This window comes from Prionailurus viverrinus, chromosome A1 (assembly GCF_022837055.1).
Source record: "Prionailurus viverrinus isolate Anna chromosome A1, UM_Priviv_1.0, whole genome shotgun sequence".
Lineage (NCBI taxonomy): Eukaryota > Metazoa > Chordata > Mammalia > Carnivora > Felidae > Prionailurus > Prionailurus viverrinus.
Genome location: NC_062561.1, coordinates 16,283,430 through 16,355,518, shown reverse-complemented (window position 1 = coordinate 16,355,518; position 72,089 = coordinate 16,283,430). Strand labels below are relative to the sequence as shown.

At 34.3% G+C, this 72,089-nt stretch overlaps 1 protein-coding gene across 7 annotated transcripts; it reads left to right on the top strand.

Moving 5' to 3' along the window:
- The first annotated feature begins 14,553 nt into the window (after nucleotides 1-14,553).
- POSTN (periostin) lies at nucleotides 14,554-50,634 on the top strand. Of its 7 annotated transcripts, XM_047875144.1 has the most exons (23): nucleotides 14,554-14,713; nucleotides 16,014-16,112; nucleotides 21,121-21,185; nucleotides 22,950-23,107; nucleotides 25,486-25,650; nucleotides 26,548-26,694; nucleotides 27,453-27,594; nucleotides 28,719-28,931; nucleotides 29,512-29,646; nucleotides 30,797-30,945; nucleotides 32,054-32,190; nucleotides 33,372-33,502; nucleotides 34,042-34,172; nucleotides 34,279-34,381; nucleotides 34,488-34,555; nucleotides 35,280-35,325; nucleotides 38,998-39,078; nucleotides 42,225-42,314; nucleotides 42,986-43,075; nucleotides 43,807-43,884; nucleotides 44,274-44,357; nucleotides 48,637-48,678; nucleotides 49,848-50,634. In XM_047875144.1, exons 1-23 carry the CDS (start codon nucleotides 14,595-14,597, stop codon nucleotides 49,883-49,885), a joined length of 2,511 nt encoding a protein of 836 aa, XP_047731100.1. In that variant the 5' UTR covers nucleotides 14,554-14,594; the 3' UTR covers nucleotides 49,886-50,634. The 7 variants fall into 7 exon arrangements, with proteins under 7 accessions (XP_047731100.1, XP_047731110.1, XP_047731128.1 ...); XM_047875154.1 differs by lacking the exon at nucleotides 38,998-39,078; XM_047875172.1 differs by lacking the exon at nucleotides 42,225-42,314.
- Nucleotides 50,635-72,089: the final 21,455 nt, after the last annotated feature.

Genomic DNA, 72,089 nt, shown 5'->3' with positions numbered 1-72,089 from the left:
ATCAACACAACAGAAATAAAAACAATAATAAGAGAATATTATGAGCAATTGTATGCCAATAAAATGGGTAATCTGGGAGAAATGGACAAATTCCTAGAAACATATACACTGCCAAAACTAAAACAGGAAGAAATAGAAAATTTGAACAGATCCATAACCAGTAAAGAAATTGAATTAGTAATCAAAAATCTGCCAAAAAACCAGAGTCCAGGTCCAGATGGCTTTCCAGAGGAATTCTACCAAACATTTAAGGAAGATTAACACATTTAAGGTGTTCCAAAAAATAGAAATGGAAGGAAAACTTCCAAACTCTTTCTATGAAGCCAGCATTACCTTGATTCCAAAACCAGACAGACCCCACTAAAAAGGAGAACTATAGGGGCGCCTGGGTGGCTCAGTCAGTTAAGCATCTGACTTCAGCTCAGGTCACAATCTCGCGGTCCATGAGTTCGAGCCCTGCATTGGGCTCTGGGCTGATGGCTCAGAGCTGGAGCCTGCTTCCGATTCTGTGTCTCCCTCTCTCTCTGCCCCTCCCCCGTTCATGCTCTGTCTCTCTCTGTCTCAAAACTAAATAAACTTAAAAAAAAAAAAAGCTGCTGAGGATTCAACTCAGTTAAAAAAAAAAAAAGGAGAACTATAGACCAATTTCCCTGATGAACGTGGATGCAAAAATCCTCAACAAGATATTGGCCAACCGTATCCAACAATACATTGAAGAAATTATTCACCACGACCAAGTGGGATTTATATCTGGGATGCATGGCTGGTTCAATATCCACAAAACAATTAATGTGATTCATCACATCAATAAAAGAAAGGACAAGAACCATATGATCCTCTCAATAGATGCAGAGAAAGCGTTTGACAAAATACAGCATCCTTTCTTGATAAAAACCCTCAAGAAAGTAGGAATAGAAGGAGCATACCTCGAGATCATAAAAGCCATATATGAACGACCCAATGCTAATATCATCCTAAATGGAGAAAAACTGAGAGCTTTCCTCCTAAGATCAGGAACAAGACGGGATGTCCACTTTTGCCACTGTTATTCAACATAGTATTGGAAGTCTTAGCCTCTGCAATCAGACAACACAAAGAAATAAAAGGCATTCAAACCAGCCAAGAGGAGGTCAAACTCTCTCTTCGCAGATGACATAATACTCTATACGGAAAACCCAAGAGATTCCACCCAAAAAACTGCTAGAATGGATTCATGAATTCAGCAAAGTTGCAGGCTATAAAATCAATGCACAGAAATCGGTTGCATTCCTATACACCAACAATGAAGCAACGGAAAGAGAAATCAAGGAATCGACCCCATTTACAGTTGCACAAAAACCCATAAAATACCTAGGAATAAATCTAACCAAAGAGGTGAAAAATCTATACACTGAAAACTATAGAAAGCTTACGAAAGAAATTGAAGAAGACACAAAAAAATGGAAAAAGATTCCATGCTCCTGGATAGGAAGAACAAATATTGTTAAAATGTCGATACTACCCAAAGCAATCTATATATTCAATGTAATCCCTATCAAAGTAACACCAGCATTCTTCACAGAGCTAGAACAAATAATTATAAAATTTGTATGGAACCAGAAAAGACCCTGAATAGCCAAAGCAATCTTGAAAAAGAAAACCAAAGCAGGAGGCATCACAATCCCAGACTTCAAGCTGTACTACAAAGTTGTAATCATCAAGACAGTATGGTACTGGCATAAGAACAGACACTCACATCAATGGAACAAATACAGAACCCAGAAATGGACCCAGAAACGTATGGCCAACTAATCTTTGACAAAGCAGGAAAGAATATGCAATGGAATAAAGACAGTCTGTCTCTTCAGCAAGTGGTGCTGGGGAAAACTGGACAGCGACATGCAGAAGAACAAACCTGGACCACCTTCTTACACCATACACAAAAATAAACTCAAAATGGATGAACGACCTCAATGTAAGACAGGAAGGCTTCAAAATCCTCAAGGAGAAAGCAGGCAAAAATTTCTTTGATCTTGGCCGCAGCAACTTCTTACTCAACACGTCTCCGGAGGCAAGGGAAACAAAAGCAAAAATGAACTACTGGGACCTCATCAAAATAAAAAGCTTCTGCACAGCCAAGGAAACAATCAGCAAAACTAAAAGACAACTGACGGAATGGGAGAAGATATTTGAAAATGACATATCAGATAAAGGGTTAGTATCCAAAATCTACGAAGAACTTATCAAACTCAACACCCAAAAAACAAATAATCCAGTGAAGAAATGGGCAAAAGACATGAATAGACACTTCTCCAAGGAAGACATCCAGATGGCCAACTGGCACATGAAAAAATGCTCAACATAACTCATCATCAGGGAAATATAAATCAAAACCACAATGAGATACCACCTTACACCTGTCAGAATGGCTAACATTAACAACTCAGGCAACAACAGATGTTGGCGAGGATGCGGAGAAAGAAGATCTCTTTTGCATTGTTGGTGGGAATGCAAGCTGGTGCAGCCACTCTGGAAAACAGTATGGAGGTTCCTCAAAAACTAAAAATAGAACTACTCTACGACCCAGCAATTGTACTACTAGGCATTTATCCACGGGATACAGGTGTGCTGTTTTGAAGGGACACATGCACCCCCATGTTTATAGCAGCACTATCAGCAATAGCCAAAGTATGGAAAGAGCCCAAACGTCCATCAATGGATGAATGGATAAAGAAGATGTAGTATATATATAAAATGGAGTATTACTTGGCAATCAAAAAGAATGAAATCTTGCCATTTGCAACTATGTGGATGGAACCGGAGGGTATTATGCTAAGTGAAATTAGTCAGTCAGAGAAAAACAAAAATCATATGACTTCACTCATATGAGGACTTTAAGAGAAAAAAACAGATGAACATAAGGGAAGGGAAACAAAAATAATATAAAAACGGGGGGGGGGGGGAACAAAACATAAGAGACTCCTAAAAATGGAGAACAAACTGAGGGTTGCTGGAGGGGTTGTGGGAGGGGGGATGGGCTAAATGGGTAATGGGCATTAAGGAATCTACTCCTGAAATCATTGTTTCACTATATGCTAACTAATTTGGATGTAAATTTTGAAAAATAAAAAATTAACTAAAAAAAAAGTAACTGATAAGTTACTTCTGCGTCTCAGAGGCGTACCTTACCAGATCAAATTCTTTAAGAAATAAAGACTTCTTGGGGCACCCGGGTGGCTCAGTTGGTTGAGCATCCGACTTTGGCTCAGGTCATGATCTTGCTTTCATGGGTTGGAGCCCCGCGTCGGGCTCTGTGCTGACAGCTCAGAGCCTGGAGCCTGCTTCAGATTCTGTGTCTCCCTCTCTCTGTCCCTCCCCCACTCACACTCTGTCTCTCTCTCAAAAATAAATAAACAGTAAAAAGCTTTTTTAAAAATAAAGACTTCCACACAATAGAATTTCAGGCTACATCAAATGGTGGAGGACCTTAGAAGGATGAAGAATTTGGAAGGGAAGAAAGAGGGTCTCTGCTGGTCTCTGAGAACATGGCCAGTAAGAGAAGTAAGCTCAGCCATCAGATTGGACAGTTAGTGTCACTGCAGTCTCCAGGCTCACTCCAAACACCATCCATCCCATCTTCACATGTTCAACTGTGTGAACGTATAGAACACTATTTGAATCAAAAGTGATCCTAAAATTCAATTAATGGAATCGCTTTATTTTGGACTCATCAAAACCCACAATCTTTATATTCAGTTCTAAATATTTTATCTATTCAGAGGATTTTTACATGCTCAATTTATTAGAAGCATAAAGTATTTGTTTGAATAATTTAAGAAGAATAACAACAAAATCCATTTGATATACCTTGTGTCAGAGTCACCAAAATCAGTGGTTCTCAAACCTGGCTGCTTATTATTGTTTCTCCGGGAAGTGCTGATTTTTTTTTTCCTGGGGTGATGGTCTGGCTTTCCATATTTTTTAAAGTTCTTCATGTCATTTTAATATGTAGGTAAGGGTCAACCAACACTGATTTAGACATTTTATATAACAGTGCTTTAGAGTCCAAATCAGCTGTTTGATAGTCAAAATATTTTCTTCACTAAATAAGTATAAAATCTTTACATTTTTTTAAGATTTAAAATTGGATATATAGATAAGTTAAAAGTCAACTTTTAAGACTTTAATTACTAAGGTTCCTGTGTGGCTCAGTTGGTTGAGCATTTGCCTTTGGCTCAGGTCATGATTTCATGGTTCATGGGTTCAAGCCCTGCATTGGGCTTTGCACTGACAGCTGGAGCTTGGAGCCTGCTTCAGATTCTGTGTCTCCCTCTCTCTCTGCCTGTCCCCCGCTCATACCCTGTCTCTCTCTGTCTCTCAGAAAATGAATGAAAACGCTAAAAAGATTTTTTTTTTTTAGAAAAGCCTTTAGTCACTAACAGTTTATCAAAAATATTTTCATCTGCTACATCCTGGATTTGTTATTTTGTCAATAAAATCTCAAAGGAATTAGGTTAGTTATATCTGAATAAGCTATGAAGAAAATACTTCTTGAAGCTTTGAAAGAAAAATAAATCACTTATTTTTGTTTTACTAACACATTAATGAAGAACTATTATAATGAAATTAATAATCTGGACGAGTAGAAATCAAGAACTTCTAATGGTGCTAAAAGCAAAATAAAAACAAGTGTATTTTTATTTTGGAATGTATTATATTTTTAAGCTACATGAGCACGTATATACTACTTAAATAAAATATAGATGTTCCGAGTATGTTCCTGACCACTAGCACAAAGTTAGCAACAAGACACTTAATTGGAAATGTAGTGATCAGAAAATTTAATTGGTATAAGTACAGGTTGCGTTGTCCACGAATTCACTCTAGCAAAAGAGCCCTAATTCTGGTATAAGATTATTCAGCAGATTGAAGTTTTGAGAGCCCTTGGAGAAAATGCCATGTTGTGTTAAAGGCTGTCATCTCTGTTGGCGAGGATGCAGAGAAAGAGGCTCTCTTTCGCACTGCTGTTGGGAATGCAAACTGGTGCAGCCACTCTGGAAAACAGTATGGATGTTCCTTAAAAAATTAAAAATAGAACTACCCTACAACCCAGCAATTGCACTACTAGGTATTTATCCAAGGGATACAGGTATGCTGTTTCACAGAGACACATGCACCCCCATGTTTATAGCAGCACTATCACCAATAGCCAAAGTATGGAAAGAGCCCAAATGTCCATCGATGAATGAATGGATAAAGAAGATATGTGTGTGTGTGTGTGTGTATATATATATATATATATATATATATACACACACACACACACACAATGGAGTATTACTCGGCAATCAAAAAAAATGAAATCTTGCCATTTGCAACTACATGGATGGAACTAGAGGGTATTATGCTAAGCGAAATTAGTCAGAGAAAGACAAATATATGACTTCACTCATATGAGGACTTTAAGACACAAAACAGATGAACATAAGGGAAGAGAAGCAAAAATCGTGTAAAAACAGGGAGGGGGACAAAACATAAGAGATTCTTAAATATGGAGAACAAACAGAGGGTTACTGGAGGGGTTGTGGGAGCGGCTTAATGGGTAAGGGGCATTGAGGAATTTACTCCTGAAATCATTGTTGCACTATATGCTAACTAACTTGGATGAAAATTTAAAAAATAAATTAAAATAATAACAATAATAATAATAATAAATCAATGCTAATCACCACCCCTCCCCCCCCCCCCCAAAAAATGCTGTCATCTCTGTAAGGGCAAGTCTGAACACAATAAGACAAGTATCCAAAATATTCAGACTTATCTTTTGTAAAGCTCAGAATAAAAATCAACAGTACCCAAAGCCACCTATAGATTTAATGCAATCTCAATCAAGATTCCAAGGGCGTTTTTTACAGAAATAGAAAAAACAATCTTAAAATTTCTATGAAACCACAAAAGATCCTGAATACCCAAAGTAATCTTGTGAAAGAATAAAGCTAGACGCATCATACTTTCTGATTTCAAAGTATATTACAAAACAGTACAGTATTGGCATAAAAACATACACATAGACTCACATGAATTGAAAGCCCAGAAATAAACCCACATATATATGGTCAACTAATATGTGACAAGGAAACCAAGAATACTAAGTGGGTAAATGATAGTTTCTTCAATAAATGATGTTGGGAAAACTGGATATTCACCTGCAAAATAAAATGAAACTGGATCCCTATGTTACAAAAATTAACTTGAAAAATTAATTCACAAAAATTAACTTGAAATGGATTAAAACACCTAACCAGAAAACTGGACAAGTAAAAATCCCAGAAGAAAAAATAGGGGGAAAAAAACACTGACGGTGGACAATTGAAAATTGAAATGGAAAAAAAAATCTATCATTTGTAATAGCATCCAACAGCGTAAAGTACTTTGTGAGGACTCATCTCAAAAAAAAAAAAAAAAAGAAAGAAAAAAAAGAAAAAAAAAAAACCTACTGATTTACAGTTGCAAAAATTACTTGCAACCAGTAGAGGTCAGACGTTTAAATTTGCAATATGATGTTCATCCAGTTCAGAACTCTGTACCTGATTTTCAAAATATTTTCTAAATTTTCTCCCATTATTTACACCTCTTTCCTTTCAAAAAGCTCAATGCATTCCCTGCCTGATGGATAGGTGTTTTATATTGTATTTAAGGCAAACTGCAAAATCCCAAGAGGAATGTAATCCAGTAAGAAAAAAAGATGATGCACTAACAACATTGTGATTCTGTGATGATTTATGAAAAGAAAGTAACTATTAGATATATATTACATCCATATACCTTACCCAATTTAACCCCAAGTTAGAAGACTGTAGGCATTTCTGGTCTATGAGGAGTCTCAAGAGCCTAAATGCCATTCTCTCATGGCTACAAACATTTGGATCCTCCCGCATTTGAGGGGTGGATTCTATATGCTCTCCTTTTATATTTGGGCTCACTTGTAACAGCTTCAACCATTAGCAAACTTGGCAGAAGATCTGTATGTGTGCTTTGAGGCCAGCTCAGAAAAGCCCATGCGGGGGTGCCTGGGTGGCTCAGTCCGTTAAGTGTCTGCTCAGGTCATGATCTCACAGTTCATGAGTTCAAGCCCCACATAGGGCTCTCTGCTCTGCTGACAGCAGAGCCTGCTGACAGCCTGCTTTGGATCCTCTGTCTCCCTCTCTCTGTCCCTGCCCTGCTTGTGTGCATCCCCCCCACCTCAAAACTAAATAGACATTTAAATAAAGGCTATGCATCTTCTGCTTTTTAAATGGATAGTTGAGCTGTCATGTATGAAGTCCAATACTCTGAGGCCACCATGTTGGTGAGACCACATGGAAATGCTCCCCTGATAGTCCCAGCTGAGCCAGGTCTTCCAGTTACCCTTCAGCTTCCAGCTGAAGCCACAGACATCGTGGAGCACAATGGCTTATAAGCAATCCCCAGTGTGCGCTGTTAGAATCCCTGACCCACTGAAACCTAAGTGCAGCAAGTAGATTGCTATTTTATGCCACTAACTTTGGAGTGATGTGTCAGGCAGAAATAGATAACTAGAACACCCAGAGGAATGAACTGAGCTCCCTGCCTTCACCTGGGTTTTGTCAAAGCAGAATTATCCAAATCATGGGTCGACACGGGCAAATGATTTGCTTGCTTTTCTCAACCACCCTCTGGCTATTAATCTTGTTAAGAGTCAGGGCTGGGAGAAAAAAACTGGAGAGAAAGCTGCTGCATGGTAAAAATACGTGCCGATAGTTGTTTAAATACAACTGAAAATTGGGCATAATATGTTCCAAAATTGAAGTTCCCCAAATCCTCTTTCAGACTGAAGAATTATTAATTTTCAAGCTCTCTGGCTTTACACTGTTTGGCTATTAAAATCTCTTGCGGTATTGGGACTACCAGCTTCCACCCTAAATAATGGTTTTCCTGCCACATTTTCCTTGGTATGAATTCCAAACAGTGCAAATGCATATGACAATATCCATTGTAAACAGCATCTGTCATTGTGATTATGATTTTAACCAATCTCTGCATACTTGAGAGTTTAGCTGTTTAACTGAAAGATTTGCTAATGGCAAAAAATGTACAACTGTCTGTGTTTGTGTCTATGAAACTTAAAGGCAGACTTAAAGAATCAAAGATTTTTTTTCTCCTGTAAAGCCCAAAGCTTTCACTACTATAGGCTTTTTTCCCCCGAATAAGAACCATAGAATTAATCTCTACATCTACTTGAATAATTTTCCTTCCCAGAACTTTTTCTAATAATGTCACCTTCTTTCTTGTTGCTCATTATATACTGGGAAACTAATAATGTTGTTCATTATATACTGGGAAACCAAACCTCTGTGCAGGTCAGGCATATACACATAACTTGAGTCCTGAGATTTGTCTAATTCCATTTTTTCCACAAGTATGGGTATCACTGGGAAAAAGAATAAAAATATAAAGAACATTGCATATTTGTTAACATAAAACAAATAGAGTTTTTTTTCCATTTTTGTTCCCCCACGGCATCCCAGATCGGTTTGCGTATAAGAAAATTATAGTGAATAAAAACCTTCATCAGATCCACACATTTAGAGAAGAATTGGCATTTTTGAGAAAATTGCATAAGGAAAGCAGGAAACTTCATGATATATGGGGAGAGTTAAGAAGAAAGCATCTCTATCAGTAACAATACTGAGTTGCTGCAATTGGAAATTAATCATGTAAGATTAATATCTGGAAAAGCAGAGAAACAGTTTACTTTAGAACACAATATATTCAGTGTCTTTGAGGACACCAGACACATTATGGTTAGAAAATGAGAAGTAAAATTTCTGTTCCCCCCGCCCCCCGGAAGAAGTACAAGAAGCTTTTCAGAAGTTGAGAGAGAGAGAGAATATATACCACGTATTACAAACACTGGAAATAGAAGATGAAGTGAATTTGAGGTCAATGTTGACATGGACAAATAAACAGAAGGGATATCAGCAGATGGCCATCTGAGTGTGGGACCTGAAAATATTTCTATTTCAGAGAGAAGAGGCCCAAGAAGGTGATAAGTGGGTGATTATTAATTATAAAGTGATCATAATTTGAATCATTCTTTAATCAGACTAAATATGCCAGATGGGCTGATGAAACTCTCCTACTACAAACTCTGGCCATCTACAGATTTCTCCTGATTGCAGCAATTATGCGCCCCTTCATCTTACAGTCTGATATGAAAGAATATTAGAAGTTATTTGTGAGCGGGAGACAGATGTGATGACTAGGGTCTTAGCAGTCTCTGAAACAAACTTGTCCAGATATAAATGAGAGAAAAGATGAAAGGCACAATGTTAACAGTATCAAGGATGCCAGAGATGAGAAAGAAAGGGTTTGTAAATGTGAAGGGAACCAGTGAGTAAAACAGACTATTATTTCCGATCATTTATGTGAAGTTGAAAAATCTGTCACAATTTCTTATTCTTGTCAATAGTCGATGTCAGTGTAGAACAACAAAAATCTCAGATAAAAAGTAAAGCAATTCATTGTTCAGTCACATAAAAAAAAAGACTAGATTTTTAACTTAAAATTTTTTTTAACATTTATTTATTTTTGAGAGACAGAGAGAGACAGAGCATGAGTGGGAAAGGGGCAGAGAGAGAAAGAGGAAGACACAGAATTCAAAGCAGGCTCCAGGCTCTGAGCTGTCAGCACAGAGCCCAACATGAGGCCTGAACCCATGAACCGTGAAATCATGACCTGAGCCGAAGTCGGACACTTAACTGACTGAGCCACCCAAGCACCCTAGATTTTTCTTTTTCTTTCTTTCTTTTTTCTTTTTTTTTTTAAATTTACATCCAAGTTAGTTAGCATGTAGTGCAAGAATGATTCAGGAGTAAAATCCAGTGATTCATCCCCTACATGTAACACCCAGTGCTCATCCCAGCAAGTGTCTTCCTTAATGCCCCTTGCCTATTTAGCCCATCCCCCCACCCAAAACCCCTCCAGCAACCCTTAGTTTGTTCTCTGTATTTAAGAGTCTCTTATGTTTTGTCCCCCTAGATTTTTCACTTTTTAATCCAAATTTGGCATCATTAATGTGGTTAATCTAAATCAGCTCTAAAATCTTTTATTTAAGAGATCATTATTAATCTTCAGTTACTTGGCATTTTGAAATGTACGTAAAATGTTTAAGATTTTTTTCATATCAATTTCATATAAATTGTTCTTTAAATCAAAATGTAATAGTATCTGTGCTTCTAGAAACACATACTGTACTTTCTCCACTAGATGTCTCCAGAGAAATACAAGTAAACACTGTTAATAAGAAATACTGATAACAAGTACCCAGTTTAAAAATTTCAGAAGTGCTCAGTTCAATGAGGGACAACAGTTACATTAATTACTAAGTTTTAAAGTGAGATCTGTTACTTGATAAGCTTTTAAAGGAAAACAGCATCTAAATTTAACTAAGAAAGAAGGCATACTACCCACATTTATCACCGAAAACCTTCTGTATGCTTCCAAAAGAATGAACATTAAAGAGACCTCATTTACTTTGGGGCCAAATTAGTCATCTTTTTCTCTGAATATGATTTCATTACCTTAAATATGGTAAGCCAGACCATGCCTGGAAGATCTATGGAAGCAGAGGAGATTAATCCATTGGAAATATATTGGGAGTATGGCTTGGGAAGTTCCACTTACAGGCTTTACAGTGTGTCAGCCACAAGTATCTGAGCTTATACGTTGCCATTCTGACTTCTTTAAGTCAGGCACTGACATTCAATTTTCTTTTAGCTATATTTTGGCTAATATTTAAAGCTAAGAAGAATTTAATTTTTGCTTAATTTGAATTTGTTTCTACTGTTGACTGTCTCTTACTCAAAGGCAACAAAGATCACTGGGTCTTTGTCGGAACTTCAGTTTATACGGCTGCAAACCCAGGTACCAAAAAAGGCTAAGACCTTCACTAACCAAGCATTTGGACACTGAGTCATGCTGCCCCCAAGAATGTGTGACATTAGCTTTAAGGCCTTATCATGTTTTATAATTATTATGAATAGGCCAGTGAGAAAGCAATGTGGTGCTCCAAGAAATGTTTTTAATATCCCACAGAACATATGTTAAAAAGCAGGAGTTTATACATAATTTGAGGCAAATAACTACTCTGGATGATTCCAAACCAAGGAAATGTCTTCTAAAAAATCTACTCTAGGCTTGGGTATCCAGGTTTGTTGAATCCATAGGCAATCTCAACCCTACAGTGTGTGGGCCATATTGGTTACATGCTAGCAAGAGTAGGCATACTATCACGATGATTTCACAGTCTCCAGAGGCTACAAGGCTTGCTGCAAAGATCCACTGGATAATTCGAAAACTGCCCATAAATTAGCAACCTGATAGCTAGAAACAAATGACTCTATCTTTCAGACACATTATTTTTCTTTGGTTGCATAATAAGCCACTTCCATTTCATTAATGACTTACATTTCCAGGTCAGACTTTACAACCCTGAAAATTAGATTCAATTGCCAAGATTTCACCCCTCCTACAAACTACTAATAAAATTACGTAGCCAACCCAGAGGCAGGATCCTTTCATGAAGCAAAAGAATAAGGGCCCTGTGTGGAGAGAAAGAATGAGAGAGACATTGACCCTGCTGAACGCTCAAACAAGAGAGATTTTTCTCTTTTCCACACCTTAGACTATCTTTTCTCCCATTCTCTGAAACTGTTTTCCTTCCCTCAGCCTACCCAGCACTGTCAGATAGGGACTACGGTTCAATTTGTCTACCAGAAGCTAGGATCCTGGCTAAAACAGTTGCTTGACTTTCTACTACTCCATAATATCATATAGTATCACACTCCCGAGCTGAGCTTGGCTTTTTCAGTTGCAGTACTCTCATGTTTTTATATTTACACTAAGGGTTTCCTTCTTTTGGAACCCTCTCCACCCTCTAAATTTACATGTAGTTTATATGCAGTCTGGCCCTCATTTTCAAGATTGTCCTTGATGGTATTACTTATCCTGAGTGTAAATATTTGCTGAGGGGTAGCATTTGTTGACTTCCATGGGACTTATACAAGTTCCCGTATGATGCCCAGGATGGATTAAGACTCTGTTACTTGAAACTCTGAAAAGAAAGATTTAAGAAACTTTTTAGTGTATGAGCATATATCACATGTTTTATAAAAAGTAAACCTGTGTCTCCGTCAGAAAGGTGCAGTCCTTTTTTGAAATATGAATGCAATTCTTTGTCCATTTAGACCACAGAAGGAATCCAGGTGAATGGAAGCCATTTATTCCAATGGATAAAACTAGGAATGAATAAAAAAATGGTAACAAGGAACAAGTAGGTCAAAACTGTTCTTAAAAATTATCAATATTTTTTCAATGTACCACAGGCACTACTAAGAAAGGAGGTAACGTGACAGGAAATTTTTTATTTTGCCTGCACCCCGTACTCGTAATCAAGTCTGTCATCATTCTGGACTGTGTTTAAAGAGCTCTTTTACCCCTGATACATATTATCCAAGTCTATAACTCTTTCTCCCAATACCTCACTCCTTCCTCTCCAGTCGAACCCCATTGGATTTAAGCGGATTTCAGCTGCATTACAGAAAAGCTTATAAATGGTTACAGCTGTCTAAGAGGAAAAGGGTTGCATTAACAGCAGTGAGCATCCCAGTAAAGAATGAATGACTACTTATAATGGTGATGTTGGAGAGATTTGTTTATAAGTTTGACTTACCCTTCTATAATTCCAAAATTCCATTATTATGCCTTAGAAGATGAGTAATCTACATTATAATGTCGAACCAGTCTAGAATTGAAGATTTTTATATAACTGTGTTACCAACAATATTCCAGCAGCTAATTTACTGGCATTAAGAAGACCTTATTTCCATAAAACAGTCTTCCGATCCTACTCAATAAATAATTACTGACCACATACCAATTTACACAACAAGAGAATAATAGAAACCTATTATATAAAGCAAACCAGTAACATAGAGATGAAGTTAAAATAATTTCACTCAGAGAAATATAAATGTTAGATTAATTTTCTTCCCACAAGGGGCCAGGGACAGAATTTAATTTATATTTTGATGCCCTCTTTTCTCCAGGTCTCCTTTTGAATTGCTGTTTCATTTTCTATACCTTCATACCAAGATTTTGAAACAGGTCTCTGCATCATATTTCAGAATGTATTGTCTAATTGTATGCTTTCTTAGTAAACTAGCAGCCAGTTACAGAATTATTTTAGTGCCTCAAAGCAAAATTCTATAGCAAGCTTAATGTAACTCTCCTGATACCTGGAATCCTCTCAGGCCCAACCAACCTCCCCCAAAAGCCCTTCCAATTGGAAAACATGGTTAGTACAAAATTTCTCCATATTGCCTGTGGGAAACAATACTGATGTGCTATCACAGAGGGAAAATTTTGCAACAAGAGGTACTGGAATTACACTTTTACTTTAGGAGAGTGTGAAACTTACTTATTCAAGGAGTCTTATTGTAGGTTATCATTTCAGCTTATTGCTGACATCTGACATTCAGGTTTCTTTTATCCAGGGTTCTGAACATTTGACGTATCATGTGTGGAGGGATGAGAACGCATATTCTCTTGGATAGGAATCGCATCGTGTAACATTAAGAGACTTCAGTTACTCTCGGTAAAATCAGAAGAATAATTCTGGCAATACTTTTGTTTCTTATATGTGTTTAATCTATTACAGCTAGATTAGTAATATTTGTTTCCAACAGGGGTTGCTTTCATCCAGTGGCTATCAGATGCACGACCTAGACAAGTTCATCATCGTGTGAAGTATGTAACGAAGAAACAATAAAGCACAAATGTTTTTCTTTTCTGCTTCGTTTCAAGAGTTAGGAAAACTTGCCAGAAGTAGATTTATGTTAACTCTATCCATTCCTTGATATTTTAAAAAATAAGCGAAGTGGGAGGTATCTCGCAGTTTAGTAGGATTGCAAGGAAAATGTAGTCTCTTCTCCGTGTTGCGTCAGCAATCAGAATTCTTATTTCATATTTTGTACAAGTTTTAAATCTATCCAACATCTGTTTTTGATCAACAGCCATTACTGCCTTAAAATTATCAAACTTACATCTACATTTGTTCCTGGTGAAAAATAATAACCTTTCAGTTCTGATGTGAACTAAATGTGATAAGATGTGATAAGATCAAACAATGATCTCATTGAGCACAGGGACATATACTCTGAAAGGGATGAATGGCAGAATATTCCTTAAAACCCAGACAAAAGCATTTTCCATAAACCCCTCCAACTTACAAAAGAATAAAACTGAAATATGAACATGCAAGGAGTCAGCTATTAAGGGGAAATATAAATTATTTAAAAATAAAAATAGATGTCTTCTTCAGAATGAGAAGTAAAAGATGCTTGATGTGTTCAGTAAACATAACAAAAGTGCATTTTAGCTGCCAAATTGAAGTTGCTGATGTTTTTTGGAGAGAGCTCAGATTCCCAGGTTATACAGTGCTCCCTCCCACGACTCTGACATGTATATAAACTCTGAGCTCTCCAAAGCCCACTGCCAGTTCTCTTCGTGGACTAACTGTAACGGAGAGACTAAAGATGATTCCTTTCTTACCCATATTTTCTCTACTCTTGCTGGGTGTTGTTAACTCTGCAAATGCCAATGGCCATTATGACAAGATCTTGGCTCATAGCCGAATCAGGGGCCGGGATCAGGGGTAAGTCAGTAGTTCATTTTTATAATTTTTTTTTCTTAGCTTGTTTTATGTGTAAGTATACATAAAGTTCCTTATATATGCCTCAGGTTTTTTTTTTTATTTACTAAAAAGTAACAATAAAAATGAGTATTCTGTGATTTATAAATGTGTTTTCAACTTTAAAAATTTCTGTCAAGGTAATTTTCATGTAATTGCTTTTTATGAAGCATTACATAATTTTAATCTAATTGACAACATTTAACAGGACATTTATTTATTATTTTATTTATTTGTATTTTTATTTCCTTCCAAAAACCTGAAATGAGGTTTCCAAAATTAAAAATATATATGGTTAGGGTTCTCATTAAGTAAGTTATCTTTGAAATATCTCACATAATGTTAAGGAAATTTTCATTTAAATTATGTATGAAAATAAAATAATGAGTAATAGAACTAGTTCTTTAAATATTTTAAAGCATTTAAGAATTCTTTTAAATTCTGCATTCTGTAAAATTTGCAAAAGTAACATATTTCTTGGAATCAATCCAACTACAACTTAGCATTTTTAAAGTTACCAGGCATAATTTAGTAACTTAACCAACCATTTATAATTTTTTTTTTAAATGGATCTTGGCACTCTTCTAATGTCTCAGAGAGATTTTCACAATGCTCAAATGTTCCTTTGCTTTACAGTGCAAATAAAACTTCCATCTCTTTAAGAGAGAAAAACACTTAAAATTCTGGCACAGGATGTTCTGATCTATTTCCACTCAAAGAAATAGATTTTCCTTTGTGCAGCCATATTATTCAAGTTAATTTTAATACTTATTTACTTCTGTGATTACTCACCTAGAAAATGACAGAATGCGGTGTTTTTTGACATAGGAAAACTTGTCTCTTTGCTTTCTGATTCCTCACTGTTCCAGAGTCCATTGTTCCAGATTAGAATCCCAAATGAGCACATGCTTGATTTAGGAAGGGTCAGTAGATTATCTTACTACTAGAAATAATAAGACACACATGACAACAAAACTAAGTTGAACTTAATGCTGCTTGAATATTCCTACTAAATTAACTTTTGAAATGCTGGTGTTCTCTCAAGGATGTATAATTTCCTCTCTCTTTTTTCTCTCCCATAGAATTTAGTTTTTCTAATGATTCAGTATGATTGAATCAAGAAGTAGATTTTTGCAAGACTAGAATCACATCTTTGAAAATTGAGTCCACATGTTAACTTTTTTTCTGAATCATCTGACCTGAAGGTATGAAACACTGGTTGTCATTAGGACACTAACTCTCTTTGCTTCCCTCTGTCTTCCAGCCCAAATGTCTGTGCCCTTCAACAGATTTTAGGCACCAAAAAGAAATACTTCAGCACTTGTAGGAACTGGTACCAAGGTGCCATCTGTGGAAAGAAAACGTAAGTCTCATCTTTTCCTTAATGTCCCAGTCCCCAAAGCAACACTACGCCTTTCCTTGGACACATGCATCATTTTTCTTGAAAATATTCTCCCAAATTGAAAGCTTTAAAAACAAAAAATATATATCATAAAGGTGAATAAAGGAATTCTCCCTGCATTTCTCCCTCTGCTAGTGCACCTCTCATGAGCCTTGAATCTATGTGTCACAGAGGTCCAAAAGAGGTCGATGGCAATCACATTCCATGTAATTTGGTATGGAATCAGTGGGAGACTATGGCGTTTCTACCCTGGTTTGGCCCTCTTTTTTAGGCAAGACACTTAACCTCTATGCCTCACTTTATAAAAATGGTTTCCTCAGTTTCCTCATTTTATAAAAAAAAAAAAAAAAAAAATGGGCCAGAAAAACAAACTGATCTAAAATATCAGGATTTTTGAAGCACTAATTAATGTTTCCCTACAATCACTTGGAAATTATCTGAATTACTCCAGTTTACCTCAAAGTTTTCATCAACACTCGAAGTTGGAAAGAACTTAAGTTTCGTCTCTTCATTTAATCCAATTATTCCATCCCACACTGCCAGATCCCCAGAGGTCCACAAAGGTGATAAAGCCCATCATTGTATTTACTATTTCCATAGCCAAAAAGACAATCACTCTTTACTTAGAAGAAAATATTTTTTATTACTTGATAAACATGCATAGTGGTTTAATCTATCAATAAACCTTGGTAGGAAAATACAATCCTGAGCATATATACAAGTTGAGAGTTACTCAAGTGGTCTGATTCTTCATTTTAAAAGGAAGGAGCTGAGTCATAGAAAGAGCAAGTTGCTGTATCACAAAGTTTAGTGATACCATTCCCGATCAAGAAAAGAGTGCTTCCTATTAATTTGGACTCCACTCTTGATGAAGGATGCCTTGAGAATTAAATATCTGAATGAGAACCTGCTTAGTAGATCATCATTAAACTTTAGGTGGAAGATTGGGGGATTGTTAAAAACTTCTTCCTAACTTAATAGTATTGGCACAAATACTATATATGGCATCACTTAACTTCTTGGAGCCTTTGTTTCTTTACCTGTGAATGTCGATTTTATACTTACAGAGTTTCTGGGGGTGGGGGGTGGGTAGAATGATTTGATGATTGTGAAATCGCTAAGTAACTCACAATATCGATTGTCCTTAAGTGTAAAGTGCTTTAACAAATGGATATATGTGGGTGGGAAAAGGGGTTGTAACCAGATCCCTACCTAAAATACATAACATTATCTTTATTTCCAGATAAAAATCACATATTCAATGTATATAACCTTAGCTGGACTCTACTTCCCCATGGTAACTAAGTCTAGGACACCACAGGAGTTTGCTGCCTCTTCCTATTCATTTGCTTAATAGAGTTTCAACTGATTTGATAGAGTTACTTTTTGGCCTGGATCTAATTCCTACTTGTTTGCAGACATCTGCTAGATTTGTGAGTCATTCACACAATTACAATGCAAGTCAGTGATTGCAATGATCTTGGCCATAATGCAGGCTGGGCCCTAGCTGGGAACTCCAAAACTCTGGATTCTCCTTCCTTTGTTCACATTCTTGGTTACCATGAGGCATATTTGGAATGCACACCAACTACATAAGAAAGGACCTGCTGTCTGAAATATTCAGGGGATATCTTTACTGCATTCTTCCTGAAAGTTAGGAAAGTATGATGTAATCTCACTTTAACCATCTAAACGGTTAGAGATGCCAAGGCTTGTGCAAAGGTCATGCCAACATTCTTTCTTGCTCTCCATTAAAAAAAAAAAAAAAGAAAATCCTGTTTCAAATCCTGGCTTTTTATCAGAAACATAACAGTGTGTCCTTTGTTATACTATATTAGCTTTTTTTCCCCCAAGTAGCTTCATTTTCACAACCACATTTACATTTGTGCTCTGAAATAAATATAAATGCTAGCTGCTAGTTTCAAATAATCAAATAAATCAATAACATTGACAAGAGGAATGTCTGTTTTGCCATCTGCTTGCAGCTGCTAAAATTTCCAGAGGCATCTTTAGGACTCTTTGTATCAGTTGACAGAAATGCTTGTCTTCTCATTGAACAGTTGCTTTGCAGATTTGAAGGAAATAATTGGGCAGGTCTAATGATAAACATGAATTTCCCAAGTTTAAGATATTTTCCATAACATATATTGGCTGAATAACATAGTGTTTTGTAGTCTTCCTTTCAGCTTCCATTTTCATGAGATTTTTAGACACTATTCAGAAAATGAGGATAGATTTTCCACTTTCAGAGATATGCACAGTTATGATTCTTTTTTACTCTTGTTTCATTCTACCAACCATGTGAGAGATTTAAGTTTTGTATAGAATAAATGATCTCCTGAAAAAACCTACTTTTTTGTTTTTAAAATATCAACTCACATAACCATATTGTTCAACTATCAGTTTAAATTGCAACTGATTATTTTGGAATTTTGTTCCATCTGGTGAACTGTCTATGGTAAGGCTTATCTTTGGTTCATATTAGCAAGTGTTATAGAAATTTTTGTTACTTTAACAATTTCCTCTTCTATTCACTATTTTACGTCAAGTCCTGTACTATCAATATTGGACCAATAAATATGTGTCTCAGTTTTTTAATCATGTATAATATATGCTAAAGCTAACGTGGAAACATTCTGAATCAGTCCTTTGGCATCCAAGTATTCAAATTTATTTATATGGGGATGTTAGTGAATAAATTATTTCAGAGGCCATGCTAGGACTTGCCTAAGGTTCCCATATAGTTTCCATATGTTTCTAATACCAACTATTCTTGAAATTATTTTGAAATTGAAGAACAATTTGAAATTGGCATTCCCCACTTAAATTTGTCCATGTCTTATCTGTCAACTATCTTTAGTTGATATTCCATGCCAGAAACATTTCTTTCATTCGTGTTTCATATTTTACTGTATATATGGGTATGAATAAATAATGTTACATTTTTTTTTAATTTTTTTTTTCAACGTTTATTTATTTTTGGGACAGAGAGAGACAGAGCATGAACGGGGGAGGGTCAGAGAGAGAGGGAGACACAGAATCGGAAACTGGCTCCAGGCTCTGAGCCATCAGCCCAGAGCCTGACGCGGGGCTCGAACTCCCGGACCGGGAGATGGTGACCTGGCTGAAGTCGGACGCTTAACCGACTGCGCCACCCAGGCGCCCCAGGATTCTTTTTTTTTAACATTTATTTATTTTTGAGACAGAGAGAGACAGAGCATGAACGGGGGAGGGGCAGAGAGAGAGGGAGACACAGAATCGGAAGCAGGCTCCAGGCTCTGAGCCATCAGCCCAGAGCCCGATGCGGGGCTTGAACTCATGAACCGAGAGATCGTGACCTGAGCTGAAGTCGGACGCTTAACCGACTGAGCCACCCAGGCGCCCCTGAGAAATAGGATTCTAAGATGACAAACAGGGCCACAAATCATGGATAATCACTTAATGGACCTGGCTTCAATTTGAAAAGCTTATTTACTTTTTAAGCTATATAAGATAATTTCTTATATCATTAATATTCTCCTTTTTTCTTTTATTGTAATTTCTATCATTCTAAGAAAATATGACCTTTCTCTTAAATATATTGTTTCATTTACTCATACTTCTTGAGTACAATTATCACAACTAGAAAAAAGCCAAAATAAAATATCTGAACTAGTTAATGCATGCTTAATTGCTAAATTGCAAGATAACCAGCTTATAAGTAATTATTTTAAATTGCATGACATGGAATTTATCAATTAAAAATTACAAAATGGTCTATATCTCCTCTTCAGTGATAATATTCCCCCATTTCCAATTTTTGTTTTGTGCATTCACCTTCATATTTCTATAGAGAGGAAACAGAGAATTATGTAAAATTTTAATTAAAAATATTACTGGGTGCCTGGGTGGCTCAGTCAGTTGAGTGTCTGACTTTGGCTCAGTTCATAATCTCACGGTTCGTGAGTTCAAGCCCCATGTCCGCTCGGTGCTCACAGCTCACAGAGCCTGGAGCCTGCTTCCGATTCTCTCTCCCTCTCTCTCTGCTCCTCCCCCACTCGTGCTCTGTTTCTTACTCTCTCTCAAAAATAACAATAAATAAAAATATTTTAAAAAATATATTACCTATGCTAGAATCTGAAGAACACCAGAAAATGTCAAATGGAATTTGATAAAATGAAGATCAGGATAATATTTTTAATAAAGTAAAAAAATAAAAGAAATTAGATAGATGATTTCAGGTTACTATTTTCCCACAAAATATAGTAATTTATACAAAGTTGATTTGGATACATCTTTGCTGAATTTTCTGGTTTGTTGCCTTAATTATGCCTTATATAATTTAATACACTTTGTTAACTATGAACAGAATAGCATTTTCTTGAATATTGTATTGTCTTTGAAAACAATACAATACATTGGATTAAATAAATTAAGGGCTGTATTTAGTATGATCAAACTAATTACTGGCAATTCAAATGTAAAATAGCATTATTTTAGTTAGCAGTAGAATAGCTTTCATTGATTGAAAGGGGTTAATATATTTCCTGATGTTTCTAGTTTCTAATAACCTTATACTAATAAACATTTCTGACCATTTATAGTTTACGAAATGATTCCCAACGCATCATTTTATTCGAGACTCACAACTAGCTTGTGAGTAGGTGTCAGGGATACTATATCCATGTTAAATAGTTGGAGAAACTGACACTTGAATTTGTTAAATTACTTGCTCAAAGTCACACATCCACCAAGTATAGAACTGGGAACCATAAACCCCATTTTTCTGCCTCAAGATCCTGGAACTTTTCTATAATGCCATGACGTTGTATAGAGAAATCAAAGTAATGTAAATAACTTGATACCAGGAAATAAACAATTCTAGAGTCTCAAAAATCATCACAGTAAGTGGTATGTTTCTGCTAAGATTATAACAAAATGAATTCTATGTAGTTCCCCATTTTAATATTAATTTTCTTCTGACCTACAGGACAGTGTTATATGAATGTTGCCCTGGTTATATGAGGATGGAAGGAATGAAAGGCTGCCCAGCAGGTAAAATTTCAATTACTGAAATAAATGAGGAGCTTGTCTTGTGTGAAGAAAGAGATTTGAGGTAGCTTAGCCTGTAGAGAACCCAATTTTGTGTATGAGTGCATGTGCGTGTGTGTGTATGTGTATGTATTTAGCACCATAATAAATCCAAGATAAACCACCAATATCTTTGTGTTAATCATGAATTTGTCATGGTGAGAAAGTATTAAAACCTACTGCTCATGCATTGAATGTTGGACCAGACAATAGGAGCTTGGTCGTAACTTCAAATTAGTTCAATTTTCCTTCAAGAATGAAAATCCTCTCTACAAAATCCTTGTCTTTGAATTTGTTTACAAACATGGAGTGGACTAGTTGCAAAGGCATAATCTCTAATTGAACAGCTCTGATCTTATAACATCCCTCATATTGAAAGCTGGTTTCCTATAACTGCCAACTGGAGAAAAAAGTTAATCTATTTCCTCTTTGAAACAACTTTGAAAAAACGTTCATATATTTAATACCAATCATCACATACTTCCTTCACTATCCTCCTTTCCCCAACAGACTCTTCTCTTCTCTGGGCTAAGCATCCCCAGTTCTTCTAATATAACATAAACTTTGGAGCTGTCACCATCATGGTCACCAACACATAAAAAGCCTCTAGTCCAGTCATCTTTTTTCTGAATCTGATCCCAGACTGGTGTCTGCGATCTATGTGGGTCCCAGCATCTGAGAGAATATCATCAAGACAAATTCTTCACTTTTGGGGGCCCCTGAACTTTGGTTACTATCATTGGTAACCACATGCTATCATCAGCTCCTAATGAATTTATGATCAGTTAAAAATTGATTACAGTTCTTTCTATCGAGTTGGGTATTTCTCTAGGATTTGTTTTTCAACTTCAAGTCTTGCCTGACTATGAATACTATCAAGTCAGCTCTTTTTCTAGGATTTATATTTTCAGCTTGGGCGTAAAGATATACATGGAACTCTGTTACATTTAACTTGTTAATCTTGACTCATTTTCCTCATCCTTTTGGGGTCTTTTAAATTCTGATTTTATAATTTGATTATTAATTGTGTCACCCAGTCTTGATATATTCACAAATGTAATAACCACTTCTCCTATGGTATTATTCAAATAAGATAGGGTCAAAAAATGAATAAATAGGCTGTACCAACTTTCAGGTTGATATTCATATATTAATATTTCTTCTGAAGTTCAGGAAAAATACTCTGGAAGTGTTAGATACTTCCATCTATTTCCTTCCTGAAATTATGCTGAAAAGAAGCAGGTCTACGTATTTCTTTTAGAAATCCAAATCTATAAAAATTAATAACCCAATACCTAACAATATTATACCATTTAAGAGCCTTAAGCCAACATAAAAGAAAATATTACCTTTGGCCATTCTTTTAGTGAGAAGTGAAGAGCATATTCTTCTGTTCAGTGAATCAGAAATATTTATTGATACTTATAATTGAACTATTATTGACATAAGAGGAGTCAAACCTACATAGAGTAAGTGTTATACCAAGATGATAATTTAAAATTCATTTTCCCTCAACATGAAAGATATATGAAATAATAGTTTTCAGTGGTGTTTTATCATCTAGCACTCCAGTGACAATCTTTGTATAAAACTGATCATTCATGCAGAGAATTTTATTGCTAAAATTTTCAGTTAAATGTATTGAGGAACTTAGTATAAAGTTCAAATGAGTGTGAAACAATATTCTTGAAATATTATTCTAAGACCTTGATTTCTTGATTATTTCAGTTATGCCTATTGACCATGTTTACGGCACTCTGGGCATCGTGGGAGCCACCACAACACAACGCTATTCTGATGTCTCAAGACTGAGGGAAGAGATTGAAGGAAAGGGATCATTTACTTATTTTGCACCGAGTAATGAGGCTTGGGACAACTTGGATTCTGTAATTCACTATTTTTATTAATACAATTACTTTTATTGTAGTTATTGCATTTGAATGGATTTATTAACTTGGAAATTAATAGAAATTTTATATCTTTTTATAATAGATACATGAGGATACATAAAAGGATGAGTTACTAAATGTAAGGAGTAAAGTATTTTAATACATCCATAAGTGGAATAACTTACCCAGTAGGTTCATAGACCAATTAAGAAAGGGAAAACCAAGGGTAGACTGAACTGGTGTTTGTCATTATTCTATTTTACTCCTATCCTCTTTCTTTTTTGATGGGAAGAGATTTATTGAGTTTTAGATGACATATCTAATAGAACAGTAAGTTAAGAAGCCTAGTGGAATTTAAAATTTATTATAAAGGCATATTCTAGAGATGCAATTAATTACTTTTAATTATATGTAAATATAGATGGCTGTTCAGACATTGACATATGTATATATGTGTAGGAATATTTAAATGAAATATTGTAAATAATGAATTTGATTTTCACATTTTTTGTGCATAATCTGCTTTATAATACACTAAATTTCTAATCTGTAAAATTAGTATAGAAATATATTTCTACTTTCTATTTGATATGAAGTTGAATTGATAATTACCACTACAGTCAAATATTTAGTAAAACTTGGGCAGATTCCTCTAGATATTATCTTGCTACATTAACTGTATGTTTAATTGCTTGCGATATGGAACTCTCTCTTCTGGTTGTCTTTGACCTCATCTCTTAACAACCCTTCTGGTTCTTTTTGCTGACTCCTCTTCTTCCTTCCTTAAGAATGGGTCTTATTAAAGTCTTTACTAGGAATTAGACTCTGTTCTTTATATATACTTCTGATGACTTCAACTATGACTTTAGCGTGTATAACCATGAAATCTGTTTCTGTAGTTGCTCTCCTTGGAAATCCAGGAGAGTATTTCTAATGTCCATTTTAATATCTCCCCTTAGATACACTGCTGCATCTTTAAACAAAAAGGTATCTAAGAGAATGCTATTTTCTTTCTTCACATAAACATTTGCTTTTCTTCTGGCTTCCCCCAGTCTCCCCCCCATAATTGGGAGTATCAATCTTAGTATTCAGGCTTGAAAATTGTTAGTCATCTTATTTCTGTTCTAATTCTTACAAACTATTATTAGTTACCTATATCTCAAGTTTCATCCTCCTAATTGATACCTCCTTTTTGCTATGCATTATCACTATATTAACCTTCCTAAAGACCAGTTTAAACATTATATTCCAATGCCACAAAATCTTCAGTGGCCCTTTGTTGCCAGTTTAGTTTATACTTTAGTGAGGCATTAAAGTCTTCCACATTATTGTCCCACATACTTTTCTAAAATTCTTTCTTAATATTATCTAAGAAAGATAAAAGTATGTGCTAACCAAACTGGACAACATCTGCTCTCCCAACTTTTACCCTGTGTCAGCAACTGGACTTAGAATGATCACCACCATTCTTACCCTGTCTACCCTTCAAGATCTATTACCAAGCCTTGAATAGCTGCTCTTCCTCATTTGACCCCTAGCAGCATTTTTTTCTCCTTCTATTCTTTATATTACTATGTTTATTTTTTTTAACATTTATTTATTTTCAAGAGACAGAGGGAGACAGAGTGTGAGTGGGGGAAGGGCAGAGAGAGAGGGAGACACAGAATCGTAAGCGGGCTCCAGGCTCTGAGCTGTCAGCACAGAGCCCAATGTGGGGCTCGAACCCACTAACCATGAGATCATGACCTGAGCTGAAGTCAGACGCTTAACCAACTGAGGCAGGCGCCCCTTACTATGTTTATTTTTAACTGCCCCTATATCATAAGTACCTTAAAGATAGAGACATTCCCATTAGAGCCATATACAGTATCATGTAATATAGGATATACATATGTTACACATATATAGGATATATATTGGATTTAAAAAAAGGTACAGTATGGTTGAATTCTTGAATTTGATATGAAATAAACATAACATCCTCATTAAAATTGAAATGTTGTACAAAAATATAATGCCATTTTTGTTTTGTTTTGTTTACCATTTAAAATATTTCAAATGTCTGATAATTTCATATTGCCCTAAGCCTTTAATTTACATCAAGTTTGTCTCTCCATCAATATCTTTATTTAAAAAATTTTTTTGTTACTATAAATGTCCAAGCACTCTATCAGATTCAGGAGCCTTAACTCAGTACCTGAATTTACAAAATTACTTAATCAATTGAAATAATATAATTTTAATTATGTTGATTTGATTTGATCATCTGGGAAATGCAATAAGAAAGTAACAAGAGAGTAAGAAATAGTGTGATTATAAGTATTTTAATGATGAACCTCAATAAAATAAACTTCTACTATTTCAATTTTTCCTAGGATATCCGTAGAGGTTTGGAGAGCAATGTAAATGTTGAATTATTGAATGCTTTACATAGCCACATGGTTAATAACAGAATGTTAACCAAGGACTTAAAAAATGGCATGATTATTCCCTCAATGTATAACAATTTGGGACTTTTCATTAACCATTATCCTAATGGGGTAAGTTTCCTTAATAAAAAGTACATTTCTGAGTAATAGCACCCTTAATTTTTTCTATACCTTTTTATAATCACAGAAACAGTAAAATGTTAGTGACTGTTATATTATGCCTTTTTCCAACATTTATAGCATGTAAATTTCTAATTCAGTGGCTGATTTCTACTAGAGAGTGATTGTGAGGAAGAAATTAAATTCACAGTTGACTGATAGCAGACTTAGATGTTCTTAATAAAGGAGATTTTACTAGTTGATATGTTTTAAAAATAACAACCTAAGAAAAAATAGTAAATAAGAGTTTATCAAAGAATAATCACAGAATGAGTATTCCTTTATTCATCCTCTACCTACTGTACTGATTTATGTTCTTGTGTATTTAGAGAAGAGTCTTTGTGGGAACCTTCCAGCAGAGTCATAGGGCTCTTTCAACAAATTTCCAGGGATGAAAAGGGTCAACAATGAGGCAATAATTAGGAAATCACTGCAATAGAACTGATTATATTTGTTCAATAATTATTTCTCTCTCTCAGAACTTATTTTAGGACCAGTAGAATTTTTTTTAATGTAACTCATTGATCTGCATTTGAAATAGTTTATGACTATGTCTATAAAGGGAAGAGAAGGAAAACAAGCAATAACTCAAATGAAAAAAAATGCTTTTTTTGCCTTAGTTTCTAGATTTGTTGAGTGTAACTGGATAGGGTTTTCAACTGGTCCTATTTCCTCTTAGTTTCTTTTTTAGACAGAACAATATATGTCTTCATCCTCAACATTTACATTTAGAATGTCGGTTCCTTCATGTTACATTTACCAGCAGAAATGAAAAATAATGGCCTTGCAGTCTCAGTGGTCAATGGATGGCTCTGATTTCTGCACTTGGATTTTCCCAAATAATTATAGGTTGTCACTGTTAACTGCGCTCGAATCATCCATGGGAACCAGATTGCAACAAATGGTGTTGTACATGTCATTGATCGTGTCCTTACGCAAATTGGTACCTCAATTCAAGACTTCATTGAAGCAGAAGATGAACTCTCATCTTTTAGAGTAAGTAGAAGAAATAACAGCAGATTGCCTCGGACCATTGAAACATCTCCTTTCTCTCTCAGAGTCTAACCATAAAATGCTATTTTATTTTATTTTATTTTATTTTATTTTATTTTATTTTTCAACGTTTATTTATTTATTTATTGGGACAGAGAGAGACAGAGCATGAACGGGGGAGGGGCAGAGAGAGAGGGAGACACAGAATCGGAAACAGGCTCCAGGCTCTGAGCCATCAGCCCAGAGCCTGACGCGGGGCTCGAACTCCCGGACCGGGAGATGGTGACCTGGCTGAAGTCGGACGCTTAACCGACTGCACCACCCAGGCGCCCCATAAAATGCTATTTTAAAACTCTGGCAGAAATATAACAAATGTGTTTCTTGAAATGAAAAGACTTTTATTTTACACGGAAGAAATCATCTCCTATGACATAATCATATTTATTTGGACATGACAGATAAAGAATGGTTAGTTATGTGCCCATAGTGTATTTGGTGTATTTAGTATGTGTCCATCTCAGTTACATGTACTGCTGGATATTGCTGCAGTCAAACAAGCATGGGCAGAATTCCCATTATTACAAAAAAAGTTGGAAAGGACATAGTTGGTTGTGTCAAAAAATGTTTTAAAGATCTAGCAAGAACAAACTTCTATAGTTTTCTATACAATCAGCTCCCTGCATCAGCCTAGGTGAAGTGTGTTGTCATTTGCCTTTGGATTTGCAGTGTGCAAGCCTCTAAAAAGCATATTTGTGTTTCAGGCAGCTGCTATCACATCTGATATTCTGGAGGCCCTTGGAAGAGATGGTCACTTCACTCTCTTTGCTCCCACCAATGAGGCTTTTGAGAAGCTTCCACGAGGCGTCCTAGAAAGGATCATGGGAGACAAAGTGGCTTCTGAAGGTACTAAAAATTTCCTCCTCTTTGAGAACCCTCCCAGAATTCCAAGAAGAAAAGAGAAAAAAAAAAAAAAGATTAAGTCATGCCAAGATTATCAGCTTTTATAAGCAAAGGCAAAGACAAACTTTTGTTCTTAAGGTGGACTCTAAAAATCTTAAAAGAAAACAAAGCCCTTGAAAGAGTAGGCAGAGTAATTAAATAATGAATTTAAAAGATAAGAATATCCTAAAGATCACATTCCTTTTGTACTGCTTTCAAGTAAATAAATAGCAGGCATTAAAAAGGATTTAGTCATTGTTGAAAATAAATATTAGATCATCAAATTTTAATATCATATATGTATTATGCAATGCTTTTCATTTTAAATTTATGCTAAAAGATATCATTGAGTTGAGAAAACTTCATGGTTCTCTTTGGCCATTACTTATTTGATACACAGAATTTGCCTTCTTTCTAATCTCCCTTTCTATTTTCAAATAGATTTTACATTGTGAGTAGTACATTTAACTTAGCCTCTCCCAAAATATATTTTGAATGATTTAAAATGAAAAACTTGGATGATGCAGATATGGATAAAATCCAGTTGAGGCATTAAAATTCCTTCAGGTATCTTCCAAGAAATCATCTTCATTTTGTCTATTCTCCAGATGTTTTCTTTAGGGAATGATTTGTCTTACCCTACTAATCTTCCGCTACTAATGTCTTTACAAATTATATGTAGACATTCTGTTATGAGTGGCTAAGGCAAGAGGTTGCTTGGGCACTTAGGAACAGTTATCACAAATAAATACAGGCCTTTTGAAAGGAGCAACTCTTCTTTTTTTTCACATCAGAAATTACTTTCTTATGACAGTGAAAACTTTCTCTAACACGTTTTCTAGTGCTACACAAATCATTTCACACAACCGATCTCTTCTTCCTACTGAGCTGAGCTATTTCTATTGTATAGTTAATGGAAGAAGCTTTCCTAGAACATAAAGAGAACTTAAAAATCTTCAGCCAATACTTAAGTCTTATATGTATTTTATTTTTTAGGAATAATTAGTTCCACAGTGAAACACATCTTTTAAGGGTTAAGTGCAGTTTCTCTTGATCTAAAAACTTGCTGTTTTTAATTTATTCTCCAGCCCTCATGAAGTACCACCTTTTGAACACCCTCCAGTGTTCTGAGGCAATTATGGGAGGAGCAGTCTTTGAGACTCTGGAAGGAAACACCATTGAGATAGGATGTGACGGTGACAGTATAACAGTAAATGGAATCAAAATGGTGAACAAAAAAGATATCGTGACAAATAATGGTGTTATCCATTTGATTGATCAGGTCCTAATTCCTGATTCTGGTGAGCAACAGTTTCATATTCTTCTACCTACTACTGTTTACCAATTATGATGCCTCAAGAATAAGTCTATGAAAAATGAATGTGTAGTATAAGGAATGGTATGTGAAGCACAGATACAAAATAGTGAACTGAGTACTAAAATAGGTAGCTTGTTAATCACAGGCATTCCATGCATGGAACATCAGCTTTCCAGAGTTTCTAACACTTCATAATTTATCAAGGTTCTCAAAGTACCATGGTTTTTCCTGAAAACAGAGGGAAAGATATAACCAAATGGTCAGCTTTGGATAAATGAAAGAACTATGGCATTCACAACAGCAGAGAGAGGAGGAAGATGAGGAATAGAGAATTGAAGACAATGAAAAGTAAGAAGCCAGAAAGATATTTTCTTTTCGAAATTTTCTGTATCAACCCCAAAAAAGGGAATCTGGAACTATTACTAGGGAAGGGCAGACTATCTTATCACATTGTGATTGCAGTAAATAGCTTATAGAAAACAGCCAAGAATTGATTTACTGACTTCCGAATGATGATAATAACAATGATGACGTTGTTGGGATGGTGATGGTTTCCTTTACAGCTAAACAAGTTATTGAGCTGGCTGGAAATCAGCAAACCACTTTCACAGACCTCGTGGCCCAACTAGGCTTGGCATCTGCTTTGCGGCCAGATGGAGAATATACTTTGCTGGCCCCTGTGAATAATGCGTTTTCAGGTATGTACTGGATACTGTCATTCCTACTCTCCCACCACCCCCCACCAACCTTCACACACTATTTTTCTTCACCATGATTGTCTGCGTTAAGGAATAACAGACATTCTACAAGGTGCTGATTATTACTTTATTGACTACACATCATTAGCACTATGTCGTCTCTGTTAAAATGTCCTTCATTTCAAAACATTTCATTAGAATAGATAATAGCCTACAGGGAGTGAAAGTTTTTGATAAAGGATGTTCAGTTATTCTATGACTCTAATCATGTTTCCAGCACACTTAAGGTATGTATTAATAGATCTTAAGAAAAATAAATCTGATTTGTTTATTTAACACCAACATAATATTTAAGAAAAAATAAGTATATTTTCCATCTCAAAATTTGATGTGAGGTGTCAAATTATAAATAAATAAAAGCAAGAGACTATTTATTATCACTTTCATATTATGATGCAAACTATAATTATAAGTATTTTATCTAAGAGCTGCTAATCAAGGATGGTGTTTAGATTAATGCAACCTGCCACTTTTTCCAGAAAAGTGATTTCATAAAGATGTATTTAAATTATAAGGCAAAATTGAGTAGTTAAAAAACAAGCATTATTTTTAAAATATTTTTTGAAATGCTAAATTGTGGTACATAGTGTTATTAACAAAAAATTCAAATTCCTAGAAATACTATTATTCCTCTATGTAATAGCTATATCCACATGTGTTGACATTAACCCACGTTTAAGAGAGTGTATGTATTTTGATTTTCTCTTCAGAGGTAAATATAAATTTATAAATGATTCATCCATAGTATTTCATGTGATTAATGTATATCAAATTCTCAGAAAAAATCTTGGCCAATATTAGAGCTTAACTTTTGCCAATGACCACACAACACTATGTAGCCCTTATAGAGATGGAGTCCATCGTTTGGACTCCTCCGAATGATGTTATACTCATTTGATGGAATATCTCAGAGTTCCTAATTGGTGCATAGAATTCATATACTTGAGCAGTTAGTTGACTCATATACGTTTTGAGCGCAGAATCCACAATATGGGTAGTATTAGGGATTTCCCATTTTCATGATTTTTTCTTACCAGGAGGAATTTTAATGCTTTCTAATTAATCCTTGTCCTCGTGAATTTATTTATAGATGATACTCTGAGCATGGATCAGCGGCTTCTTAAATTAATTCTTCAGAATCACATACTGAAAGTAAAAGTTGGGCTTAATGAGCTTTACAATGGACAAAAACTTGAAACCATTGGAGGCAAACAGCTCAGAGTCTTTGTCTATCGAACAGTAAGTAAATCAGGAAAATATAAGACATCCACATTGGCCTAAATGTCAAATGACATGTCCTTGTCTAAGAATGGTGTTATAATGAAAGTTTCTAGAACTTTATTAATGTGGTTTTATAATAGTAAATATTCAGAGGAGGATCAGGGAACTGAGTAATGTATGAAAAGACTGTGAAGAAAGGACACAAAAAGTGCAATGTAATAATAAATCAGATAATTTGAGTTTGTTTCATTATAAATAACTTTATGTTCTAAGGCATTTATTATTTCAATTCTAGAAATCACTAAAAGTTCTCTAAAGCAAGCTTTTGATTTATGAAGTCTTGTGCAGTTTACAAGGTAATTTTTTATAGACACATAAAGATCTCTGATGTCTATAAAATGGCTCTGACATATTTTTTCTGAGGGAAAATTTCTAGAAAGTATTACTAATGAAGATTACAATTCAACTAGCAGTGCTGTTCAATTTCTGTCCAGGTAACAAATGCATCTACAGCTCAAAGGTTTCATAGGAAGTCAAGCATTACCTGATAGGGCGCACAGCAGCTGCTCACTATGGCTCCACAATTCCATGACACACATTTTACAGGCTGCAGAAAATGGGCTGCATATACATATATTTGTTCAAAAACACTACAAAATAAATTGACAGGGACTCGCAGTCAGGAAAATATAATAAATATTTGTGAAGATCACAAAAGGCACTGAAATCAGGAATAAAGAAGGTCCTAAAGAGTTAAAGGGCAAAAGTTTCTTAAAGGGGGTGTGGAAGAATGGTTAGAACCTGGAGAGGAATGATGAAAGATGTAGGCATGGAATTCTATGGAATTTTTGTTACTTCCTGATGAAACCATTTCCTCGTGAATTTTTGTTATTTCCTGATGATGATACATAGAGTAGCCTAGCTAGTAACTGACCGAATAAGAAGTGTGAGATCAGATTGTACCAGACCATAAAAACAGAATTGAGATGCTGTTTCTTCCAGTCACAGAGGTCAGAAGACCTCTTAGAAGAGTCATTCCAGAAACTCAACTATGCAACTACTTCCACTTAGGACATCTCGATTAAGGACATACACAGCTGTGTCTTTCTTTTTTTTTTTTTGCTAGGCTGTCTGCATTGAAAATTCATGCATGGTGAGAGGAAGCAAACAAGGAAGAAATGGTGCCATTCACATATTCCGAGAGATCATCAAACCAGCAGAGAAATCCCTCCATGAAAAACTAAAACAAGATAAACGCTTTAGGTAAGCCTATTAGTTTCATTTATCCACACACACACACACACACACACACACACAAGAGAGAGAGAGCAAGAACTATTAACATAGTTTTGTTTCATAGTATTCCAAAAGGCATTCAGTATTCAATAATACTGAACGTAGAATTTACAGTAAGAAGTCCATGCAAATGTTTTCAAAACTGAAATATGTTAACACTATTTTACTTCCTAGTTCACCATAATATGATTTGGTGAGTGAAATAATTTAATAGATGGACTTATTCCTTGCAAATTTTTTTTGTATTTAAGTTTTTTAATGTTTTTTTTAATTTTTTTAACGTTTATTTATTTTTGAGACAGAGAGAGACAGAGCATGAACGGGGGAGGGTCAGAGAGAGAGGGAGACACAGAATCGGAAACAGGCTCCAGGCTCTGAGCTGTCAGCCCAGAGCCTGATGCGGGGCTCGAACTCACGGACCGCGAGATCATGACCTGAGCCGAAGTTGTCTGCTTAACCAACTGAGCCACCCAGACGCCCCAAGTTTTTAAATGTTAAAATCATTAATAATTATTAATAATTAAAATAATACATATTTCATTAGTATTTTATTAATAAACATTAAATATTTAATTTTTAAAAATGACATTATATACTAGCCAAGACTAGTTTGTAGAATTTTAAATGAAAACTACACGCTTCTTTTTGTTATAAAGTGTGACCTTATTAAGTTTTATAGGATAAAAACCACGTTTAGGAAATTAAACAAAAATTTTTTTAATGTTTATGCATTTTTGAGAGAGAGAGAGGGAGAGAGAAAGAGAACATGAATAGGGGAGGGGGAGAGAGAGAGGGAGACACAGAACTCGAAAAAGATTCCAGGCTCTGCACTGTCAGCACAGAGCCTGACATGGGGCTCAAACCCACGAACTGTGAGATCATGACCTGAACCAAAATTGGACGCTTAACTGACTGAGCCACTCAGGCACTCCCCGAGTTTAGGAAATTTTAAAAACCATATGTATATTTAAATAATTTCCCCCTGATTAAACTTTCTTAACAGGTAAACTGCATCTGAACTATGAAAATGTATGAACATTTTCTCATGCTTTCCAGAATATATGGATGCTCTTTTATTCCATGCATTGTGGGTGAGCATACCTAAATCTAAATCTAACAGAATAAATATACATATCTTTCCTGCTTAGCATTTTCCTCAGCCTACTTGAAGCCGCAGACCTGAAAGAGCTCCTGACACAACCTGGGGATTGGACCTTATTTGTCCCAACCAATGATGCCTTTAAGGGAATGACAAATGAAGAAAAAGAAATTCTGATTCGTGAGTAAAAGTGGATACCAGATATTTGTCCTTTGTGTTCAGGATCTCATTTCTTCCTCAAGCATTCCTGCACAGAAGTCAGCCTCAAAAATGTCCCCACTTTAATATTCATGCCTAGCATTAGTTCCCTTTAATTCCACATGGAATATACGGAAAGTCACTCATTAATGTTCTTAATTACATTAGTAATTACATTACATTAGCAGTTGCTTGCCGTCATGTTGTTGACCTAGATGTTCACTTATGCTATTTCTATTCGAGTCCACACAACTAGGTGACAAGGAAAGAAACAATTCCAATTCCAAAAATGATTTGATTTTTTTCCTCCCAGTAAGTTGGCTAATATTTTGATTGAACAGACTGAAGTGACTGTTTTGACATGGCATTCGTTGATAGCAACTTGAAGGAACAATGAAATGATGAGAAATCACAGTGTGGAAAAACTAAAGACAAAGAAATATTTTTATCCTTAGTTTTTCTAGTATCAAATTATCAAAAAATATGACACGTTATAAATAAATATATATTTTTCCCTCCAGGAGACAAAAATGCCCTTCAAAACATCATCCTTTATCACCTGACACCAGGAGTTTTCATTGGAAAGGGATTCGAACCTGGTGTTACTAACATTCTGAAGACCACACAAGGAAGCAAAATCTATCTGAAAGGAGTGAGTTCTCTAGAATGAATTTATGATAGCATTCACTTATTGTTCAATTATCTTCGTGTTAATTTTTCATTAAACTTCTCACTGATGTTATCCCCTGTTTTGATAGGTAAATGATACACTTCTGGTGAATGAAGTGAAATCAAAAGAATCTGACATCATGACAACGAATGGTGTCATTCATGTTGTAGATAAACTCCTCTACCCAGCAGGTTGGTAATTACCGAACTCACTATTGGGCTACATCTTTTTCAACAGAAGCGTATATTTGTATTTCAAATGCTCTTATCAATATTAATTTAATATTCCTCTTCATAGACACACCTGTTGGAAATGATCAGCTACTGGAAATCCTTAATAAACTGATCAAATACATCCAGATTAAGGTACAGAACATTATTGGATTTGTTCCTAAACAGATATTGCAGGTTTTACATAAAAGACTAGAAATGTATACATGAGTAGCTTAGATGTACCCTGGACTTGGACCGCTCTTTGTTGATTATGTACCATTGGCTCACCCGTGAGTAAATGAGATAATTTCTTTATGGTTTTATTCTACAAATATCTCTGAAACCTACTTGGGCTCAAGCACTGTATTAACTATAATGGGAAATGTTAAGCTGAATCAGAGATGCCCCTTTATTTAAAAAATACAGTCCAGTTGGAAAGAAAAGAAATGCAGATAAAAAATACTATAATCTTTCTATCACCAAATGCCTTTGCTACAGAATATAAGGGAAAGAGAAAGTATGTACTTGTAAAAAAATTATCACTCATCACAGTAGTTAAAGGCAAAAAAGTATTTTCCCCCTTTATCCTTATAAAGTCAAAGTATCAGAAAACATATGAAATATTATTTAATAAACATTTAACTTTGGATTAACTATTCCATAATTTTTAAGACTCTTGAGTAACACCTTCAATAATTTTTACGCCATCTGACCCAATAGCAGGAGATTGTAAAATGGTTTATATGAAGACTTCATTTCTATTAAATGTAATGATACCTTCACTATTTTCACTTTAGTAAGAATTAAAGTGGTGCCATGATTTTGTTAGTAAAACTACTAATTTCATGTTACTAAATACAAGTGTATTTATTTTCAGTTTGTTCGTGGTAGCACCTTCAAAGAAATCCCCATGACTGTCTACAGTAAGTACATAATGAATATTTGTCACATACAAGTGACAAGATGTACAAAAAAGAAAACACAATATTTACTTTGTACTTGGAAGTTATTGATAATCTGGTATTTAGAATTCCAAACAATGGCAAATTTCATCCCACTTGACACAGGCTTAAGGTCTGGATGAGACCTCTCAGCCAGAGCCATTACCATTCAGCCTCTATGGACCACTTTCCCATTCATCTGAAAAACAAGAATGATAGGATATGGGAATAGCAGTAAAACATAATTGCTAGCATGGAAAAAAAAAGACATACAAACATACGAAGAGGAGAGACAGCCAAAAGGCATTCCAGAGCTATCTGAAAATTCAGATGTATGGACACAGAAGTAACACTGCTGAAGGATTTGTAGTTCATTCCACCCTCAAGCCATCAGCTTTCTAAGGGCACGGTGGGAAGGGTGTGCCAAAGAATCCTAATGTTTATGAATTGGCAGTTCAAAAACTCTACCCATCCAAAAGTGGATGGGGAGAAATCCAAATCCAAAAATTGGTCTTTGCCAGGCAATAAACCTAAGTTCCTAGATTCCAAGGTTCTTTTATCCCTGACTTTACCAGATTATCAAAATTAAACCTCTACTACTTAACAATGGTAAAGGGCATTTCATTCTCATAACTGTGACATGTAGTATTCTTTTTCCAATGTGCTTTTTTCATCATTTGTCTTTTTGCTTTCCTTTGTTGTAGCTTTCAAAGCAGAAATTCTTTTCATTTTGTTTTGACTCTACAATTAAACACTCAAAATGCACCAGTAGTAAAAGGATTACTTCAATTCCCACATTTACCCTGGCTAGAAAATAACTCCATTTTATACTGTGATCATTCTGTTATTTGATAGAAAAAAATCCTTAAGATTTACACTAGATATGGAAAAAGAATAAAGAAAATGTAAGGAGCAAAACAAAATGTCTGCTGATTTCAATGATGTAATAATAACACATGCAAATCCAGTATCAGGCCAGCTCAGCACTGTTTGAAAGATGGAGCTGGAATAGCTATGATTCAACCTGGTATAAATTCCAGTATGGAAGTATACAATCTTGTATATATTTTATAACAAATTAAAGAATCATTATGGGCTCTATTCATCAGAAATGTTATGTCATCTTTCTCACTAAAGATGTATAACTATACTACATTTCTTTACCTTTCCTACTTTATCCATTAAAGGTCCACTACTTTCTACTTGTGCCAATGCAATATTTTGCTTCGAGTGAGCCACAATCTTATAATTCCTTTATTTTCCTCTCTTAAAATTGGATCCTCACTCACAGAAAATACGTTACGATTTACGAAAATATGTAAGTCTAATACACCTTGTCTACCTACTCAAAGCTCTTGAAACTGCTCAGAGATTTGCATTCTGATGCCAGATGTTTCTTTAACTCCTCGCCACATGGAAATGCTGCTATTTAGAAGTGTCCCTCAAAAAGAGGTGGAGAATAATTAAAACTAAGATTCCATTTTTATGTTCCTTTATTGACTTGTCTCTAAAATTTCTTTAATTTCCTTGCTATATATTATTCTTATCCCCAAAATATCATAGTTTTCAATTGTATGGGGAAAAAATTCTCTTTAGTATATGTTGCCAAATACATAACATTTGAGGTACAGCAGAATAAAATCAGTATTTGATCCTCAGCCCAGGACTTGTCAAAACTATTTAAGTCTTCAGTCAAGCAAGATTGAAACAAAGCTACCAACCTATAGCAACATCCCATACTTTGAGTCCCACTTGAAAATTTATGCTAAAAGTAATTAACCCATTTTGATAGTAGCAGCAGAGACCTCTGTGGATTTAGTTTTGTTTTTTTTTTTTTTTTTCAACGTTTATTTATTTTTGGGACAGAGAGAGACAGAGCATGAACGGGGGAGGGTCAGAGAGAGAGGGAGACACAGTATCGGAAACAGGCTCCAGGCTCTGAGCCATCAGCCCAGAGCCCGACGCGGGGCTCGAACTCCCAGACCGCGAGATCGTGACCTGGCTGAAGTCGGACGCTTAACCGACTGCGCCACCCAGGCGCCCCTGTGGATTTAGTTTTCATGGAAAGGTTTCCTGTGGCAAGACCACTTGTGGGATCAGTAATTAGATGCATAGATTTGACATATATTAGAGCTTCATAATTTAAGATTTCAAGATATAAAATTTGATATGACTGAAACATAGTCACAATTAAAGTCTGGAACTCATAGGAATTTTTAAAAGTTGACACAGCTAAACATTTCAGAAACCAAAGGTGACAATGTGACAGAAACCCAAATTGTGCTAACATCTCCTCTCTAATGTGTCAACACAATCTGTTATAATTGCAGTTAGCTTTAGTGTGGCCCACTATCTAATGGAGCCGTCATTTAAAAAAAAACATTTTTAATGTTTATTTATTTTTAATGTTTATGTATTTTTGAGAGACAGAGAATGAGCAGGGGAGGAACAGAGAGAGAGGGAGACACAGAATCTGAAGCAGGCTCCAGGCTCTGAGCTGTCAGCACAGAGCCGGACACGGGGCTCAAACTCACGTGCTGTGAGATCATGACCTGAGCCGAAGTCAGCTGCTCAACCGACTGAGCCACCCAGGCGCCCTAACGTTTATTTATTTTTGAGAGAAAGAGAGAGACAGACAGAGAGTGAGTTGGGGTGGAGGGTGGTAGAGAGAGAGGGAGACACAGAATCTGAAGTAGGCTCCAGGCTCTGAGCTGTCAGCAGAGCCCGACACAGGACTTGAACCCACAAGCTGTGAGATCATGACCTGAGCTGAAGTCAGAAGCTTAACTGACTGAGTCACCCAGGCACCCCTAATGGAGCCATCTTTTAAGGTTTCTAAGTAGAAATGACAAAAGCCAGTAGCTCTGGTTGTATGGCTCCAGAGGCACATTTCGAGTTAATCTGTACCAAAAAAAAAAAAAAAAAAAAAAATTCACCAAATAGTTTGCTGCTATTTTAAATAAATTTTGCATATTATTTTCTGAGTTGGGTGGATGGCACATTTCAAATACATACTTCTAAGTTTTAAAAAAATGATGATGATATTAAGGCTGAAAACTAAACATTTTAGCCTATAATTTAAACACTGATCATATCATATTTGTTGCATAGAGCTCATATTTGGCTGGTTGAAATTTATTTTTACTTTTAATTATTTTGAACTATTTTTTCATATTTTCCTTTCTATATCACTGTTATCAAATGCATGAAAAATATTTTGTCTTTGTCTTTCATTTTTTCTTATGAGAAAAAATACCCAACAATGCAATTGAAGATATTATGAATCGCATGAAATTAATCATGTTTATTTGTCTTCTGTTGCTATGCAGCCAATATTTTCAAGAAGTACTAAAGAAGGTAAAGAGCTTTAGTGTTGCAGTTCAAAATTACAGGTCTCTAGATAGAATTCCTCACTTAGTGTGTATATATTTCACTGGAACAAATCCATGTGTCTGGACTTCAGAGTACACCATCTGGACATGAGAAGACGATAGATAATGTACCATGAATATTTACTGGACCTGACTGCCTGAACACATTACCACCCCTTATACCTCAGTACCCAGCAAAGATTAAGACAAAGAGAGAGAGGACAGTTTTATTCAGGTGGTTTTTATGGAAACATCATTTATGTTCCACTTTCTATACTTTCAGCAACTAAAATTATAACCAAAGTTGTGGAACCAAAAATTAAAGTGATTGAAGGCAGTCTTCAGCCTATTATCAAAACTGAAGGTAAAATCAACTGTTATACATGGTTCCTTCTTTGTGGAAAAAATCCAAGTAATAGACTGATTTCTATGAATGTATCTACATTCTTTTTGAAACTAACATGCTAAATATTTCTATATCAATGGCATGCTCATGTGATTGCAGAATGCGGAATGCAAATTATTTAGCAGAGTAGATGGTGCATTCCTAATACTTTCAGTACATTTGCTTGTACTTGATTTCATTTCAACCTAATTGGCCATTGCATTAGCACTAGAACCCAGATAAATACATAAGTAAACAAACAAATAAACAAATAAATCCGAGCTTTATTTTATACTGCAATTAGACTCCTTCAGTGTACTATTTTGTAGCTTTATCTGCAATCTCCCCACATGGATATCTTGTTACAAGAAGCTCTTCCAAAAATACAGGCATTTTTCATTCAACCATCTAAGAGAGCACTGAAGCTGTACATTGATGAAAGCTTTTAAAATAATAACCACATATGATATATTTTTAAATCAGACCACCAGAAACAGATGAAGGAATAAGCAGCTGGTGCATTAAGTCAAAAAGAAATAAGTATTCTTAATTGCGGTCCTGAACTTACATATTGAGAATACACATATTCTTATATACATATATATAATATACATCAATTGGTATATTTATTTTCCTTCTGGTATTTCAGACTAGAGTATTAAATAGTTTTCTTTCTACCGTCACTGTCTGTTAGTCAACTCCAACATTTTTGATGCCACCTTTATTTCATGCATTTTAATTATTACCAAGGGTCAGACCGTAAGAACATTTTATTTTTATGTCTAAGCATCTTAATGTGGTGACTGACCACAGTGAAAAGACCAGGATTTCTCCTTTATTCTTAAGAAGGATAGAAACAATCTTCAAAAAAAAGAATAAACCACGTTCTCAATTGAATGTCAAAAAAACTATTACTTTAATTATTTTTGATTATTTGATATAACTTTGATTATTTTTGATATTTCTTCTCATTCTGTAAATTGAGATGGCAATTTATTGAATATTTTTGTCTGTTCCTTTAAAGGCAGGCCATGATTTACATTTAAATATTGGAAACATACATATAAAAGTTTATTTCCTAGCTAATTAATTATCTATATTTTTATTCTTGAGACCTAAATTTGATAATTGATGTAGGCTTTGAAATCTGTGCTTACTAAAAAAATACTACACCTATGGTCATTTGATTTCTTTTATATTTTGATGAGAATTTGGTGACTTAAGAAATTAAATCACTTAAATTTTTGTTGAGAAATTTTTCTTGATCATTTTAATGAAAATTATCAAATAATCCTTGGTAATACATTTGATTTTAACATTCTTATACTCTTTTTAAAATTAGATTCCCTAAAAATTTATATAATCACTTGTACACAGCTTCTATAATAAAAATCATTCACATGTGTTTTTCTTATTTCCAAAGATTCCTATCTTTTCTTTCAAGCTTCTTCATTCAACCCATTTATCTTCCCAATTTTTGCCAGTGGGATTCTATTGTATTAATCTTTCTTGAATTAGGCACCCAGTGGAGCATCAACTCTACCTGGGTTCTTCCTAGAAAGGGAACAAGGATGACAAATGGGGTCATGTCACCGACGTATTAAAAATTTTTAAGTTCAAAGATTCAGAAGTTTTATGTCTGTGTAGCATACTGAAGGAAACACGTAATTATCTTGACACCCATTCACAATTGTCCAGCTCTAACATTGCTACTGGCATTTCCCTATCACTGAATTTTTGCAGGTTCATTAATGACTCCTGAATTCTTACTAAGTATATACTAGACTCCAAAATACAATTTAAAGTATTTCTTATAAAGGGTACTTAACCAATTATAGAATTAAGAATAAATCAACTGAAATTCATTTCAACAAACACTTACTGAGCATCTTATTATAGTGCTAGGCATTCTCCTAAGTGCTGGCAGTAAATGTGAAAAAAAAAAAAGATTTGATAAAAATCCCTACCTTCATAGAGCATCATGATAGAGGGTGTTTCTGAAATTTCAGTTTAGGCTTTTCCAAAAGAAATGTTGATTTGGATGTTTTATTAACTCATTTCTGTCCTTAAATTCCTTAGGTGTAGTTTCCTTTTGAAATTTCTACACCTTAAAAACCTGGACTTACACTTGATACTCAATATCCCTTGGTCCCACAGATCAAATATTATGATATCATTCATTTATTATTTGAATGAACAATTATCTTCATTATTTTAGATTGTTTTAGACTAACTCTGGGTAATGGTGTAACATTGAAAATTTCTGGACAAACAAATAAAGCCTCTCAAAGATAAGCAAATATAGTGACATTCAACTGCTGAAGGGTGTTACAGTATGAGTTAAATGTACTGAACTTTACTTTTCTTCTCTATAAAATAGTCTTGGTCAACTAATGTAGTAATCAGCTTTCTAACATTCAAAATGATTTTCTCTGGGAGCAAAATCATTTTGTAAGTCAAATGCAACATTTGTTTAACTTCTGCATTTGAAGGACTGTTTTATTATTAATTAGTATATTAATTATTAAAATAATTAGTAATTATTAATCAATAAATAATTTCCATATATAAGGTAAGTACTCAAATTCATTTTCCCAGAAAATCTGAAATTCGGTGTATTAAATATATGTACCAAAAGTTGAGGTTTTTTTACATGTTCAGTCTTATGCACATTTGATAAAAAGGGTACAGTATTGAGTAATTAAAAATTAAATTTAAAAATTTAATAAAAGTTATAGATGATACAAGCATAGTAAAGTAAGATCTAAATTACTTATCATTAGAGCAACTTAAATTTGTACATACTGTATAATTCACAAAGTACAGCGACATATAATACCTTCTGTGATTCTACTTCACAACTGCAAATGAATGGATGAACTTATGCTAAATGCTAAAACATGAATCATGAAAGTAATTGTAGTAGCACACCAATAGACTGAGTCATTTGGTCTCATAAATACTGCTTAATTTGAAGACAATGGGAAATGTTTAAAATTGATTTCATAGAACCTGAAACCACTTTGATGTTTAAATAACACCAAGTGTTAAAACAAATTTCCTGTTCTGTCAAAGTTAAAGAACTGCCTTAACATGATAATTTGTCTCCTAAAACAATACCTCAGGACCCACAATAACAAAGGTCAAAATTGAAGGTGAACCTGAGCTCAGACTGATTAAAGAAGGTGAAACAGTAACTGAAGTGATCCATGGAGGTGCGTTATGTGTATTTCCTAAAGCCTAGTTAGGATCACTGTGATTATTTTGAAATAGTGTTGGTTAAATATATTGAACATCTGATGTTTTCTCTTGGCTTTCTTTTTATATAAATTGTGGGAATATTTTTCTCACTTACAAATAAAATACAATTTACCTTTAATGAAATTAAGCCAATGTAACAAATTGGAGTTAATTTAACCATTAAGCCACCAGGTCCAACATATGCATATCATGCATATGCAAGTGATGACTATGAAATATAATGATAATAATAATGTCAATACAAAGTGGTCTATTTGATTTAGAAGAAAAAATGACCATTGTATTAGGTTGACTAATCAGTCACTGCTGGGACTCTCCAGCAGGGTTCCCACTCTAATGATGTATAATTCCCTGGATTCTTACTAAACACTCACTCCATTGTCAGAAAATAAGTATGGCATGGAGAGTTAGCTCTCTCCCTCACCCAAGATTCAGGACATAACTGCTACAGTTTTTAGACATTTGTTGATCTAAACCTATTTAAGATATGTCCCCCAAATGATTATGTTTGAATTCTAAATGGTATGGCTTTGAGAAATATATTTAATAATGAAAATGTCTACATTTGGCAGTTTAGACATCATAAGGGGATATACCATATGAATTTTTCTTCCCCTACTTTTAGAGCCAATTATTAAAAAATACACTAAAATCATTGATGGAGTGCCTGTGGAAATAACCGAAAAAGAGACAAGAGAAGAACGAATCATTACAGGTAATCTTTGATTCCATACATGGAACTATGCTTGAATTATAAAGATAAAACCATAGTAAATCTTAAAAAAAGCTCTATCTCTATAAGAATCACTAGAGAAATTGACTAAGTCATTTTCATGGTGGTTACTGAAGATACATCATTTTTTGACAGCAATAATATTATCCTAACTATTTAATCTGTGTTTTTCTCTGAATTGGAATTTGTGGACTAATCTATAAGCATGTGTTTTTATTATACATATTCATACATGTGACATAACATTTTCCCCTTGCTATTTGTAATGAGTTAGTAAATCCTAGAAGAAAAACGATTCCCTCCTTTGATTTTCCATTTAGCTTAAGGTTTATTACACATCTACATACTGAAATATACACAAGTTTGTATAAGGCAACTGATCAGTTTAGCAAACCACTGTGTCAGTCTCCCACCAATGAATTAGCCTAAAATTCTGAATTCAGCCATGTTTTAAGTATTTGTTTAAATGAGCAGTCAGCAACTATGGCTTGCGCCACCTACTTATGTAAAGTTCTGTTTGGAACCCAGTGTGATCAGTCCTTCATATAACGTGTGTAACTATTTTCACACTACAATGGCAACGTGAATAGCTGCACCACGAGCCGTATGGCCTACAAAGTCTAAAATACTTCCTATCTGGCCCTTTCGGTAGGAAGTTTGCCCATCGCTGTTTTAGACCTTTTTTTTAAAAAAAATTTTTTTCTTTCTTTCAGGTCCTGAAATAAAATACACTAGGATTTCCACTGGTGGTGGAGAAACGGAAGAAACACTGAAGAAATTATTGCAGGAAGGTCAGCGATAAATATTGCAAGAAGGTGTAGAAAAATTAAAATGTGACTTGACCTAAGCTACCTGTTTCAGTCTAAGATAATCTTTGAGCCCTTTTACAGGTTTTCTACTCTATCTCATTCTTTCATTCAAGTTCCATGCCAGCATGTGAAAAAAAGCCCAAAGATAGAGAATGAAATCCAAATGACATTGGGTTGTATTGATTGTTTTGTGATATATTGTTCAATAGCCTTATAAGAAAACTGACATCAAAAACCAACACTAAAGATAGAAAAAGAACCAAGTGTTGGTCTGGAATTCATTGTTTGCCAGATGCCATTATGTATCACATCAAGTCTCCTGTGTTTCTATTACATAAACCAATTTCTGCTATAAACATGTATCCTCTCAGAGGTCACCAAGGTCACCAAATTCATTGAAGGAGGTGATGGTCATTTATTTGAAGATGAAGAAATTAAAAGACTGCTTCAGGGAGGTTAGTAAAAGGAAAACCACTAACCCGCCTAACAGGTTCTGGTGACTGAATTCTTCAACTTTTTAAAGACTGAACATTCAGGTTTTTCTTTTCATAAGGTTGAAAAAGACAACATCATTGGTTGTCTTAAGAGACTGATCAGTTCAATAGAAGTTTAAGTAATAATAATGAAGAAATGATTACTAGTTGAAACGGTCTTTAAAAAGTTGTATGGTATAAACTTGGGGAGCAATGAATATTTTTTTTCTTTGATACAGATAATTGTAAGGATATTTTAAGTATCTGAAAGAAGAATACTTTTTAAATTGGTAGTTGTTTAAAGAAGTCTAAATTGACATACTTTTTATATTTAAAAAAATGTATTCACTGCCCCCACAACAATAATAAAAAGCATGTTTATAGATTTTTTAAGTGCATAGATCTAGAAATAAAAACAAAACAGTGCATTTAGCAATTTTCTTTTCCAAACTACATTCTTGAGAATGAATATCTGTTTCTTCTAACAGTTTGAGTGATAATCTATACCTGGAGATGTAAATTATTTTGCATATGAAATTAATCTTTAAAGTATGAATGTTCTCTGTCTATGGCATTAAAAGGACCTACTTTTAAAAGCAAAGGAGAAAAAAAAGAATTCAAAATCTTATGCAAACTCTAAATGGTAATTATTCAAAGAAATAGTAAATACTAATGACATATTATTTGGGTAATTGGCATTTGAATAAATAAATTTCTAGTTCATTTTATTAAAAACGAAAGTATTTAGATGACAGATTGCTTTAAAGAAGCATATAAATTATTTACAAAAATCAAAAATACTTCTTGAAATATTTGAGAAACACAACTGAAAGTTGGTATTTCTCCAAAGTATTGTCCAAGATGGTTTTTCTGCTTAATTTGTTATCACTATGTCCAAGAAGATGTAAATTCTTTTGGGACCACACATATTTTAAGCAATTGTTTCTTTATTCTTTATTTTATATAGGTAAAACCTCTTATATATAGTGCTGAGACCCTTCAGCGATAGTAAAAATAAATAATTTTTATTTAACCAATGATTAAATTTCCCCTCAATAGAAAAATATGTGTCTGAAAAATACAAGATTTCCGTTCAGACTGTAGGGAGAGTGTGACACAGCCAAAGCCGTAATAGAATCAAGGTTTTCTGTGTGATCTAATACAGAATTTACTCATCTACCCACAAATGTTTAACTGTCAGCTAGGTAAACAAGGATTTGAGGGAAGTGGTGAAGATATTATGAAGGTTAAATTGAATTCTTTTTTTTTGTTAAGTCCTTGCCATAGTAAGCAGCTTTGTAGAATGGCAGTGCTTTTTAGAGAATGAATCAATCAGTAGCCGCACCTATATATACATTGCTTTGCTTTATTTAGTCTTAAACTTCAGGTAAGTATGTTTTCTTCACCTTTAATAAGCCCCAGTTAACAAGTCGATTATAGACAGCGAACTAAGTACACAACAATAACTTCAGGCAAAAGAAAATATACCTGCTACAAGAATATGATATTCTAATTTTAGTTAAGGAAATCTTTCTTTAACTCCTGTTTCTTTTATCCCAGAGGTTGATTCCTTTAGTTCTCAATATTTGGTTTCTCTACATATCTATAAAGCATTAATTTCCACAATGCCACATCACAAATTTAAAAAAACATTTCTAAGGCTTTTCTTCTCATAAGAAAGACAACATAAGAAGCATAGTTACTAGTATCTGGAAACTAACTGGACATGCTAGTATTTTTTTTTTCCTAGCCCTGTAAAACCAATGCATCATCACTGAGTTATAAGTGTCCAGATCCTGAGATACCTATTTCCAAAGAAGCTGCTGTGAATAAAGAGTACATCACGCAAGGCTTGCTTTTGTTCTTTCATAGTATAGATAATTGATCTCTATCCAAACTGTAGTCTTCATATTAAAGCTTGGAGTTTTCTATCTAGACTGCTTATAGTGATACATGTAGTACATTTTGATGAATTGAGTATATTCCTCAATTATTCTAGTCATGACTAGTAACATGGCTCAGTGGCCCTTTTGGTTTCAATATTGTGATTTACCATTGAAGTACATCCAAGCCCCCAACTAAAAAATGTTCTCATGAAATGCATAGAAGTTTCACACTTATCTTAGATAAAATTACATTTACTAAAACTACCAAAGTAATTAAGGGAGAATATCAAGCTATAGAGGAAGGAACAAAAAACAAGTCATTCTGGATGGTTTTGACAAATCTGCCAATATAACATGTAAAGCCTGTGTAGAGAATAGGGATCAGCTTGCAGGTCTGGCTTTTGATCTGGGCTCCAACTCAAACTAACTTAAGTTGATTCTTCATCTGAAAATGAGGATAGTAATGTCACTTACATATAAATGAGCTAATATATGAAAAGCACTTGGAATAATGCTCAGTAAACACAAGCTCCCAGTAATGCTAGCTACTGTAAATATCATGGCCGACTATATTAACACAATACACTTATATAGTATAAATGTAATGAAGTAATATTTTACACCTAATTTAAATTTCTGAGAGCCATACCCATGGTAAATATGCAAAAATCCGATAAATATTTGGGCTGAAGCACTTTACGTGTTTCATAAAACATGGTAGGGAGGGACCTTCATGTGGGATCATTCATATGATTGGTTTATTCTCCCACATTTTGCTTCTCTAAGCATATGACTTGATCCCACTTTCATTCATATTGAGATAGCAGAAAGCCACTGGGAACAAATCTGGTTTCCTACACTTTATTAAACTTTCTCCTAAAGATTTTTTTGCAAACAATTAATGCTTATTTTAATATTATCATAGCAAACTAGTAACAAATTAATTACTTAATTGGATGCTGCCAAGTATATGAAAGAAAATCTAAGTGTAAGTGCTTGTTTTGAAACGTAATGCTGCAAATACTTCTGTGAGCTTGCTTTAAATTATACAGTAACTGTTATTTGGAGTTTAACAAGTCCATTATAAACAATGGTCTTATTCACTAATTAAAGACTGGATCCATCTCTTCTTGACTATATTTTATAAGCCCTTATTTTGTTACCAAATAAACCTGAAGTTAATGGAAATATATCAATTGGACCATAGTCCATAATTCAGACTTTTCTATCTCAAAAAAACTTAGACTCAATATCGAACCTAATGAGGTTTTCTACAGTTCTGTATTCTATTTTACTCTATTAACAACGTATCATAAGTGATTACACATCTTATATTCCGTGGGAAATAAACCATGTTGGAAATGTGCCAGGTAGAAACAAAATTATTCAAACATTTTTAAAATGTTTCTTTCTTAACTGTTGGTGACAGTTTCTTGCTTTACTTTTTAATGGAATTTCAGAGAATTGAAAAAAAAAATATATATATATATAATAGAAAGATTTTGACCTGATTATTGGGTATAAATAATATATAAAAGCAAGAAATGTATAGAAAAAAATTTTACAAGGTAAGCAGAAAAATGAAGTCACTGTAGAAACCACATTTAACCTTGATCTTAAGCATCCAATAGCAGAGTGAAAATGTGAATTTGGGCCTACCAGGGGGTGTTGTTGAGGAGTTAAAGAAAAACAAGGAATTGGGAAGTATTATGCAACTATAACAACAAAAAAACTGTATAGTTATGAAACACTTTAAAATCTTAAATATGAAAGCTTTTATTATTTTTAACTAGTTAATTTTATAAATGGTCTTACAGGATTGGAATTAAACTTGGGAGTATGTTGGCACACATTTCCTAAGTTGCTTAATATTATATTTCTAGAGTTATTAGGCCAATGCTATCTTGTTGTCCTGGCGTTCTATAAGGTAATTGTGAATTAATTTATAATGAGAATTTCAGAGGCAGAAGTCTGATACATCACAAATAGGAATGACTGGAAAAATGACTCAATATCTCTGGGAAGACACTTCTGTTACACTGTATATAATATTAAATATTCCTTCATCATAAAGCAATGCTTTTTATAAAAAAAGTGAAAAAGTCATGTAAGTCACTTACTCTATGGAAAAATGACACATTGTATGGGGCTCCAAATGCTATAATGAAACAATGTTTTGCAAACAGTGAACATTTGTTCTCATCAGTGGACAACAAATGCCTGTCTGTAGCCAATGAAAAAGTCTCATGATTCCAAAAAAAACTACACGTTTAAGTGATGCTTATTTTAAACTTTATACTTTTCTTTAATTACGGTCTCCTGTCTATGTAAGCCATAACTTGAAAGTATTTCTAACTACAACTATTTAATTTTAGACACACCTGTGAGGAAGATACATGCCAACAAAAGAGTTCAAGGTAAATGTATTGATAGTACTGTGCATAGGAGATACATCCAAAGGGTAATGTTTTAATATATTTTATTGGATCTTGTTGTCTTTCAGGGAGACAAGTTAGCAAATTTTGAGGCAAAGTATTTTGCTGATAAAAATCAGAAAATAACTTATTCATGTTCTACACGATCAGTAAGATGTAAGGACAACAAATGTTAAAGGAAAGGCAATCATACTCAAGTGCTAGATTTTTGAAACCACTAAAGTAGATTCAAGTAGAGTTAAGTTGAAAAGAAATCCTTGAATATGAGCCAAGCAAAAGTTGGTTGCTGGTGAACCTGAACTCTCTAAAAATGTTAGAGATCAGGCTACAGTTTGAAACATTAGCAAATTAAACGTTAGTAAACATTAGTGGGTTCCAGCCCCACATCAGGCTCTGTGCTGACAGCTCTGAGCCTGGAGCCTGCTTCAGATTCTGTGTCTCCTTCTCTCTCTGCCCCTCCCCCGCTCACACTCTGTCTCTCTCTCTCAAAGATAAACGTTAAAAAAATAATAAAAAAATAAAACTATACACATATAGAAAGTTATTAATATAACTTTCTACAAAATTTTGATATATGTGTAGATTATACACATGCATATATTACCCATGCACTACAGTTTTCTTCATAACTATACTTATATGCATTTTCTAATCTTTCACTCAGGTTCTCTTGCATTCTAATAGATTAAACAATGACAGATTTTCCATGTGGAACTTCAAACAAATTCCAAGATTGGACTTTCTAAAATAATTACATATTAATAGTCAAAAGAAATTGCAAGGATTGTAAATGCATTATAGGTATATCTGATTTTAAACCAACCCAACTTAGACAATTGAAATTAAAGAATCAATTATACAAATACTTTTTAATTGAAGGTTTTATCAGGGATTTCTTCTAAACATCCTATTCATCCAAGTTTTCTAAAGAACTAAAATCAAACTTCAAATTATTATTCTCATACACTTTTAATCAAAAGATAACCTAGATTTCATCACCATAAACAGGATATTAAGAAAACAGAATATAATGTTTAATACAGTAAGAAATGATGGTCTTTATAGATATAGTCATGCATAGGATATCATATTGTTAAATTCTAAAGTTTCATCACATTTACAATCTATGTGTTCATCTTTCTTCCTATCAGGATCTAGAAGACGATCCAGAGAAGGTCGTTCTCAGTGAAAATCCAGCAACCAGACAGCAAAGTTTATACCACCCTAAATCAATAACCTGATGCTAAGCGAAAACTATGAGAGCCACACTGACTTCAGGAAAAGAAACACCAGCACGAAAAAAGCAAACACAGAAAAATTCTGAATACAAATTTCACCTTTTTTTTCTCTGAATGAGAAACATGAAGGAAATTGTGGGGGTTAGTCTGCTGTGGGATAGGAACTGAAGGAAATAGAACACCTTACATACAGGCTTTTACATATTGACATTAAAAATTCTAGCTAACTTTGGAATCCATCAAAGAAGATTCTTGTCACCTGAGTTATCAAAATTCAAGTCTCACATTCCATTGAGAAGATTAAGCCTTGAATCTAAGAGATAGATAAAATGTATGCAAGCAGGTACCTCTCCATGGGAAGCTAAGCTATAAAACTGGGTGCTCAGTACTAAAAAAACAAGCAAACAAAATGTTTATGTCAAAAAACTTCACACATTTCTAATACAATGTGGGATTACCAGTAAATTATGTTATTTCTACAACTAATTTTGTACTCTTGAAATGTTTGCCATATGCTTTTTTCAATACATATTTTTATCTCAAATTTTCAATAAAACAATTTTTTCAGTTATAAAAAGAATTACTTCAAATTGGGTAATCAGAAAACTCAAGGTTTAAATTAATAAGTGGTTTGGACTTGGGAACAAGACTTTATACCTCTTTTTTTATTACAAATACTCAATAAAGGAAATTGAATGAATTTAGTGTTTCTTGAATTTTTTAAACTATTATGTTACATAAAGAATCATTACTCAATGAAGCAATCATTAAGCATCAACTGAATACCTAATAGAACCCCAGAACCATGCCAGGTTGTGAACCAGACAGTTACTGTCTTCAAAGAGTAAAGAAACAAATCACCAATAATTCATAACTCACTTTGAGCTATAGTAGAAGAATAAACAGTTCTACACAGACACAAATACTTTAATTTTTCCTAGGATTTTGCTAGATATAGGAAAAGTCACAGAGATTCCCTTAACTAAGACTGAAGTAACACTGGAATCCATTGCACAGTAAAAGAAAAATATTTGTTTGCAGAGAATGATAAAGATATCAGTTGATCTACTTAGATCTCAACAAGTGTCATCTTGTGAATGAGAGCAATCAGGGAACAGAATCCACACTCATGAGAAACTGGTGACTATGTAATAAAATTGTATTATACACATAAAACTGAGGAAGGTCAAACTCAAGATACCAGTCTTGATCACAGATGTCCAGCTTGGATGAGAGCCTCACTACTAGCATACAATTAAAGGATCTAAATTTGGGGGGGGGTAGGTGAAAGCATTGGTTTTTTTGGGGAAGCAATTGGGATGAGGAAGTAAAATATAAAGATACGACAGTGACATGGAGGAAGTGCTCAAGAGCCTTGGTTTTCCAGAATGCTTTCTAGTCCAGGATAGTGGTGAGATTTATGTATAGCATTTAGAACCTCTGCCAGGCAGCAAAATGCCCCACTAACTCTTGTATTCATGCAGAGAATCTTGGGACTACAATCTCAACTGGACAGAGTGTGGCCATGGTGGTCCCAAAATGATTCAGAGGGATGGTTACATAAGGTAGTACTGGTAGAATATACTGAACCATCATCAACAAAGATGACTATTCCAAAAAGACAGCATGTTGTTCATGATCCTCTGAAGATCACAAGTTATTGCATAGAGTAAATAGAAGGTTGGCTCATTCAGTTAGCCACCTTCAGGGTTTTCATTTGATGATGAGACAAGTGTTCCCAAGTTGTACTTTGAACATGGTAATCCACAACAATAGGAATGACGTTAAGGTCTTTTTAAAGACAGCTAACTTTAAAGTCCTGCCCTTTTTTCCATTATTATTATTGAACCAAAGAAGAGAAAAGAAATCAGTTTTGGTTAGTACACATACAAAAATCTAGCATATCTCTTTGGTAAAGGACAGAGTCTTTCAAATGACACATGCAAATATATTTAAAGATAAAATGTAAATAATTATTAATAAGCTATAACAATAATACAAATAAAAATAAGATTTAAAATATATGAAAATAAATAATTTTAAACTCCAAAATAAGGATTTAATAATAAATAAATAATATAAATATTAATCCTATCCAAACACTTTCTGTAAACTCAAAAGGCAGAGTAGTATGTACTTTTACACACAATATTTAATCCTTTAAAAATTCTGAAGTTTGGGGCACCCAGGTGGCTCAGTTGGTAAAGCATCGAACTTCAGCTCAGGTCATGATCTCACGGTTCGTGAGTTCGAGCCCCGAGTGACAGCTCAGAGGCTGGAGCCAGGTTCAGATTCTGTGTACCCCCCCTTCACTGCCCCTCCCCCACTCACGCTCTGTCTCCCTGTGTCTCAAAAATAAATGTAAAAAAAATGTTTTTAATAAATAAAAATTGTGAAGTTTTATCATCTCCAGTTTTATATGAAAAAAATGAGGCTCAACTAATTTATGTAACTATTTTTACCTTGTACTCTTAAATCAGGCCATCAATCAACTCACCACAATTCCATTATTCAACAAGTACAAACTTGCGTATAGCAAACACATTTATTTTCCTGATTGTGCTGACTCTATATTACCTGATTTCAGCTTTTTCTAACTGTCCTCTGCATAAGTAGCATATAAGTTTGAGCACCCTGAATTTAAGACTGCAGTTCCAAATAAGGCTTCCTAATTGATCCAAATGCATAAGGTCCAAAGCCCTAACTTTGAGAAATATTGCTTTATAGAGATTTCTGCTGAGACCACAGTCTCCAAGCAACTACTGATCTACTCTGTGTCACTCTAGATAATGGCATTTTCTAGACTTTTATATAAATTGAATCACACATTGTGCATGGCTTCTTTGTCTGCTTTTCTTTCTCTGGGATTTTATGTAGGAGTGGAATTACAGGACCACACAGAAGGTATGTGATTAATGTTTTAGGAAACTGCCAAACAATACTCCAAAGCAGTTCTACTATTTTAAATTTCCACCGGAAGTATATGGGAGTTCCAATTTCTCTTGTCAACACTTGATACAATCTTCTTAATTTTAGCTATTCTAATAGGTGTGTAGTGTAGTCTTATTGTGGTATTAATTTGCTTTTCCCTGATGTATGTTTTTCATGTGCTGATTTCACATTTGTATATATTCTTTGAAGTGTCTGTTCAAATCTTTTGCCAATTTTTAATTGGGTTGGTGTTTTTAAGAATTATTATTGAGTTTTGAGAATTTCTTATATCTTATGTATATGCATAGATAGATAGATAGATAGATTACATAGCTTTATTAGCTACATAAGGTGTAAACATTTTCTCCTAATATGTTACCTATCTTTTCATTCTATCGGCAGTGTTTTTGAAGGTAACAAAGTTGTATTTATGTTTTTTCTTTTATAGATTAGGCTTTGGTTGTCATATCTAAGAAATCTTTCATTGACCAAAGTTCACAAAAATTTCTGATCTATATTCTTTTAGAAGTTTTATTAGATTTAGGTTTTACATTGAGGTATATAGTTCATTTTTAATTCATTTTTGTTTAAGCTGCAGGTATAAATCAAAGTTGGTTTTTTCCCCCTATAGATAGCCAATTAAGCCAGCACCATTTTCTGAAAAGACTTTCCTTTGTGTATTGATATGTCTTTACATCTTTGTCAAAACTCCATATATTATGAGTCTATTTCTGTTTTTCTTCTTTGTGTTCTGTTCCCTTCATCTGTTTGTCTATTTTAATTGAAACACCAGACTGACTAGATTAATGTAGTTTTTAAATAAGTCATTAAATCAGGTAGGGTTAGTCTTCCAAATCTGCTCATCTTTTTCAAAGTTGAGAGGGTATTTCAAATTATTTGCATTTCCACATGAATTTTTAAATCAGCTTGGCAATTCCTACAAAAAAATTAAGGTATCTGCTGGACTTTGAATTGAGATTGTGTTGAATATATGGATCAACTTGAGTATAATTAAAATCTTTACAATACTGGGTTTTCAAACCATGAACAAAATACATCTCTCAGTTCATATAGCTCTTTATTAAATTACCTTACTAATGTTTTATTATTTTGAGGGTCCAGGTCTTGCACCTCTTTTGTAAATTTTTGTTATGTGCTTAATATTTTTTTATGGTATTACCAATGACATTGTTTTTATTTCAATTGCTGTTCATTTTCTGTGTATTGCCTAGTATTCAGAAAACTTGTTAAACTCACTTACTAGTTCCAGTAACTTTTTATAGATTACATCAAATTTTCTACACTGACAATCATGTTTTCTACAGATGAAGACAATTTTACTTCTTTTGCAGTTTGGGTGTTTTTGTTATTTAATCTTGCCTAATTTCATTGGTTGATGTTGAACAGTAGCATAATGTTGCAGAGAAGTGTCAAGAGAGGCCATTCTTTTTCTTCATGATCTTAAAGGGAAAACATTCATCTAGTCATCTAACCTTAAGCATAGTGTTTAATGTCATGTTAGCAACACTGCTTTTTCATAGATAACCATTACCAGGTTAAAGAAAGCACCTACTATTCCAACTTTGCTGAGAATTTTTATAAGAAATGAATGTTGGATTTTTACCAAATGCTCTTTCTGCATCTACTAAATTGATCATTTTTTTTTAGTTTGTTAATATAGGGAATTACATGGCTTTATTTTTGAATGTTAAATCCTCATCCCATTTACCTCATTCATTCTGGGATGAATTCTACTTAGCCATAATATGTTCAGTTTGTGAAAGTTTTGTTAAGAATTTTTACACGTGGGGCACCTGGTTGGCTCAGTTGGTTGAGCCTCCAATTCTTGATTTCGGCTCAGGTCATGATCCAAGGGTCAAGGGATTGAGCCCCATGTCAGGCTCTGCACTGAGCACAAAGCCCGTGTGATATTGTCTCTCCCTCTGTCCCTTCCCCCGCCTTTCCCCTTGTGCTCTCTCTCTCTCTCTCTCAAATCAAAAATAATAAAAAAAAATAATTTTTACATGTATGTTCATGAAGGACACTCATCTATTGTTATCTTTTATTGTAATTTTTTTTGACTGAGTTTGGTATTATGGTAATGCAAACTTCACAAGATGAGTTGGAAAGAATTCTCTTCTCTTCAGTTTTTAGAAAGTGTCTATAGAACTGGTAATTTTTTTTTCTCCTTAAATGTTTGGTAGAATTCACCAGTGAGGACATCTATGCTTAGAATTGTTTTTGAAGAATGATTTTTAGGTACAATTCAATAGGGCTATTTGGATTACCTATTTCCTCTTGAATGGGATTAGTACTTTGTATCTTTCAAGGAACTTGTCCATCTCTAACAATTTTCAAATTTATTGGTATAGTGTTGTTCAAAATATTCCATTATTATCACTTAAATATCTTTAGTGATGTCACCTCTCTCATGCCTGATTTTGGTAATTTTTGTCTTCTCTTCTTCCTAACCAATCCAGCTAACCATCAATCAATTTTATTGGTTTTCATTGATTTTCTATACTGTTTCTGTTTTCTATTTCATTGATTTTCACTTCTTATTATTGTCTTCCTTTTGCTTTAATTTTAATTTTATTTTTATTTTCTAGTTTCTCAAGTAGAAGCTGAAGTCAATGATTTAAGAACTTTCTTTTCTCTACTACCAGAGTGTAGTGGTATAAATTCCTCCACCAAGAATTGTTCAGTATTATCTCAAAGATTTTTTATATATTTTAATTTTCATTCACTTCAAAGTACTTTATAATTTTCTTTCTAAATATGCTTTAAAAATCAGTTATCTTTTGAGGCGTCTGGGTGGCTCAGTCAGTTAAGCGACTGACTCTTGAAATCAGCTCAGGTCATAATCTCATGGTTTGTGAGATAGACCCCCGTGTCTGGCTCTGTGATGAGTGTGCAGCCTCATGGGATTTTCTCTCTACCCCTCTACCCCTCTACTGCTCTCTCTCTCTCTCTTTCTCAAAATACATAAACATTTTTTAAAGTGATTTATCTTTTTAATAAATTGGAATAAGAAAAATATTATCTATTTACACATGTAGTGACTATTTCTTGTGCTCTTTGTTCCTTTGGTAGATCCATATTTCCATCTGGTATCATTTTTCTTTTCTTAACATTTCTTTTGTGCAAATATGCTGGCAATAGTTTAAATTTTTCTGCCTACGAAAGATCATTATGTCATCTTTGTTTTCGAAAAATATTGCTGGATATGCAATTCTAGGTTGACAGTTTTTATTTACACTATTGTAAAGATGTTATTTCACTGCAATTTTTCTTCTTGTCTTGTTTTTTATTTGCTTTATATATGACCTCTTTTCCTTCTTTATCACTGCTCTAAGATTTTCTTTTTATCACTGGTTTTGAAAAATGTAATTATGATGTGCATTGGTGTGGTTTTTCTCATGTTTCTTGTTCCTTGAAGTGTTGAGTTTCTTGGATCTGTGGGTTTAGAATTTTTATCAAATTTGACTTTTCTCAGTCACCAGGGATTGTTCTGTTCCCTCCCTTCTGGGATTACATATATATTAAACTGCTTTTAAAGTGTCACACAGCTCACTGTTGTTCTTTTATTTTTTTAATTATTATTTTATTTGTGTGCCTTTCTTTTTAGAAAGTTTCTATTTTTGTGTCTTCATATTCATTAACCATTTCTTCTGTAATATAATTTGCTCCTGAATCCATACTGCATTTTTCATTTCAGATGTTGTAGTTTTCACCTCTAGAAATCCTATTTTGATATTTTTGCATCTTGCATGTCTCTCCATAACTTTTTGAACATATGAAATATAATTATGGTAACTGCTTCAATATCCTCTAACAATTATGTCAGTTCTGGGTCAGTTTAATGAACTGATTATTCTTCTCATTATTCAGCATATATTCATGTTTCTTTTCACACCTGGTAATCTTTGGTTGGTTGCCAGATTGTAAATTTTGTCTTGTTGGGTACTGCATATTTTGTATTCCTATGAATGTTCTTGAATTTTGTTCTAGAATGTTGTTAACTTGAAACAGTTTGATCCATTGGGGTCTTGCTTTTAAGATTTGTTATGATCTATATATTTTCTGGCAATTGCTCATCATAAGAACAGCCAGATGGGAAAATGTTGAAGAGATGCACCAGATCTATCATAAGCAACAGAAAAGGAATTCAAGATAAAATATCTTAGAGCTAGTGTCATTGTGATATAATGTGCACACGTCTCAAACATAAACCAATAAGAAATTGTCAAAAGGAAATAGTAGTTGAATTTTATTTTTTGAGATTTCTTTTGCACTTATCCGAACAGATATTTCTTTTCATCAAAAAAAAACCACTGAAAATAATAGCTCTTAAAATTTTAAGTATATCCATTTTTCTTAAATATAGGCTCATTGTCTTCTGTGCGGTCTTTGAAAGGTTTTATATAACATCTGATAAATATTGATTGATGAAATTTCTACAGTATGGTGAGAAAAGATTGGTAATTTTCTAACTAACCTAACTTCCAAAAACAACACTTGGAAAACTAGACCATATGTGAATAAGGCTGTTTGAATAAAGCTGTTTCAGAAAAAATGCAATAAACTAATACATCTAAACTTTTATGAACTTTTATAAAGCTGTTTCAGAAATAATGCAATAAACTAATACATCTAAACTTTTATGAAGTCTCACAAAAAGCTATGGAAACACAGAATAATATGAAAAATAAAGAGTAATTATGGAATTCAATGAAAGATAAATAGAACAATTCCATAATTACAAGCTTCAAGTAATTGACAAGAACACTTAATTTGGAAAGAAAAGAAATATTCCATGTATGAAATCTTCTATTTGCAACAACGTGGATGGAACTAGAGTGTATTATGCTAAGCAAAATAAGTCAGTCAGAGAGACAAATATCATATAATTTCACTCATATGTGAAATTTAAGAAACAACGATGAAAATAGGGGAAGGGAAGGAAAAACAATATAAAACAGAGAGGGAGGCAAACCATAAGAGACTCTTAAATACAGAGAACAAACTGATGGCTGCTGGAAGGGAGGGAGGTGAGGGGATGGGCTAAATGGATAATGGGCATTAAGGAGGGCACTTGTTGGGAGGAGCACTGGTATTATACGTAAGTGATGAATCACTGGGTTCTACCAATGCTACACTGTATGATACTCTGCAGCATACACTGTATGATAACTCACTTGAATTTAAATAAATAAATTAAAAAGAAAAGAAGAAGAAATAAAAGCAAAGTGAAATTGAGACACTGAAGACAGGTCATCTGGAGGAATCAGCAGAAAACTAGTGAGGCGCTAATGCCTTGTGCGAGGAGGAGCTGGCTGCTTCAATAAAGGAAGCTTATTGATAACATTAGAACTCTATTGTATATGTTTCAAGAACATACATACCTGCTATTCCAGGCAATGAATGTATATTACTTCTAAAGAAATATTCCATTTTTAGAATTAGCTTATTCAAAAAACCTAGAAAGGCATTATGCCTAATTACAAATGATACCTACATACAAAGTCATCATTAAAATAATATCCAGGCTTGAAATGACAGTACTTGAATCAGCACATTTGTTCTTCCTAATTGTATGAAAGAAAAAACATGGGGGGAATAGTGACATCAATAATTTAGATAATTCATTTATATCCTATCAAGCAGTCCAAGAATAAACTCAATGAATGATTTTTTCAAAAAGAAATATTCCATGTGAATTAAAAAAAACTGAACAGTAGTAGGATCAATAAACAATGTATAAATTAAGTATCCAGCTCAATTAAAGGAATTTTAACAAGTGCTGAATGAATTATTTCTGAAAAGGAGCTCGAACTTAATTTGATTAAACTTCAGAAACTGTTTATTAGGCTAAAACTTTATCATAAAAATCTATATTTTTCTTAATATGGCAAAGCAAGACATCATTTCATTTTTAAAAATACTGAAATTAACTAATTTATCTTGCTCTAAGAGAACGCAATTTAATTTCTCCTAAATTCAATCCTTGAATTTCAAGCACTTGAGCCATAGTTTTTGTTTGCTTCTCTTTTCCCAGACTTCTAGTCTATTTTAATGTGGAGACTAATTTTGAACCCTGTGCTCAAGTTTGCTAAATCTCTTTTCTCAGTTTTCCCTGAATCTGGCCTTGAGTCTCATTACTATCCTTTGGATCCTTATGATTTATTTTCTGGACTATAGCAATATTTTCCCAACTGAGCATCATTCTTCTAGGGTCTCTTTCTTGGTCCTATTTCCTGTGTAAAAACTCAACTCATTTTTATTCCTAAAATCCAACTCTGATAGCATCACTCCATTGCTCAGCAACTTTGAACACTTTCACTTAACTAGAGAAGAAAGTCTAAATTTCTTTTGAGGCATACAGGATGCCTATCAACATTAACCTAACCTTACACTCACTTGACAAATCCTGAATACACCAACTGACTGTATTACTCCTGACCTCCTAGACGTGCCTAGTATGATGTTTACCACATTTCTTTCCTCTTCATGCTGTGAAGCCTCAGCTCAATCCATAACACCTTGTCCATGGCACCCATCTTGATTTGTCTAGTCAACACTCCTTTCCTCTTCTGATCTCACATACTGCTTTAGTGGAACCTCTCTTTTGTCACACATTATAGCCGATCTTAGTTTCTCCTATGGTAATTCATTCAGCAAACATAAAGCTATATATTCACGGTCACTTTTCCTACAAAGTGTTAGATTTTAGAGAAAGTGCCACTTTTTTAATCTTCTGAAAATCCCTATGGCTCCTAATCAGGTGAGTTTTACATAGATTATACTTAATTATGATTGAAATAAATACTTTTGGAAAAAAAGAGAAATAAATACTTTTTGTTTGTTCAAAATTTTATTGAATACCTTTCAGCAACTTCTCCTAAATCAAAGTTGTAGTGTTTCCAGCTGTGAATCAGTCCACTTTCCCTCCATTTTTAACAGTCATTCCTCAACAGTAAGGCTGTTCACAAGGCATTTGTAGGGAAAAAGTGGTCTCAAGATCTTCTCAAGCTGTTGTTCATCTGTATACATCTGTTGGTCATTATTGGTCACAGGAAAATGTCTAAGAGTTACAAGTTTTATTTAAATTCTCCTTCAAAGTCTTTTTATATTAGCCAACCATCATTAGATTCTGGGTATACTAGTCCTTCTCATGTACAAAAACTCAGCTTCCTGCTCATTTTCATATTGGTAAAGCTCACAAGCCCATAATCAATGTCAGGTTGAACATAGTTCTGGGAACTCCACATGTTCTTTTTCTTTCCTTCAGCAAGAAGAACATTTCACACAGAGATATTACTTTGAAATCACTACATATTTTTACCATTTTGGGGTTTTGAGAAATTATTTGGTTTTTAATAGTGTGTTGTTAATGAACAATTGCATTTGGCAAAAGTGATAGCCCCATTATGATGCTGATCTCACTAACACAGACCCAAGGACAAATATAAGCTCCTGAAAATTCATAAACTTATAGAATTTTATTCTAAAAATACTGAAATCATTATATATTCATAAGCATAATAATAAATACTTGTCAGGCCTGTGCACAGAGCATATACAAATGCATGGACACAGAATTCAGAATGATACTAAATTTAATGCAGTATGCCATTTCTCTCAATATTATGAATCCCTACAAATGAGAGCTAAAATTTTTAAGTTAAATGTCATGCTCTCACATTATCTAATCGAATATTACACATTACTTTTTTAAACCCAAACTTCTTAGTTTTTTTATTCATGTGTTTATTTTTCAGGAGTCACTAGCTTATAAACAATAGAAAGTCAACACATAATAAACTGAACCAAAACAATAAGCATTTTAGTTTATATACTAGTAAATATAATAAAACAGCTCCTAAGTTTCAAAAATAAAGCTGTAGACCAGAACCTTAGAAACTGAAACTGGAAACTCAGTGCAAATAAAGTCCAACTCTTCCTGGATGTTTTGTTTTTGTTTTTTGTCACTGGGTGTTCCCACAGTATGAAACATGGTTACTGATTATCCCAGTCCAGAAAGCCCAGAAGAAAGAATGGTTGTATATTTCAGTGCCTACAAAGGAGACCAACTGATTTTCCTGAGTTATGTGTCCACTCTTCGGACCAGTCACTGTGGGAAGGAGAATGTAGTAATAAGGATACATATAACTTTGTGAAGACCCAGATCTCTCCCAAGAAAAACTACCACAATGTACAACAATGTGTAACATGTTGGGGACTTGTGTGATAAAGTCAGCATGGAAAGTGCAAGATAACATAGGAGAGTAACCAGGGGAGTCTATGCTTTGTAGAGAGAGTGAGGTTCGGACGAACAACATGGGATCTTAACAGTGTGATACCATTTTAACATGTATGGTTAGGTAAAATTGAGTTTCTGGGCACTGAAAGAACTAATCATAGTTCGGACATTCTCTCAAAGTGGGAGATGAAAGGTGCTGGATGTTTCTGTTGTTATCTCCTCATTTGTTACTATATATGTTGCACCCATCCTATGTGTAACAGCCTCTTTACCTGATGTCCCCTTTACCTGACTTCACTGCTTTTTCTGAACAGGTGTCCTTGTCTGGGTAAGGAAATGAGAGCTGTGAAAACTTTCCTTCTAATTTCTGATTCTTATAACTTTTAAAACAAAATTTGATAGTTTAAATAAAACATTAGTCACTGTTCAAAATGTAAGAAACATATGAAGATACACATCACTTATAAGAAATCATCAAGGCCTTATTAGTCCTTTCCATATCTAGGTGTTATTTATACCTGGGTGATCTAAAAATCTGCTATAAACTACTCTGATACTTCTAGCTATAAACTATTTTAACGGAGTATATCATAATATAAAGGGAAAATGATCTGTCCTATTTGGGAAAATACTTGTTGGAATTTATTTTAACATTCATCACCAAAACATAGATTTAACTTATTAACCAAAGGCAAATTTTCAGTCTTTATTAAGTCACAAGCTGAGAGTTACTCAGGCTAGTGTCTGCTTATTAGAATACTATTATTTCTCGTGAATTTTAGACATTTCCCCTAATGCTTATCGCTGAAACTTTTGGGCTCATGGCCACTACATATGTACCATAACAGTTAACAACTCTCTGATGATTGGCTACTAACAGAAAAGTTATCCATATCAGAGAAGTTACAAAATGTTTTATAATCATAACTTTAGTATTGTTCTCTATTCGATGTGGTTTTAGTTATTTCCCCTCACCTTACCTGACAGTTCATCTGGGTGCCTTTACATTATGCTGGTAAAAGCAGAAATAGAGCCAGTTTTTCTAAGTGTCATTTAAAATTACAAACATGCCAATCTTTTGGCCCAGTAATTCAACTTACAGTAATTTATTTAAAAGAAATAGAAAAGCACACTACATACTTATTAAAATTTTCAGTTCAGTTCAGTTAAAAGAAATGTTAAATTATGGTTATGAGAATGATATTCAGGCAGAAAAGGTTTTAATACGCTCTCATTAAAGAACCTGACAGAATGATCAAAGAACAATAGAATAATGTTATACAACAGGTTACTACAAAGAACATACAGAATGGATCCAATTGAGTAAAATATGTATGCATAGGAAAAAATACAACTTTTAGCAATATCTTAAAAGTGATTCTCTTTACTGGTAAACACTTTTTATGCTTCATAATTTTTATTTTTTTTTTTTTTTTTTTTTTTTTTTAAATTTTTTTTTCAACGTTTTTATTTATTTTTGGGACAGAGAGAGACAGAGCATGAACGAGGGAGGGGCAGAGAGAGAGGGAGACACAGAATCGGAAACAGGCTCCAGGCTCTGAGCCATCAGCCCAGAGCCTGACGCGGGGCTCGAACTCACGGACCGCGAGATCGTGACCTGGCTGAAGTCGGACGCTTAACCGACTGTGCCACCCAGGCGCCCCAGCTTCATAATTTTTAAAAACTAATATGCATCACTGTTATAATAAAAGTTATAAAAATTAATCTTTAGATATTCAATTTTGTGCTAACATATTTACATGTACTCCATCCAGCTGTGAAAGAATATATGGTGATGTTTATGAAGGCAGAAATGAAGACAGATAAAGAACATTTCTTCCAATTTACAGGTATAAATAAAAGGAGAGGTTATGATAGGTATTATTTTCTGTTTATAAAGACAGGGATTACCATTTGCTTATAAAAGCAGAAAGGAGGTGAAACACTCTGTAAAGCTTTCCTTGATTGGATAGTGGTAGAACATCTGTGTACTGTTCCCTATAAAAGAAAAATGAGAACCAGATAGAAAGCTACTGAGATAACCTGGGTGAGAAATCCTGGTGGCCTGAACAAAGGTAGTGGCAATGAGGATGAAAAGAAGATGATTTTGATACATATTTTGAAGGTAGAAATGACATGTGGATGGTGGAAGGTAGAGGAAGAGAAAAAAATCAAGGCTAATTCCCAGGTTCCTGGCTCAAGTAATTGGTTTGATGGGTAAGTCATTTAATAAAATAGGAAAGTTTGGGAGAAAGGAGATGAACAGAAAAATCAAGAGATAAACTTTGGACTTGATTACTCTTGGGATCTCTATAAACATACAAATGGATATATCTAATAGGTTTTTTGACATAGAAAAATTCAGAGAAGATGCTCTAACTAGAGTTGATATAAATTGTGTATGCATTGACACATTGATGTTTTTTGAATTTATAAAATGAATTTGATTAGGGGACAAGAGGAAGAAAAGAAAGGCAGGATATACATCCTGAAGAACTTCAGTAGCTGGAGATCAGACAGAATAGGAGGAGCTAGGAAAGGAGACTAAGACACAGTGATAACAAATGTAGGGGGGAAACCAAGATCATAACTCTCAAGGGAAGCAAGGGTCTCAAGAACAGAGTGGACGGGTGTGTTGGTCAATAGTGGGGCAAAAAGAAGAAGGATGACAGAAGTGCACCCTTTGAATATTCCAGCAGAAATGTCACTGTGGGCCCTGGCAAGGGGTGGGAACAAAAGCCAAATGTCAATGACAAGAAGATGAAAAGTAAGAGAATGAAAGCAGCAGAAATAGATACATTTTGACAAATTTGTCTTTGGAGGCAAAAGAAAATGAGGCGGTACTTGAAGAAGGCTGAGAAATCAAGGGAAGAGATTTGTTAAGGAAAAGCTTTCATTATAAATTTTGTTACTAAAATCATTCAGTAAAAAGAAATTAATGTAAATTTTAAGTATTATATGAAACAAGATGTTTTGAGTTACAACCCGTTAATGAAAATGTTCTGGAAGATAGACCACTTAAAAATGTATCTAAAAGACCTTTTAAAATCTAATATACATCCAGTTGAGGTAAATATGGATTCAATATTTTCCTTCTGTCACCTTTTCTTCATTATCCCTTTTATGACATTTATTTTTCTACTGTAATTTTTCATCTGGATTACTACAGTAACCTCTCACTGTCTCTAGCCTTGCTTCTTTATTATCAGAAACCTTTCAAAATCTTAAAAATGTCTCATCATCTCTTAAGGTAAAAGCTGAAGTTTTCGGGATAAAGGCTGAACTCCTTACTTTAAACCATTAAATCAGCCCCTACCTACTGAACATCTCTCACTTCACTCATCATGCACCATTTACCCAAACTACAATGATTTATTTATTCGATATATTCTTCCTCCTTCATACTTTTGCATATGCTTAGAATACACATTTGCTCAGAGTGTCCTCTGCAATAATCCCAACACTCAAATCATACCTGTAAATACACACAGCCTTTCACACAAGAACTCCTTTACATTTACTTGTCTTTCAACTCTTAACTCAAATGCACCTCTTCTGGCAAGCTTTCCTTAATCTGTTTATTTTAGATTCTGATTCCATAAAGCACGTTTTATAAATCATAGCATTCATCTCATTGTATCATATGATTGGTTTTCTTGTCAGACTTGGACGAAACCAGAAGATCCCTGAAGGCAAGAGCAAAGGTTCATGAATCTCGTGGCACCTGGACAAAGCATAATGCCTGGTAATTGTTTGTAACATAGGGTATAGCAATATAGCTGGAAGGAAGCTCAAAAGGGTATCAGGTGGAGAAAAGAAGGATTTACAATTTATAGACATTCTCCAAATGAATCTTAATTCCAATATAAGAACCACTCGAGAACTACTGATCTGGATGAACATCCATTCTTAGGAAGCAAAAGGAAAAAATTACTTCACTGTTCTGTTTATGGGTCTGAAATCATACCTAATTAAAAGAACACTTTGTTTTTCTTAACATAGCATATACTAAGAATTGCAGATGTCAAATTCTGGCACATTCGCAATTAGCTTACCAAACAGAAATTTTAAATTCACTACTTGAACCAGATAGAAGATTGGAGGAAAATAAAAAAGTATCAGTAATAATAACCATATTTTCTTCAAAATGGGCTGCATATTTTTTGAAGAAAACTTTTATTTTTTATTGTTTGGCTAATCCAAGCAAAACGATCCTTGCAAGTTTTGATGTGGCGTATTCTTTGGTGTTAGTGTTAAAACAAAACAAAATGTTTAAAGGCTCTTCAAACCTTAAATACTACGGCAAAAGAACAACAAAAATATCCTGGCACATGTATGTCTTATGTATACTTTTTCAAAATGGATTACACCTTCAAAAATATATATTCTGTTCACTTCTGTCTCCCTACTTAAGTTCTCTATTCGTACCTTCTGTTCTCTGAAGTGTACTACAGGAAACAGAACAGTCTGCCGGCCGAAAATATACTCAGAATTTGTTTTTTACACTCAGATTGCCATGAAAGGGGAAAAGAACGGGTATATTCTACTCCTTATTTTGTGAACTTCTGATTAGTTACAGATCCTAAACATTCAGAGCCTGATTACCATGTTCAGAATTATTTAATCATAAAGATATATGGGCTGAGTAGTTGGCTTCTAAAAGGGCATGCCATTTTGCTATAGGAAAACTTAGAATAAACCACAGTAAAACACAAGTTTCAGTGTGTCTTAGACAATGTAATTCTAGAGCTGCAATTTTTTTTTAAGTTTATTTATTTGTTGAGAGAGAGAGAGAGACAGACAAATGGCACAAACTAGGGAGGGGCAGAGAGAGAAGGGGAGACACACAATCTGAAGCAGGCTCCAGGCTCTGAGCTCTCAGCACAGAACCCACGTGTGGCTGAAACCCACGAACCGCGAGATCATGACCTGAGCCAAAGTCAAACACTTAATTGACTGAGCCACCCCAGGCACCGCTAGAGCTGCATTTATTAAAGTGAAGTCGATTGATTTTTAGGTCTCCTGCCTCCTCTCTTCTGACACATCTGATGAATCCATCTCTGATCCCCTCCACATCCTTGAGGTCATCTTGTTTATTTGCCCACGTCTCCTTCCACATCCACAATAGCCACGCCTGCTCCTCACCTTATTCCGGCAGCACATACTCAGTTCTCATCCTATCTCTAAGCCAGGTTCATGGCGAAATGAGAAATGAACTGAGGAATCTAACTCCTGATCGTCCTCAAAGCCGCTGTGCCATCTTGGTTGCAGTCAAGACAGAGAATTCAAAATTTGCCACCACAATGAGATTACATTATTTTATAAACAAATGAAGCTTCCCTCTGAGAATGTACTTTGCACACCAAGAAATATAGTTATAGAAATTAGGGTTTTTTTTTTAATACTGGAAGGGACTTAAAGAAAATGAAAATTATTAAAATTAAATTTAGAAAATAATTTTCCTGAAACAATTTTCTCTACTCGGGTATGCATTTTTAAAGACTTGTTTTAGAGGGGCGCCTGGGTGGCGCAGTCGGTTAAGCGTCCGACTTCAGCCAGGTCACGATCTCGCGGTCCGTGGGTTCGAGCCCCGCGTCGGACTCTGGGCTGATGGCTCAGAGCCTGGAGCCTGTTTCCGATTCTGTGTCTCCCTCTCTCTCTGCCCCTCCCCCGTTCATGCTCTGTCTCTCTCTGTCCCAAAAATAAATAAACGTTGAAAAAAAAATTTTAAAGACTTGTTTTAGATATGTGGTGTTCTATTTAGCTTTTGACATTATTTTATTTATGGCCAGGCTCATTTGGGACAGGCAAGGTCTTCATTTGGACAAGTCAGGCAAATGCAAAATTTGAGAAACTACATTATCCAACACCCTGATTTTTAAAAACTACTTTTTTCTGATCAAAATTCCTCTAAATCTTTGCCTATGACACTTAAAATAATGAAGTAAAATTGATAACTGGAATTATATATTAAAAATCAAGCCTAAATCCAGTTTTATGTGTCATTGGCACTAAAAGTGCAAGTGGAGAGTGGGGGAAAAAAAAAGAGGAAAAGGCACTAAAGAAGAGAACATTTATTTCCATTACCAGGAATAAGCTCTGTAAAACATTTCCAAACTGTATTTTTTCTATATGCAGAAGAAATATCTAGACTCAAGTCTGGATCTCTTTTCATTCTCGAAAAAATAACCACATAGCTTTTGAACATCCACATAGTTTCATGAGCCATTACATTCTGAGATCTTCCCTTTGGGATTCAAGACAACCGAAACATCACTTGATTACCATCTGTGCAAGCTTATATATTAATTGCTTCCAATTTTCAGAGGCTATGAAGTAGCCTATGTAAGCCAAACCCAGAGAACATATGAAAGACTATATCTAATCAGTCATCAGTGCTTCGATAACAAACAAGTGAAGGAAAAAAAAAAATGTGAAGTCTAGGAACTATGTCAAAAAAGTCAGCAAAAAGTTTTGGGAATGCCTGGCTTTAACACACAATAAAGAAACAGAACCCAGTAAGAGTTTACAACGCAGAGGAACAGAAGTTACTTCAGTGTAAAGAATGTATCACTTCCATATTCCATTTCTAGAGAAAAACAAGTATTTTTAATAGTCTATTATTTGTGAGTAACTACCAAAATGAAAAGGTCAGAATATTCTTTATGATAGAAAGTAAATTCATCTATTATCATGGGTTTAAAGGGAAAGGCATTCATTGGTCAGAGTGTTATAAGAGAATAACAGAAATTTAGAATAATCACAGGGATAATGACAAGAAGTTTCCAATTCCTTAATACTGCTCAAATTTAAAAATTTTTTTTTCAACGTTTTAATTTATTTTTGGGACAGAGAGAGACAGAGCATGAACGAGGGAGGGGCAGAGAGAGAGGGAGATACAGAATCAGAAACAGGCTCCAGGCTCTGAGCCATCAGCCCAGAGCCTGACGCGGGGCTCGAACTCACGGACCGCGAGATCGTGACCTGGCTGAAGTCGGACGCTTAACCGACTGTGCCACCCAGACGCCCCGATACTGCTCAAATTTTAGAACCTTAAAGCTCTATTCTCTTATACTTTGAACTTTTGCATTAGCATTGTCAGGCATTTTAACTGCACACATAATTTTGGCATAGTAAAGTCAATATTCATTTATGTTTACAACATGCTTACTCTCTTGTTCTTTACTCCCTCCTGCTCGTTTGAGTTTTTAACTTTTTAATTTTCTGCCTGAAAAAAAAAAAAAAACCTTTAGTTTTTGACTTTGGTTCAGGCTGGATATGGCATGTTCTCTCTTCCTGAAAATGCTTTATGTCACTTTTCTGAAAGATATCCTGACAGAGTATGGAATAATAATGGTAATTATGTTCTTTCAGCAACTATGTCATATTATCTTCTGGTTTTCAACACTTCTGGTGAGAAGTTAGTAGTTTTTGCTCCTTTGATACTAATGTGTCTTCTTTTGTTTTTGTTTGTTTGTTTTGTTTTGTTTTGTTTTGTTTTGTTTTGTTTCCTGACTGCCCTTAAGATCTTCTCTGTCTTTGGTTTTCAGCAATTTGATTATGTGGTATCTTTTTGTTAGCTCTGGGTTATCTGGGCTTTTGAACACAGCTGTATTGTGTCTTTCATTTAAAATTTCTTTTAAAAATTTCTTGGCTCATAGCTCTTCAATATCATTTCTTATTATCTCTTTTTCTGAGACTTCAATTAATGTATGTTACATTATTCTAGGATGTCAAACACTTCTGCTCTGTTCAGTGGTTTCCATGCTTTTTATTCTCTGTTTCAGTTCAGCTACGTTCTATTGTGCTTTTTTCACTTTACAAATCTTGTTTTCTAATACATCTAATCTGCTGGTAAACTCATCGATTGACTTGTTAATTTTAGATATCACATTTTTTCAAGTGTAGAATATCAATGTGATTCATTCTATAATTTTCTGATGTTATTTGTATACTTTCATCTACTTTGTCCAACTTTTTGTCTATTTTCTTGAAAACAGTAATCAAGTTATTTCAAGGTCATTGACTGCTAACTACAACATCTGGATTAACTGCGACTTTGTTGTCAGTTATTTTTAAATTTTTCATTTGTAGTCATATTTTTTGTAATTTTATGATTGTCACAAATATTTGCTCACAGAATAAATACCATGTACAAAAGAACCTGAGATTACAGATGATATCTTCCACCAGAGTGTTGCCCTTTTCCTCTGTCAGGCAAATTATCTAAATTGCTGACTATATCAATTAAGAATAAAAATAAGCTTGTTCTGTACATCTTTAGAGATTTAGTTTGAATCTATCTACTTCTGGGTCAACTCTGTTTTTCTAGCATATGTGTCCTGGATCTAGATTGAAATCACCTAGAAGGTATCTATCTCATCAGTCTTGAAATTCTGTACATTATTAAAAATATTAAGTATTAAAAACAGATATTAATATTTGAATTTAACATTAACTGAATATTAAAGATTTCTAGCCAAGCTTTCCAACTTCTTGCCAATATGGCTTCAAACTCTGGCAGATGTCTTGAGGGGGAGATTGACAGTGAGATTAAGTTGGCCTCTTCCCACTTGAAGGCTTGGCTTCTTAAACTATGCCAGAGAGATTTCATTCTCTTGGAATGAAATCAGTCTTTTGGAAGGCCGATTCTAGCTCCCCAGCCTTCTATTGAGCCTCAGTCATCAAATGCCCCCTGAATATGTCTCAACTTTCCAAATTGTCACTGTAGCTTAGCATGACTACTAAAAGTGCTACTTTGGCTTCCTCTCCCCAACAAAAATTTTCTGTCGAGATCAGGCCCAATCATTAGCTTTCCCAAAGAATCAGCAAATGTCCCTAGGGTCGGAGGAACAAAAAGGTTCTCTACTCTCTGGAACATTATCTCATCTAGTACTCATTCTTTCTAAAGTTCTCTGTGGAATATGATCTATGTAATTTATCCATTTTTTTCTTGTTTTTATGGAAACACTTGTCACAATTAAATGCTTCTCACCCAGAGTTAAGAAATTAGCTTCAAAATTTTGTTGAAGTTGACTCTATGGTTTGTATTACCAAGACAAGGTAATAAAATTTGTGATTTTTTTAGTGCCCTGAATATTGAATTACATGTTGTTAAATATGCCACACTAGCTTTCAAGATATCTGTAAGGATGCCTCACATATATACCCAAATCTGTTGGTAATCACTTTCCAAATTAGACCACATATTTATGCTGGTAATGATCCCAAAGATACTGTGATTTTCTTAATCAGCTCAAAACCACCAGAAGGAGATACAAAGAAGGTTTACTATGTAATTTTAGGAACAGGATAGCAGGAACAAGAGAAAATTTGTGGGTATGAGAGCTGACAGAGCTAGAGAAGCACAGTTAATAGTCTATGGAATTAATATAAAACAAAGACCTGCATGAGAAACTAGATTTTTTAAAAAGAGTCTTAATGAAGGTAGAAAAATAAGTTCACAAGAGTAAGTGAGTGAGAGAGCAGGAAAGATGAACAATTTGGCATAAATTTGAAGAGTGTATACAAAATATAAAATAAAAGTCAATTTTTCAGAATATTCACTTGAGTTGAAACTACTTGACTATAACCTTTGGAACATGGCAAGGAGAAGAGAAAATCATGAAGTTGAAAGAGTGGATTTGTTAAAATAGAGACTGTATTATATGGGACCAGCTGTTCAAAAGTAGGGTTTTTTTTTAAGATTCAAATAAACACCTGATCTGGTTGTATTTCACCTTACTGATCTTTTAAATTTTAATCTTTTGTTTGGGTTTTTATCTTCTACTGAATCTTATTTGGGTCACACATAAATAGATCAGAAATAAGTAAATAAAACGTTTGTTAAAAGTAAGTTTGATCATTTAAAGCAGTGACTCTTACAAAACAGAACACGAAGCTTTAGAAACAATACCAAAGTTTACCCCATATAAAAATAATAGCAAAGTCTATAAACCATGGAAATACTGACCACCTCTTTGTGCAATACAGTATCTGTGAGAAGAGTATAAACTAACTGGGTGATTGATTTAGTGACCATTGTATATAGGCTCTGACATCAACTGGAACACTACAAAAACCTATTGTGAGTCCAAATACCTTCATTAACTGAATCCATTGCCTTTACACATACTTGATTCTATCACTCTTACCATGCATGATTGGTCACAGACACTAATTAACATTTCTAAAACACTAAGGAAGAAACCAAGAAAAATTACTTATGGAAGACCTGTGGCCTTGAGTGACAGTGTGACAAAACAGAAAGAAGACAACTTCATTAGGAAGCAAGGATTAAATATTGGAATAAAGGGTTTATAGGTCTGGTTTTGTTCTTAGGGTCCTAAATTGTACAGTCCAGAGTATTTTGTGTTCTTTTTTTCAAAATATGTTTCAGTAGAGATAATAAATACATATGCCATGAAATACAAAATATAGATTATCATATATATTTTATTTTTTTATGTGTATTTATTTTTGAGATAGAGACAGAGTGTGAGTGGGGGAGGGGCAGAGAGAGAGGAAGACACAGAATCTGAAGCAGGCTCCAGGCTCTGAGCTGTTAGCACAGAGCCTGACCTGGGACTCGAACTCACGAACAGCAAGATCATGACCTGAGCCAAAGTTGGACGCTTAATTGACTGGGCCACCGAGGTGCCCCCAGATTATCCTATTTTTAAAAAGAACATTTCCTTCCTACCCCTAACCATTCTCTCCAATTTTCTATGTTGCCTTCAAAAACTATACTGTGGAAATATGAGCATATCTATCTACCCATCTATTTATTCATTCTATACATCAAAGGTAGCATATTAAAACTATTTCCTATGCCAATCTTTTTTTTTTAAATAGTGATATATTGTAAAGATCTTCCCTATTGGTATATACAGAACTATTTCATTCTTTTCAAAACCTCCTACGTTTTGTAGAAGCATTCTTCTTTGATACAAGCTGGTCTC

What these genes read in the sequence shown, in the direction of transcription:
- POSTN (XM_047875144.1), top strand. Translation starts at nt 14,595, where the DNA reads ATGATTCCTTTCTTACCCATATTTTCTCTACTCTTGCTGGGTGTTGTT. An exon ending in AATCCCCATGACTGTCTACA is followed by an intron (nt 35,326 to 38,997) that starts GTAAGTACATAA and finishes CTATACTTTCAG; the next exon opens with CAACTAAAATTATAACCAAA. An exon ending in TAAAAGACTGCTTCAGGGAG is followed by an intron (nt 44,358 to 48,636) that starts GTTAGTAAAAGG and finishes ATTTAATTTTAG; the next exon opens with ACACACCTGTGAGGAAGATA.